This window comes from Pelodiscus sinensis, chromosome 1, assembly GCF_049634645.1.
Source record: "Pelodiscus sinensis isolate JC-2024 chromosome 1, ASM4963464v1, whole genome shotgun sequence".
NCBI classification, from domain to species: domain Eukaryota; kingdom Metazoa; phylum Chordata; order Testudines; family Trionychidae; genus Pelodiscus; species Pelodiscus sinensis.
Window position 1 is genome coordinate 152,606,100 of NC_134711.1, and position 72,089 is coordinate 152,678,188.

At 42.6% G+C, this 72,089-nt stretch overlaps 1 long non-coding RNA gene across 2 annotated transcripts; it reads left to right on the plus strand.

Moving 5' to 3' along the window:
* Positions 1-1,056: 1,056 nt before the first annotated feature.
* On the plus strand, positions 1,057-49,589 carry LOC106731545 (uncharacterized). 2 transcript variants are annotated; one of them, XR_012897497.1, is made up of 4 exons: positions 1,057-1,877; positions 13,407-13,571; positions 14,006-14,179; positions 47,928-49,589. It is a non-coding gene; the product is annotated as an uncharacterized LOC106731545 (long non-coding RNA). The 2 variants fall into 2 exon arrangements; XR_001367810.3 differs by lacking the exon at positions 47,928-49,589 and having other exon boundaries at positions 1,324-1,877; positions 14,006-17,812.
* Positions 49,590-72,089: the final 22,500 nt, after the last annotated feature.

The window sequence follows — 72,089 nt, forward strand, 5'->3', positions numbered from 1 at the left end:
TTAATTCAAATTGCTTATTTGTGGATGCTTGTGAAACCTAGGGTACGTCTAGACTACAGGCTTCTGTCGACAGAAGTTTTGTCGACAGATACTGTCGACAAAACTTCTGTCGACAAAGCGCGTCCAGACTACATTGAGTTCTGTCGACAAAGCAAGCTGCTTTTGTCGACATGGTAGTCTGGACGCAAAGGACAGTTTCCATTCAATAACACCTTCTGTCGACAGAAACTCTGTCGACAGAAGGTGTTATTCCTCGTAAAATGAGGTTTACATATGTCGACAAAACTGCTGAGTTCTGTCGACGTTATGTCGACAGAACTCAGCGGTAGTGTGGACGCAAGTATAGTTTTGTCGACAAAACTCTGTAGTCTAGACACACCCCAAGTGTCAAAACTGTAGTTAAAAGGCAGTATTTGGTACTAAACAGGGCATTCTAATATTAGGGGCTGGGGGGTTTATTTCAATCTCCATATTCGCAAACCTGATAAGTGGTATGTTTACAAGTTCCATCGTTGGCACAATATCCCTTTCAAGATACAATTGCCTCACAAATTTCAGGAGTCACCTTTAGAGTAGATTGATGGATATTTCAGTGTGTGAGCAATACAAGAAATAATTCTTGGGTGAACTAAAAGCAATTTTTTAAAATTTCTGATGAATGGTCTCATTCAGTCCAAAGCACAGCATTTAATATCTGTTTTAAGCATTTTTAATGTTTTAATTACAAAAAGAAAATTTGATATGAACAGTTTTGAATAAAACACTATTTTTGGAGGGGGAGAAGGGATATTTTTAGGGAGTCTTTTGACCAAAAAAAAATTGGCAAAATTGATTCAACTTTGCAAAGAGCTTTGATATTCTCCAAATTATTTTTTTCACTGAAAGTATTGGTTGAAAAAATACATACAGTGTTACTTATCACTCACAGTGATAATTAATCATCAGTTTGATAATTGTATATAAAGGAGCTGATACATTGGCATGAGAGAGTTGAGTAAGTTGGAAGAAGCCCTGCTGAAGTCACTAGAGTCACATAACTAGTGAAACACCATTAACTACAGTGAAGGCATCTCTGGCTGACATTAATGTGAATGAAATCAAAATCAAGCCCCATATGTATTCATATCTATTCACAGTAGTGCTTTAATAGGAAAACATTTCAGGTGTTTGTCAAACACTCTTGGCATTGTCCTAACTCTCTTCCCACTGACTCCAATGGGAACACAGTTAAACCAGTATTTAGTGTTGTAGGAAAACTCAACTCGCAGCATGGATCTTTGACAGGCAGGTAGAACAAGTGAGCCATGAAATGCCGGGCAATGCAAAGTCAGTAGAACTTCCAAACACATTGGGCATGAAGGTTGTTCATAAGTCTGAAATGCTCTGTAACTCTGAATAAAACATTGTTTTTCTTTCAAAAATTACCAGCTGAACATTGACTTCATACAGCTTTGAAACACTACTATGCAGAATAAAAAAGCTACCATCTCTTTTTTTTTTTTAAGAGAGAGGTAGCTGTGTTAGTCTGTAACTGTACAAATGAGGAAGTCCCATGGCATCTTGGAGACAAATTTATTATATTATGACTTAACAAATATGTTAGTCTCTAATGTGGCAAGTCTGCTCATTGTTTTCTATTTTTTTAGTTTTATTTAACACAGTCCTGTATTTGCGTTTTTCCTTGCTTCTGTTAGATTCCATATTTCCAATTTGAAACAAGGTGCGTGGTTGACTGGTCAATTCATAACTCTGATGTTCGTAATTCTGAGGTTCTACTGTAGTTGGTGTCTCTATGAACTTTATCCAATGTGCTGTGAACTAAAGTAAGAAGAACAGATTTCCCCACATGTGCGTATACACCCCATCACGTTTCCCATGTGAGTATATTTTAAATAGCTTCTGCTGTTAATTCTCTTAAAATCTGTGCTTTCTTAAATTATTGGCAAAAGATTGCTCCCTCTGAACCTTATTTCATTTGCATTTTCCACATTATCGTGTAAGTAGGAAAAGTGTGACTGCAAATCTTTTATTAATCATGGGAAATTCTACACCTGTGTGAAACATGATTCATGCTTGCTTCTTGACTAGCAGTTACAGCATTCTAGATGTGAATTTTCATAAACTGAGCATGCCACCAGAGTGGTGTGAAAGATGTAATCACCAGTACAAGTCAATAACCTCTAATGAGAACAGTGTGTATGGAGATTCTAGGCACAAACTTCATATTATTTAGTGCAGTAAATTTTAAAAGAACGTGTTTATTCTTAAATAGAGAGAAACTTATAATTCCCTCTGAATGGCAATGCTTAAAAAAACCCGTGCTACAATGTGATTCCTTGAATTACAGGAATGTTTAGTAGAAACTTCTTGTAAAGGAACACTCTAGAAACAAACAAATTACATAGAAGTAAAATGTAGTCCATTATATTTAGTAACTAAAAGAAATAGCAACTTTTCAAGAATTCAGAGAGATCATTCAAATAGTATGGGATGTTGACTCTATTACTGAAAAAATTTAATTTAGTGGAACCAATAATTAATGAAGGCAAGTATTGAATAATAGGAGGAAAATTTGTATTTGACAATCACTGTATTAGTTGTGGCTAATACAGACTGCATTTAGCACAATGAAATTAAATGAAACTAATAAATATTATAAAAATCAATACAATTACATATATAAATCAATGCAAATAAATATTGGATTGAGCCTAGCTAAACCCTTCTTCCCGAGGCATATTTCAGAACAGCCTTTCCATTTAAATAGAAACACTTCATTTTGTGATCAAACTTGTCACGGACTGTCATGTAACAGACCTGGGTCCAATTTATGGATTTATCATAACTGATAATTAATCTAATTTGTTTCCTCTGAACCCACAATATGTAGAGCCCCTGTGCAGATATAAAATGTATATAAGCATCTGATCCATGATCCATAAATACAGTATGTTCTGTAGTTATATGTGGGGTGAGATATATGTGTGTCTATAAAGCAGATATCCACAGATTTATAAGGCTCTATCCATAGGTCCAAACCAGTACATTGATCTACTGCTGGGCACCTTTGCTGAAGAAAAACATTTGTTTGGAATAGTCTAGGCTGATAAGTTATGTAAATGCTTGCGAAATGTCCTTGTAACCCATTGGTCAGTGTGTGGTGTGTCTGACACATGAGATGTGAATTTGTTAAAGGTAGCTTTAGCTTGGTAAATGAGACATTAAGCTCTTGAAGTTCAGTTCCCACTGTTAGATAGGAAGGTGGCTGTCCTAACTGCTTGCAATAAACTGTGGCCTTGGACCTGCAGTGAGCTCCGTGTGGCTGGACCATGTACTCATGCAAAGCTCTTCTCAAGTTCATTAGTGTATGTCTTATGGCGGGATTGGAGCCCTGGTGCTCCCACATACTTGGAACAACAACAGCAAGTCACTCAGGATACAAATGGCAGCACTGGAGTGGTAGAGAGAGGACCAGGTGGCAATTATTTCAGAAGTAGGTGGGTGAAGCAGTGTTTTGATAACCATTTTAAATATGGTTATGAGCCAATATGTGGATAGGGATTTCAGATCAACGTCAACATCCATACTCACATCTTTTGAAATGAGGTAAACTTGAGTGTGTCTTTTGTCCAGGTACCCATTTTTGGGAGAAGGCTTAGATATCTCTTTCCCTGGCCAGTACTGAACTACTGATTACCTGCCTTGTAGGCATGCATACATGTGTTTTTAAGACCAAGATTTTAACTAGCCAGTGTGTATGGAATTCTAAACTAAGATCAGTAATGAACTACACTCAAATTAAAAATCCCACTTCTAGCTGCACATTTGTTAGTAGTAACCAGAATGGGGTTAAGGTTTAGATTCAATATCAGAAATTTACAGCAGCGCCTTACACGGATATTGCAGTTGCCACCTAAGCAAGTTTTAAACCAGCAAGTTCAGAGCCAAGTTTTAAAAGAACCCCCAAAAGGTGGGACATGCACAGAGCAGGTAAAGGAATGCAAACATTCCAAAAGTCTGCCCTGTAGTGAAATCATGTGATAATTGTAAGATTATGAGTAAGGCACTTTAGTTTGTGTGGTCCCAGATTAAATTAAATTGATTTTAAAGGCATGTTCATTTGGTTTCCCCTTTTGTTGTGCCATGGCCCTGATTCAGGCCAGTCTTAAGCAGCTGCTGAGGTCCAGTTGACTTTCCTGGGACTTAAGAATATGTCCTATCCTAAATAAGAATGCTTCCCTAAACTTGAGCTGATATGTAGCATGCCAAAAATCTCTCTTGTTCTAGCCTTAGTGCAACTCAGGGTTCTGTGCTGTTTGTGAGGCTGCTTTATCAGTTCTTCTGTATTCAGACCCCAAATTCACAGGATGTAATGCCTTGTGGACTCAGATTCCTTCATCAAAAATAGGAATTTGGGCCCTGTTTTACCTCAATATCCAGGCAGCCAATCAAAAATTAAATCTTGCCATGTAACTATTTCAGCAAACCTAATTTGTTTTCCCCGTTTAAAATAATGAGAAGTCCTGTGGCACCTTATAGACTAACAGATGTATTGGAGCATAAGCTTTCATGGGCAAGGACCCACTTCGTCAGATGCATGTAGTGGAAATTCCAGAGGCAGGTATAAATATAGAGGCACATGAAAAGAAAGGAGAACCGATCAAGAGGAAGGCCAGAAATAACAAGGTCAATTCAGTCCAGGAGGATATGGCCCACTTCTAGCAGCTGATGTGAAGGTGTGAAAACCAAGAGTGGAGAAACTGCTACCATTCCTGATATCTGACTTGTGTCCCTATGTGAAAGAATCAATGGACACAAATCAGATATCAGGAATGGTAACATACAAAAACCTGTAGGGGAACACTTCAATCTCCCTGGACACACAGTAGCAGATTTAAAAGTAGCCATCCGGCAACAAAAGAACTTCAAACAGACTTCAAAGAGAAACTGCAGAGCTTCAATTCATTGGCAAATTTCACACTATCACTTTAGGATTAAACAAAGACTGTGATTAGCTAGCCAACTATAAAAGCAGTTTCTCTTCTCGGTTTTTACACCTCCACATCAGCTGCTAGAAGTGGGCCACATCCTTTCTGACTGAATTGACCTTGTTATCTTTGGCCTTCCTCTTGATTGGTACTTCTTTCTTTTCATGTGCCTGTATATTTATACCTGCCTCTGGAATTTCCACTACATGTATATGACGAAGTCAGTCTTTGCTCACGAAAGCTTATGCTCCAATAAATCTGTCTATAAGGGTATGTTTATACTGCCACCCTAGTTTGAACTAGGGTGGCTAATGTAGGCATTCGAACTTGCAAATGAAGCCTGGGATTTAAATATTTAGTTTGAACTAGGGTGGCAGCGTAGACATACCCTAAGGTGCCACAGGACTTCTTGTTGTTCATGCAGATTTGGACTAACGTGGCTACCCCTCGGATACCAGTTTAAAATGAAACCTAAAACCAATATGGCAATATTTTACTAGCTTCAGATTTTAATGTGGAAGTTTCTCTCTGCTCTAGTAAATCATGATGTATGCAGAAATGGCTACATATCCTTTCTGTTACGTGCCTACTCATCTCTGCTAGATGCTGACAAATGCATGCATTCACTTTCTCCTCTTAACTGTACTGCAGACAGCCATCAATCTCAGTCTAATGCTCTCTTGGCTTCAATAATACCAAATGAGAAACAGTCATGTCTATGGATATGACAGAGTGCATCAGCATGAGTTCCGTTGCCTGTTCAGAACTTTTAAGGTCTTTAAGTGGTGTTTGATCATTTTTGTGTCTGACTTTTCTCACTCAGTGTCTGTCTATTGTCATGTAAAGTTGTCTAATCCTCACAATTACTAGTTTGCAATTCCTGCTTTTTTTACATCACATTGCTCAAGTTAGAGAACTTTTCAGGTAATGATTTTTAAGCAGCAACTATACAAGTGTCTTGGATTTTTATTTTAAACCAAAGCTGCAGTTTCCTTTTCAAGTTAATTTTCACTGGCTACTGAACCTGCAAAAGTCAAAAAAACAAAGGTTCATACCTAAGTTGCCAGTATCGGCATGGTAATCCAACCCTGTATGCAACACTAGTCAAACTTTTTTACATAGTATTTTTTCTATCTTGTGATGGGGCGGCCCCGCCCTGCACTATAAATGAACCTGCGGGCAGGGCCCAGCTGGCTGAGAGGGTCCAGCTGGCGGAGAGCACCCCACCCCCTTGGCCTTGCCGGGCATGCTCACTGGTGAGCCTCACTATAAAAGGCCCTGAGCTGGCTCACTTGGGGCTGATAGCCGAAGGGGAAGGACCGAAAAGGCTAGCTCCTGACCCAGAGGAGTCCACACACCCAGAACCAATGCCACAGCCTCAGCTGCCACTCCAACCCCGGCCCAGGAGACCGGGGAGAGGTACGACTGCAGGGGAATGGCAGGGAGGCAGGAAGCAGCCCAGGGCAGGGAGTAATACTACCCTGAGTGCTCAGCGGGTTGAGGGGAGGAACCTCTTGCTGAGCAGGCAGTGGACCAAGTCACTGCCAATAGGGCCCTGGGGTGGAACCCAGTGGAGTGGGAGGGCCCGGGTCCCCCTATCCTCCCACTCTGCATTGCCCCAGAGTCCAGAAGGGCCTTCAGGCCTAAGGACTAGGCCAGAAGGCTGTATTTACCTCAAGAGGGGGAACTTTCAAAGACTGAACCTTGGGGTAAATATGGCCTTCGGGGAGGGGGACTTTAAAAGGCTAGGCCAGGATGAGGGAGGTCCTGAGCGAAGGGCAGCACCCCCGGACATATCTCAAAACATTGTTTTATTGAAATGGAAATGTTTGACCAGGTCATGTCAATGTTATTTGAAAATTTGGATGGAAAATTTTCAAATAATTCAGATTCCAAATGGAATATTTCATTCTGAGTTTCTTGTTTCATTTAGACTCTTGTTTTATCTTGTTTTGACTTTATTTTTTACCAGTTAGTGTAAATTTGGGTAATTATATTTAATATTTGATATGATGTTTTTAATCTTATAGAAGCAATTTATTTAGGTAATGTCATTTCATTGTTTCCAAGTTTTCCATTCTGTGAAACAACCGATTCTTTGTACCAGTTCTGGAGACTGTTTTTCTAAAAATAGTTGGTTTCCCAAGAAGTGGAAATTCCCTTCCGCCCTGACTAGTTCTATTCTATAGCAGCAAAAGTTGCCTGTGCAAAAGGGCTAGTGTGGCTGTCTTCTGAAAAAAAGGGGTTAGATGGGCATAGCTATTGAGGGATCCCGAAACGAATCCTCTGTGTGGTACTGAGGAGAGGTGTGGACCTGCAGATCTTGCAGCTTCTCAGATCCATGTTTCCTATTCACCTTGCAGGACAGGTATGTACTCTTGTGTCTTGTGTATACTTAGTTTGAAGTAGCTTTGGCAGACCAGCCTACAGGAAAAGGATCTATCCCATCTGTATACCTTCTCTATGCACTGGGCCTGGCCTTTGGCTCAGTGGTGGGCGCTTGAATTTAGCCATAATAAATATAATAGCACAAATTCTTCAGTGGTATGACTTAACCACAACAGGGATGAATTTAGCCCCTTTTGGCTGAGGGGAGAATGTCAGTGTCTGCCTGGTACATAAACTGAAAAAAAAATCCATCTCCTTCAAGGCCATTCTCAGGGATTCCCTGTTGAAAATAGAACCTACTTAGTAGAGGCCCTTCCTTTCTGACTGTCTTCTGACTGCAGGAAAGCTACCAATGAAAAGGATGTAATCTTGATAACCATGACATTTCTTTGCTGTGCTACTCAACAACGAACAACATGGGGCATTACTGAGCTGGTTTGTTTGCTTACTTGTTTGTTTATATTTGCCCATTGTGCTCCATTTTGTAACAGATGATGAGTTCTGTTCTTGTGAACAGGCTCAAGGAGATCTGAGAATCGTGATTATTTCAAACTATTTACCCACCAGGATACAATACAAAAAAGAGAGGAGGGTGGGGCTGGTACAAAGGTGAGCGACATGAGGGAATGGTGGTCACAACTCGTGGACTACAGTGAGGAAAAGGATTTGATGGGGCATTTTAATAGTAGTGTAGAAAAATTCATATGGCCAGACTTTGTCTTGTGCCAGGCCTTTGCTGAGGGTGGCATTGAAAATGGTTATCACCCCCCTGATTCTGCCAGCTAGCCTCAAAGCAACTTATGGTTGCTGTAGGACAGCTCTAGCTTGTGCCACTGCTTATAGGATCTCAAATTAATCCCATGCCAGTGCAAAGGATTGGTGTAGCAGAGCTGAGTTCTACAATGCACCCTCCTCCCTCAGTATAGCCCCTTGCTAGGAATGGACCCCAGGGGTACAGACGAAGATCTGCCAGTTACACGTGGCTGGCATTTCTTTTACATGGGGGGGGGGGGATTCTCTGCTGGGAATTTGTCTTCAGCTGACTACACCTTATATACCACCTGAGTAACAGTGTGGCTGGATCTCATTAGAGAATTCATCTAATATTTTCTTTCCGGCATGTCGCTCTATTGCATAGATGCAAGTGAAAAAACATCATGGTATGTAACAGGGCTTCAACTAAACATCTACAAACAAACAAAAGGTAATAACTAGTTAAAAACAGCCTAAGCAAAGAAGCAAACAAAAATGCTACTTCACATATTACACTAAAGGGAGCGAAATGGCTGCATTAAAAATAGTCAATTAACTGTGATTAATTATGCTGCTGTACATTAAACCTACTTGTCTCTTTCCTCAGCATAGTCAAAAAATGATTCAAAATTAATACTTAGTCATGAGGTTTTTAGGGGAATAAATTGCATGCATTTCTTTTTTTAAAAGCCTGATCAATGGTTTTGAATCTTGGATCTGCACAGCTCTGTTTGCTAGCAATGAAACAGTGGGTAGAAAATTTGAGCTTATAAGTCTTTCAGGAAAACCATTTCTCTGTGTAGCATGCGGATATATATTGGATATTAGTTAAAAGTCATTAAGACTAGTACCTAAAAGCACTTCCTTTGGCTGAGAGTGACCAATCACCACTCCTGAGGATGCAGAGAGGGGGAGAAGGAGGCTATTGAGTAGTGGTCTACCTGCTGGGTTTACAAGAGTAAGGTTTGAAGGGCTGTGCAGATGAGTGGCCACCTCACAGCACCACCTCCTGGTGGCCACAGTAGAAACAGAGGAGGCCTGCAGATTGCTTCCTCTTCCGTTTCCCTTCTTAGCTCTCCCAAATACTCCCCACCAGATTTCCACAGTCTATTCACAACTTAGTGTCTGAGTCACTAGTTCAGAATTTTAAGATAAAGACAAGCCTTCCTCCAGCCTGCCGCTGAGTACAACCCAGACTCCTCTGATCTGGCGAGTGTTCTTCCTACCTTAGCGTCCTACTCCCAGCCCTTCCAAACTGGAATGATTCCATGGTTCTCAGGGTCTTCCCTCCAGGAACCTCTGGCTCACTGTAGCTTCCTGAGCTCTCTCCTTACTGTGGTCACCCTCTGCTCTCTGTAGGAAATTGCAGGTCCTAAAGAAGAGCTTTTTGTAAGCTTAATGGCTTGTGTCTCTCACCAGCAGGGATGATCCAATAAAAGATACTCCCTCACCCTCTAATATCAGAGTGGCTACTACAGCATTGCATATAAAGCACGTATATGCTTTCCCAGATTGGGGGGGGGGGTCTATATTTTTAGTAGAGCTCTCCAGTGAAGGCACAATATTTTTAATCAGTCCGTAAGAAATCAGTCCAAATGTTCGTAAGCCAATAGGTTTCCATAGGTCATAAAAGAGAGATTAGAGCTTTGAAACTGATACAGAAAACAGAGGTTGTTTATATAACAGCAAAATGTTCCATTTTCAAGGCTCATTATTTTGAAGGACTGTGTTGTCTCTAGTGTCTCTCTGTATGTTAATCTGCTAGGGTAACATAACATTCTGTATGTTTGTCCTTTTCCATTTGAGATGCTGGTATGTAAATAACTTCCCTGCTTTGTAACAGGCTGTTGTAACATTGCATAATTAACACTTTGTGAATGACTCCACTTGAATTCTGTCTCAATTATAAATTGCCTAGGGAGGTTGTGGAATCTCCATCTTTGGAGATATTTAAGAGCAGGTTCGACAGACATCTATCGGGGTGGTCTAGATCAGGGCTACTCAACACACAGCCCGTGACCCCTTTGCATGTGGCCTATGCTGCCTTAAGCTGCTTCCCGGGCCATCTGCGTGCCTCATTGCTGGGGATCCAGTGGCAGCACCGAGCTGAGTGCTGAGCCATGTGGCTTTGAGCCAAGCCGCGTGTGCAGGAGCTGCTGGCCAGCGGGTGGAGTGGTGGCAAGAGGCAGTGGCAGAGAATGTCTGCTATGTTTGCTTCAGCAGCAGCACCTCCCCACGAACAGAGCCGCATGTGTGGGAGCTGCTTACCAGCCAAGAGGGTAGTGGCAAAAGGCAGTGGCAAAGCACACCTGCCGTGTCTGCCACAGTGGTAGCACCTCCCCAAGCCAGGCCATGTTGGTGCATGTGCAGAAGCTGCTGGGGGCAGCAAGAGGCACGTGGCAAGGCAGTGGCAGAGCTGGGCAGCGAGGCAGTGACGGAGCCAGGCAGCGAGGCCAAGGTGAGAGAGGTCTGTGCTGTGGCTTGGGTAGTAATCAATATAATGGTCTTCTGTTGATATGTGTTCTAGTAGTTAGATTGCTGAACTGTCATTGGTCATTAAAAGTGCTGTCATATGGATGTAAATCAGGTAAATATTGCATTTTATTAATATCAGCAGATCTTACTTAAATGGGGCCTGTGTGTTGTGTAGTCTTGCCTTAATCTTTGTATTCATGCCTGTCAGCATCAAAGAAGCTATTTGCATATATTTGTGACCACACTTAAGTTGTGGCCCTCCATTATGACTCCCGGGGCTTCCAAAGTTGAGTAGCCCTGATCTAGATGGTTCTGGGTCCTGCCATGAGCAGTGGACTGGACTTGATGACCTCCAGAGTTCCCTTCCAGTCCCAGTATTCTAATATTCTATAACTTTTCAAATACAAGATAATAACTTGAACCTGGAGTAAAATTATTTCCATGTAGCTTCAATTCAATTTAACATGCAACCAATGTCTTGGATTGGCAATCTGGCTCTGTGCTTAGTGATAGGAGAGAGGCAAAATGAAATAAAACGTTCTCGTTGTGTTTTTTTTGTTGGGGGGAGGAAAATGGATATTGGATAGACTGATATACCAAATCCCCTAGTCTAACAGGTTTTAATTTACACCAGATACCTAAGAGAAAAAAATGGTACCATCTATTTCAGTGTTTCTTAAACTATGTTCCGTGGAACACTGGTGTGCCGTGAACAACTCGCAGGTGTGCTGCAACCTCTTCTTTGTTTTTGTTACTATTTTGTTTTTGTCTTTTTGTGTCTGACAACAATTTTTTTTGAAGAAAATTTCATAGGTGTTCGCATAAAAAATATTATTGTTCCGTGGTCTCAAAGTTTAAGAAACCACTGGTCTGTTGAATGTTCATTGAAATATGAAACGAGTTGCTGGTCTCAGTCCACTTAGGCTTCATCTACACTGCTGGTTTTGCCGGCGGTGAGTATGCAAATGAGGCATGGATTAGCAGATTGCCCTGCCTTATTTGCATAATTTATGCAAGCTGTTTTTGCGCAAAGGGTTTTTGCAGAAAAAAAAGTAATGAGGACGTTTTGGTTTTGCACAAATCCCTGTTGTCCACATGAGCCTTATGCCTCTCCCAAAGGGGCATAAGGATCTTGCAGAAAATGGGGCTTTTGTGCAAAAACAAAATGTCAACATCTGCAAAAATGACTTGCATAAAATATGCAAATGAGGCATGGTGATATGCTAATCTGCACCTCATTTGCATGCTCGCTGCCAGCAAAACCAGCAGTATAGACAAAGTCTTAGGCTACGTCTAGACTGCAAGCCTTTTTTGAAAGAGGCTTTTTCGAAAGTATCTTGTGAAAAAGCCTCTTTCAAAAAAGAGCGTCTAGACTACAACCAGTACTTTTGAAAAAGCAAGCTGCTTTTTCAAAAGAGAGTACCCAGGCAGTCTGGAAGCTCTTTCGAAAAAGCAAAGTTTTCATTACATAGCACTTCCGAAAAAGGTGTTGTTCCTCGTAAAACGAGGTTTTCCGCAGTTGAAAAAATTGCTGCGTTCTATTTACTTTTGAAAGAATGCGGCTGTAATTTAGACGCAGGTGAAGTTTTTTCAAAAAAACCCTGTAGTCTACACACACCCTTAGTGACTACATAGGTATCTTACAGCTTGTCTACACAGTTGGGTAATGCTCTCTACATTAGTGTGCTTTAAAATCACACCCTTGTGTTGGGCTTTAATTGGTCTCTGTGGACCTTGCTGGTGCACTCTGACATAGGGCTATTTCAAACACCACATTAAAGTGCACTCGGGAACCTTTACTGAGGACTATCACTGTCTACAGAGACCAATTAATGCACAACTTATTAGTGCACTTCTCATAGAGAGCATTACCCCATCATGTAGAAAAGCCCTGAAGAGGCGTTGGTGATTGTTTAAGCTATGGAGTTTTTATTATCCTCTTACCCATAGTTGGGGCTGCTTAATATTTCTGGCATATTGTTAGGGCCCTGCATTTTTTTTTGTGTTTCCCTGGTGCAGCGTGAAGCTCTAGAAGAACAAAGGATGACACTTTTTCTCCCATGCTAGATTTATTCTGAAAGAAAGGGAGCAGGAGGAATTAAAAGTAAAGAATGCTGTTCCCTTTCTCCCTCCTAAAAATGTAACTGGATATATGTCAACATCTAAAAGGATGAAAAAGGGAATGAACAAATCCCCCATATTTGTACTCTATCACAAAACCAAAGATGCATATTTTCAGAGAGGCAAAATGTGGTATTTCAGCCAAGATATGGATGACATAACTCACAGTACTTTGCACCTTGTCATGTGGCTATGAGGAGGAGATATCAAATGCTAATAAGAAAGTTAATAATCAGTTGAGGCGAAATTGCTACATTTGCCTGGATTACTTTGCTTTTATTATTGTTACATGATACTAAGGACAATGCTTTGCAAATTGGGTTCCTGAAGTTTAGCAGCTAAATCCATATTTAAGTATCTAAATAAATGACCAGACTTTCAGAGAGGCTAAATCAGATCATTTCCTTCTGGTGCCTCAATATGGTTTTAAGAGCTTAATGGTAGTCATCAACTTGAATATTTTAGCCTTCATATTTTGTTTCTATATTACATATGGAATGAGAGCTCTTATCTCCTCTTCACTATTTTTATATGTTCAGGTTATATTTCAGCAACAGTACCTGGTATAATTTTTAATTACAATTGAAACTATGCCTTTTTAAGACACCGATAGTAGCAAGTATTTCATTGTGGGAAAGAACTACCGCTACTTAACAAGGTTTTTTTTTTCTGCATCCCAAGAAGGGAGAGCACTTCCATTGCGCTGGAGGAGTGGGAATGCTGGCAATTCAAGGAGGCTGTTGACAATGTATTGTGTTGGTCAAAGATCTTTTGGAGAACACTGTAGGATTGAAATTGGATCTTCTCTGCTTCAAGTGACTACAATAGAAAAGCAACAGATCAATGGTAATGCTAGCAGAAAAACACAATTAACTTCAGTTTACTGAAATGGTATGCTCTAAGCTGGCAAAAAATTCACAATATGTATATAAATGTCTATTCTATTGGTTTACTTTGTATTTATGTGGTTCAAATACCATATATTTGTGACTTAAGGTATAATTTAAGGAACTAATTTGCTTCACAAATACTAATTACTGCATAGACTTTATTAGAGCATCTGGGGAAAAAGTGCTGCTCATTACACTGTCTGAGGATTTTTTTCCAGGGGAAAAAAATACCTTTGGCTAAACTCAGCCTGATTTAGAGAACACTAGTCTGAAAGGTGTAATGCATTAATGTCAAGCATAATATTTTAAGAGCAGCAGCTGAAGTTCAACAGAGTAATCAGCCCTGCAGTACCAGCCATGCTGCATTATTATCTCTCTAATTTCTCTTAGGTATGCTCCACCCATATTTGACTGGCCAAGGGGGGAAATGATGAAGCAGGTTAATGTGACATAGCAACACTGTAACACATGTATCTGAAGCTGTCAAAGTGAAGGAAAGCTAGACTCTGGATTAGATGCTCTAAGTGTGAATCAGAACACCTCCATTGTTGTCTTCCGCATCAGGTGAGAATCCTGTTAATCCGCATGGCTTACTGACATTAATGAAGGTCATTAATCCAACACCTGCCAGTAGCCTCCCCAGGAATTGAAAATGGGGGGGGGGAGTGTTCAAATTTACAAGGGGTGTGAGAGTCAGGGCTGATGAAGGGTGAGACCCTGAAGGTCGTGAAGGTGATGATGGGCTGTATGGCACCATAATTCACAAAACTGGGGCAGTGTTGGTGAAATTCAGGGGGAGTATACACCCCCATGGGGAGTGTAGGGAATTATTCTCTTGCTAAGAATCAGCCACTTTTCTTTGGTAGCTCTGGTTTAAGGTAGTATAAAACTCTTAGTTTCTACCATCTTTGTGCAGAATACAGCATGGATTCCTCTGACATGTAACAGAAGCCTCTATAATTAGTGAATATTGACCCTGTCATGCGAGAGATGTATTGGCCTAAGATTCCGTTTCCAGTGCCCAGTCATGTGATCAGGGAATCTATTTGAGTGTTACTTTAATGACATCCCTCAACCCTATACCTGGCCAACTCTGTGGGCTGGTGCAGAAAGAGCAAGCATGGCTCTCACCCATTGCAGAGGCTAGCCACGCAACAATTTCCTGCCTAGACCTCTGCCTGACCTCCTGTGGAAGGTTGTAAGAGGATGATGACTCCTACCCTCTTTTGAGTACCAACACAGAGCTAGACAATCTACACAGGAGCCTGTGCATGGGTTTCAGAATTTCTTATGGTATCGTCCCATACTCTTGTGCCTGGGCTGTTGTTCAATGCCCTGTATTTGTCTGAAATGGGGTCTCAAGTTCTGAGCATTTCCTTTGAATTTCTGAATGTCCTGACTATTCAGTGAACCCAGTCTGTAGGTAAGAACTGTCCTCTCTCCCAAGGTCTGTCAGAGTGAGGGATCATTTTCCAGGATAGGTCATCAATGATGTGCTGAAGGGGGTTTTAGCTGGGGAATGTAGGTGATAGCCAGTGGTGTTCTGTTTTCCCGATTGGGTCTGTCCAGTAGTAGGTGACTTCAAAGTACTCATCTCGCTCTGTCAGTCTAGTTTCTCACTTCCCCATGTGGGTATTTAAGTTTTAAGAATGTTTGATAAAGATTTTGTAGGTGTTTGTCTCTGTCTGAAGGATTGGAGCAGACACGGTTGTATCTTAAGGCTTGCTTGTAGACTAAGGATTGTGTGGTGGAAACTAGAGGCATGTAGACGAGAGAAATGGTCAGGAGGATTCCAGTATACAGTAGCTTTCATGTGACCATTTATTTATACTTCATTCTTTTAATCTATAAGGTGCTACAGGACTCCTCATTTCTGTAGACTACTTGGATGGTGATCTCTGTGGGTTACAGCATTTATGAAAGAAAACTATAGAGGAGGCAGAATTCTGGAACACATTGTAGCCATGGCTGAGCCCAGCATCTGTGAGGATGAAACGTGAAAAATGCCAAAGGTTCTTGAGAGGAGCAGTGGATACTATTATCAGTAGCCACTTAGGGCATGTCTATGTTGAAAAACTATTTCAAAATAACTAAATTTGACTTAACTCACAATTTTACAAAATGGAAATAAGCATGTTCCCATTACAGGGAAGCACTGAAATTAGTCTGAGGCAGGCTCCCCTAATGTGGATGTGCTATCTCAAGTTTGAGACCCAGGAAGCACTGGGGATTAATCAGTTTGAGTTACTCTGGAGAGTAGTTATTTCGAAATAGCAGCACTGGAGCATCCATACGAACGCTATTTCGAAATAACTATTTTGAAATTAATGTTATTCCCTGAGAAAAGCAGGGGTGCAGATTTTGAAATAAGCTACCCCTTATTTTTAAATAACGGACTTGGTAGTGTAGATGCTTTACTTATAAATTTGAGCTAAGGGGAGTTATTTTGAAATAAAGCCTTGGTGTAGACCAATAGGAGATCAAGGAATTAGAGGTTGAAGGATATTAAGTGACTGTGGTGGAGTTTCGGGATGAAATTCTGCCTTCATTCAGGTCAGAGAAAAAATTCTTCTTGATAGGAGTAGAGCGAGCATTTCACCCTTAATCAGGGTGTGTTGAAGGTTTGTCTTCAGTTCTTTCAATCTCACTAGCATGGCTGAAGATGAAGAAGCGTGAGTTGGTCTAGGAATTCAAGTATGTACCCAGAACTCTATTTGGGCTTACACAGCCCATGCTGAAGTCTCTGGCACCTGTCTTCTCTACTGTTGTTAAGCATGCTATCTAGTTTGTAGCTAGTGCAGGTTTGTAGCTAGTGCAGGTATGTCTATCGGAGCTGTAACTGCACAGAAGGCACATCCTAGGATCTGATCCAATGCTTCTTTCCATTGACTTGAATGGGTATTAGATCAAGCCCTTCTTTTGTATGCACAACATACCAATCTCAGACATGAATAATCAGCTGGCAAGGAAAATCTACCTCATAGCTACACCCTCTGAGAACTTTGAAAAAGTAGATAAGGATTTCACTTGTAAATCTACCCTCCTATATCATAACTCTATAACCCCCTGGATTTTTAAAGGCAAAATTCCTTTCTTGCATTAAGTTTTCTCTCCAACATAAAGCACCGTTAAAATCAGTGCAGATAATTTTTAAAGAACAATGACTGAGGACTTGAATGCATTAGGAAGACAGAGGGATTTCATGCTCATTAATTTTTTTTCAAATTAATGTTAATGAAGAATTGCATTTACTTTTTTCTGAAATGCTCAGATTTGGTTGAATAAAATCTAGCGAGTGGGAGAGAATGTACTGATTGTCAATTGTTCGTTCCAGGGCTAGTTTTGTGTATCAAATGTATGAATCTTATGAAAAACAAAATAAGTGGATGTTTTCTATGTGTTTAATGGAATGGGACTTGCAAATGATTTTGCAGTATAATAAGTGAATGACTAAAAATTGAATTCTGTGAAATTTTTAAGAATTCACGGTAATGAATATTGTAAGCTATCATTGTGGCTGGGGGAAGTGAACAATTTCTTTTTTCCTACAATAAAGTCAGTCATAATTGTTGAAGTCATGTGTGATTGGATCCTTTCAACAGAGGCTTTAAAACCTCCACAGGCAATAGATAATCTGCAACATTTAAAAAAAATAATCTGGAGAGGCATTCTAGTTAAGATGTGCTGTTCAGGTAGCTAATGGTAACTCAGACTTCAGAACTTTCCTGGTCACTAGCTTCTAATAGTTACAATGTTTGAAACTTTCCTATTAAACTTGCCTGGCACTCTAAGTGGTAACCAGGTTTGATACCTGAACGTTCAATGTTCCAACTTGTCCCATAAAAACTATTCTGAGACCACTAGCTAAACTGGAATTTGCATGCAAATTTGATGCTCTGAAAAAAGGTTTAAATAGAAACATGTTGTTGTGCTCATATTACAATGTGTAATTTCCTTTTCATATATTCTCACCTTCTCATTACTGTTGGAGGTTATCCCCATCTGCACTGCTGTCACACTCCTATCTCTGTATCCCGTCCTTTTTTCTTTTCTCTTCAGCATCTGAGGAAATTATATGTATCTCACAAAAGCCTATGCCCTAATAAATGTTAGTACAGTAGACTTCCGATAATCCGGCACCTTTGGGACCTAGGTGGTGCTGGATTATCAGATATGCTGGAGTATCGGGAGGTACTTCGGCTGGGGGCTGTGACGGGTCTGCCGGAACCCGCACTTCATCTGGGGTGTGGGCGGGGAACAGCGCGGCGGGGGGCAAACCCCTCCGCCATTTTGCAGGAAGGCTCTGCTCTGCTGCTTCCCCAAGTCTGCCGCTCATCAGTTTCAGCAGCGGGAACGGCAGACTTGGGGAAGCGGCGGAGCAGAGCAGCTGGTGCCGCCTCTCACCCCCTGTTCAGCGATAACTACTGCAGTCTGGGAGGTGGGGAGCCCGCTCCCTTCCCAGAAACTCTTGGCAGCGGCACGGGGCTGAGCGTAGCTGGAATGGGGCAAGTTCGTGGATTTAGCTCTTGCTCCCTTTCCTCGGCAGCTGGGTTTCCCCAGCTGGCCTGCCACCGGCAGCTGCACGGGGCTTTCCCCACCTTCCTGCAAAACGGCAGAGGGTTCGCCCCTCGCTGCGCCATTCCCCGCTCACCTCCCGGCCAGACACAGTGCAGGTCCCGGCAGACCTGTCAGTGGTATAATCCTCTTCCTCTCTTCTCCTCTTCCCTTTCCCAGCTGCGAGCGCCCATGGGGCTCACAGCAGCTCCAATTGTCTGGCTGACCGGAGCACTTCCGAGTTCCAGTTGGTGCCGGACTATTGGGAGTGCCGGACCACGGGATGCCGGACAATTGGAGCTTTACTGTATTTAAAGTGCCACCAGACTCCTTGTTTTTGAAGAAACAAACTAACATGGCTACCCCTCTGAACCTGTCATCATTCCTCATAGGGATAAGAAAGATAATATGTTTCTGTGCCTACCAATCTGGTCTAGATTCAAACCAGCCACCTTGTGGTCAGTTATCAGTGCCCAGAACCATTCTATCTCTCGTTCCATCACTAACCCTATTTGCATGATTAACAGTTTATAAATTGTTGTGTTTTAGAGAAGGTAGTAAGGCATGTGATGTGCAGTGGGTATAGGAACATGGATGTGCCAGAACCGTAACATCTACTTGGAAGAACAACATCCTCACTTTGTCACAAAGTTCTCACAGATGCACTGTGCTCAAACTTATTAGTTTTGGAAATGAAATATGGACAATAAGCAGCAAGAGAATAGCAATTACTTGAATTACAGTGTCTTGTCAGAGTTGATTTACAACATTCTTTTTATGTTTGACCTAAATGACTTCTACCAAGTTTAATAGAAGCTGCAATCTAATGAATTATTGCTTGTGGGGTGTTTTTTGCTTTGGAATAGCACGTATTTTTTTTTTTAAAAAAGACTACTCCATGGATGGAAATCACCATGGTGGTGATTCAGACTATATTTGAACATGCAGGATGTTTATCAAATTTTATGCAGTCCTAACTAAAGCATTCTGTATGGCCATTCACACTACTTTATGAAAAAGAGGGTCCAGTACAACTCTGTATGGTCGAAATATGTTGGGGATCATCAGGGACGTGTGCATGACTGAAGGGAGAGATGAGTGCACTAGAGACATTTTGCAGGGGACATATCTATTGCTAAATTGTTGGGTTGTATTTTTTTGCCAACAAAACTGATTGCTGCTCCACTAGAGCTGTGCAAACTGGCCAGAGTGAAAAAAACTTTAAGATTCCGGGAAGAAGTATTTTATACATCCACACCCTCTTTTGCAGATTTACCCAAAAAAAGGTAAGAGTCTGCAGATGTGAACTCTGATAAGCCCAAACACTTTGAGTGGAAATACTTCATGTTCTAGGGTCAGGCTGACAGAACATTTGCATGAAAACTGTTTTCTCCATGGTAAATTTGGTATTTGATTAGACCTGATTTTTCATGAAAGGCATCTGCTTCCTGTGGAAAATTGAGCTTTTAATTAAAAAAGAAAGAGGTCCAAGAATCTAAAAACTTTTCATTGTAAGCCAAAAACTAAATTTTAGTTTTCAGCAGAAAGCTGAATGTTTCCCCTGCCTCCTTTCTCTTTTATGGAAAAGCTGAAACTTTCCATTGGGGTGATGGGACACCCAAACCCCACTTTCTGATCAATTTTACTCTGAGATACCCATTAGGGAGTTAACCTTGGTGTTAGATGCTCTTTGGGTTTTACAAAATAAGGTTACTGAGAGAATGTCTACGCTACAGAGTATTTTCAGAAAAACAGCGATTTTTCCTAAAAAACTTCAATTATGTCCACACTGCAATTGCGTTCTTTCGGGGGAAAAAAATCAAAAGAACTGAGGTTTTTTTCCAACATTGGTTAAACCTCTCTCTATGAGGAAGAAGCCTTTTTCTGAAAGAGCTCCTTTGAAAAAATATTTGTGTGGACAGGGATGAGTGTGTTCTTTTGCAAGAAGAGGAAAAAAGCACAGGTGCCCTGGTAGCCATTTCACCCATTGTAATCACAGCTTACATGCAAGATAGCACCCCCCACTGAATAGATGCTATCTGTCGAAAAAGCAGATTTCTTTTTCGATGAGCTTTTGCAGTGTAGACGCTCTCTTTCGGAAGAAGTGTTTTCAGAAGATCTCTTCTGGAAAAGCTTCTTCCGAAAGAAGCCTGCAGTCTAGACATAGCCTAGAAATACAAAGCCTGCATCAACAAAACCAGAGAAGCTTAATATAATGAAGAATAAGCTCTTGATAGCCTAAAGCCTGAGGGGAAGAAAGCTAGATCACTCACTATCACACCAATTTGAGAATCAAACCCACCTTCTTACTACTTCCCACCTTTTCCCCTGTCTTTCTTCCCTATCCTACCCTACATGGGTTCATTTATGAATGCAGCATCTCTTGTGTTAACCCACTTCGATGCTCAGTTCATCCAAATATAGGTAAATTGCTGAAATTTTAAATCGCTCTTTTTGACATGTCCAGGGGCATTATTCTCCATCTTCCTGACAGCAGCAGAGCAACTTTGTTTTTCTAGCTGTCTTGTGACAGTCACATCAAAAGATCATTGTCAGTGCTGCGGAGACCTAATAGAGAGATGCAGTTTTAAGATGTACATTCTTACCCCAGGGCCACTTTCCTGCCTTCTCTTTATTTTCGTAATTGACTGGAATACATTTGTTTTCCGATGAAACGAAGGAAAAGTGGCAAATATATTAGCTTCTTGTCTCCCTTCTGTGACACTTTGGTCTCACTGCTCTGCTGCTTCATGTTACCCTGCGTGACATACGCTTTTGGTTTTCCTAGGACTCCAAAGTGCCAGCCATTTGTTTTGGCATTTACTTGGTGTTACCATATGCTGCAGAAACCTGGTTGTTCTATTCTGCTATAGAAATGTATTGGGCTTTCTTCTAGGAGACTTAGCTGGTGTCCACTTCTTGCACTTTTAACGTTGAGACCAGGTGATCTCGGAACTCTGGGCATATCTACCCTGCAGCCACAGAGTGCCAGTGCAGCTTCTAGAGACAGACCTGAGATGTCTTTAATCTAGCTAGCCTAAGTACTGGAGCAGTGAAAGCAAGGCAGCATGGGTACAGTGAAAGCTTTTTTGAAAGTCTGAGTAATTATTCTCCAGCCGCTTTACCACTTTTGGTAATCGAACCTGCCGGATAGACACTAACTCAGGCATGTTTACAGGAGATGTGATTGTTTGGTAGACGCATCGTCATACCCACTTGGAATCAGACAGTAAGTAAAATAAGGAAAATACTTTCCCATTCAAACTGAACTCAATGCACACTGATATTACTTAGGTGTTTACAACACACCAATCATTGTGGCATTGGTAACTGGTGGAATGGTAAGCATTCTGGCTTGTCTCAACTGCTCGCAGACATTTCTAGTTAGGGAAAAGGGAAGTAAGTTTCCATCCTGTACCACACAAAGGGTATATTGAAGGTTAGAAGAAACATTTTTTTTTAAAGCCAACTAACTATTTATATGGGTTCTTAAAACCTCTGACTGCCAGAGGTTGGAAGTGAGATGGTGCATACTCTACATATGTCTTACTCAAACACATGATTGGGATTTCAGCAATAACTGGATGAAATTCTATGACCTGTGATATACAAGCTAGATGATCTCATGGTCACTGCTGAGCTAAAACTACTAACACATTTACGTGGTCATTGGTTGGGTCCATAACTCAATTAAGTTTGTACACTATCCCCTCACAAACCCTCACCTTGCTTTAAGTTATGATAAGAGGCAGCAGTATACTAAATTTGGTGGTCCTAGCTCTTTCCATTTGAGGAGTTCTTGGACAAACAGGCAAACTCTCTAAAATATATAGTAGGTAATATCCTTTCAAACAATGTTTTATCTATGTGGCACTGCAGGGTCCAGATTCTTGTTCATTCGTTCTCTTCATAGTTGGGGGCCTCACATAGCTTACCCAAACACATGAGGAGATATTGCAAAACTGTGCTATTGCACGTACACAACCATGTTCTCCAAAGGAACAGAGCAGAGCGTGTTTGGGTGACAGAGCTGCCGGGTAATGATTATGCTATTGGAGTGGACAAGAAACTGCCTGCAGATTACTGGCATCTGGTCCTTTCTTCTCTTGGATTTAGAGTTCAACAATCTGGACTGCAGAAATCAATGGCTATGTGGCCAAAAATATTCTCTAGGAAGTAGTTTCACAGTGAATAAGGGCAAACTAGACACTGCTGTCAGCCTTCACCTTGAATGCCAACCAAACCTGATGTAGGAAAGCTTTTCCTAGTTCCTCTTACTTGTTTTCCTTGACATTCTCTCTTTTTTTGTTTGTTCCCTAGCTCTGCAGAAGCATCATCATGCCTCAAACAAGGCTACCTGACACCATTTTGCAAATCCAGGACATTTTGTATCTATTTGGAGAAGGCCCAAATGAGCAATCATATGACTGAACACATCTGAGTTGAGCTGTCAAACCTCAGAGGTTCATTCATTTACTGAACCCCCTCTCTTGCTGAAATCACATTTGGCCTTGGTTCCCTTTCTTTATAGACAAATTATCAGACTATTTATTGGAACCAGCAAATCTCACATCAGGTTTAAAACACAGAGCAGAGGATCCTGTTTTTTCTCCCGTAGTGCTTCAATCATCCTGAGTGAACTCTATGAAAGTGACAGCTGCTGTGTCTTTAGAGAAGCCTTTGTACAAAATGCATTTTGTTCTCAATCAAATGCTGAAGGGTACAGCAACACCACAAACTGAAAAGAGAACCATTTGAGTTGCTAGAGAAACTTCAACAGGCAGGATGCAAAAAAAAAAAAAAAAAAAAAAAAAGAGCTAGGTTAGGGGGGAGAGAGAGAGAGAGAGTAATGGAGCAAAGATAGGGGCAAAATCCTGACCTTTTTTACAGGGGAATTCAAAAGCTCTTAAACCCCCCACGGTGCCTGAGAACATTGTGGTACAATGTTCTGACCCTTGAAGGGTGCAGCTGGCACGGAAAGAGAGACTGAGAACAAGAGCAGATTTTTGAGCTTGTGAAGTCAGTTTGTAACTGCTAAAGGGAGGGGAAGAATTTATGTAAATTAGTTCTCCTGATGCCCTGTCCCCCATTGACTAGCCCTTACTCTTGTGTGTCTATCTCTTCTTGACAGAAGAGCCATAGGAGACTGCAGTCTTGGGCCTACATTAATCGCCCCCAATGTTGCTGTGCGGATGAGACAAGAGGAGATTGTGAATGGGAGGGTAGTGAAATGATTGCCTGTAAGTCAGGTGCTTCAGGGCTTCTTTCAGTAGACTGTCCTGGGGGATTCTTCAAAGCCTGTGAGAAGTTGTCCTTCTGGGCAGTTTTGTTGCGGAGTCCCTCAGCTGTTCTCCCCTTTGCTTCCCCCATGTTGGCAGCAAGATGGAAGAGCTATGGGTTCCATCTCTGGTGTTAGAAGCCAGGGCTCTGTGGTTGTGCAGTGGTGGCTGCGAAGATCATTCCTCCTTCAGGACTTAACTTGCCCAGTGGTTGCAAAGCTCAGTGGCAGCACAGAAATCTTGGAAGCTCAATACATCAGAGAGAGGATAGCTCAGCGCCCCAAATGGGACTGAAATGGGCACATTTGCAAACCAACCCAGTTGGTGCCCACTGCAGTTCCATTTGGGATGCTGTGGGCCAAGAAGTGGGAAAATAAGAATACGTATCTTCAAATATTTCAGGTATATGCAGGGCTGGCCTTACTATTAGGTGAACTGAGGCAGCCGCCTTAGGTGCCAGACTGTGTGGGAGTGCCACTAGGACCCAGCGTGTAGACAATTGTGTCTGCTGCTGGTGCATATGTAGGTAGCAGAGCAGTACCAGAAGAGGAGTAGAACAGGAAGAAGGCAGAATGGAGACCTTTCAAAGTTTTGGCCCAAGCGAGGGGGTATGAAGGTGTCATTTGAGTTCCCCGCCTCAGGTGCCAAAATGTTGTGGGCTGGTCCCGGGTATATGATGAATCACACCAAAAAAGCCCTGTTCTGCTTGCTTGTGAAACCAGTGATGAGAGACTCTAACTCCCAAAGTATGAGGAGGAAATAATACAACTATGGGGAAAACAGTAATCATGCTAGCAATAATTTGTGATTTGGGTAGTGGTAAGAATAAGGGCAAATATAAGGTGGTCTTCATAGGTAATAGGAGGGATTTAGGGGCCTATTCCATGGACTTGAGCTATGGAACACTGTCCCCAAATTGTACTTGCATTTAATTTTGTTTATATTGTTTCTATTTCAATAGCACTTGAACTGCTGTCATGGTCTAGCATCTCATTGTATGAGGTGCTACACAGACACAGAACAAAAAGCCTTTGCCCGAAAGTTCTTAGCCATTTTATGACATACAGATATGTAGCATACTTTTTGGGTAGTCTATTGCTGAACTATTCATTTTTTGTCTGGCCTTCAAGTCCAAGGATTCAGAAAAGGGAGATGGTGACTTGTGCCTCTTCCTGCTTCTGTAACCAGATGTGCATGTCTGTCTGTTTTGCCTGAAGAAGACTGTTCCCTGGATTGTTCCTTTATGTGTGGGTCCTTCCAACACTCATGCTGAACAAGGAGAGCCCTTTATCCTCATTAGAAAGGAGGCCTTTGAAGCCCAGTCCCTGGATCTGCAGGATTTGGCCCTGTGGATCTTCTGCTTCTTATAAGAACAGAGTAGCTCCTGTTAGATTTAAAGCTAGGCAAGATAGGGACCACATTGCAGCATTGAAAAATGCATGCCAGTATCCAGCATGGTGGCATCTAAGCTACTTAGGCTAGGATAAGGTAGTTCGGTAATCCTTGTTTAATTAAAATTCCTCCATGCATCTTTCTAGGGCTTATACTTCTTGACCAGACTCTCACAACTGGAGATATGCTGAGTCCACCTTTAGAGAAAGACAGAGGTTACTCACTAGTAGCTGTATTTCTTCAGGAGTAATGCTAATCCATATTCATGTTATCCCCTCCTTTGATTGTCTTCTCCCAATATTTAGTGCAACCCAAAAGCATTCCTGGGATCATCACAGATTCTGCATTCCAAATGTTTCTCAGATCTGTGGTCTTTGAGAGGAGGCATCTCACAAACATGCATAGGCTGAGGTAAAATCTTCAAAAAAATGAAATCGCTGAGCAGCAAAACTTTCTTTGCTGAACCTTTTGCCCCAGTTTGAAACCTGAACTTTTTGTTTGTTTGTTTTTTGTAGAAGTTCTAGTGCTAATAAAAGCTGTGTTTTCTGTATGCCTGCCCTATCTGAGAGAATGTAATTAGCAAACACTAGGAGAAAGTTGATCTCATGCTATTTCTAGCTCTATCCAATATGTGTGGGGGATCTCTCATAATTCCCATATCAAAGAGATTCAGATAAATCCATAGAAAAGCTGAACCTTGTGAGATTCTTCTATCACTATTCGGTATCTTAATCGGGAGTGGAGCAATTGAATTAGTGGAATACACCCCATTATCAAACAGCATTTCTGCCTAGAATCCTCTTCCTCCATGCAAGTGTAGCTGGGCTACCTGATTTGCATGAACTTTCAGAGACAGTGAATGGTGAAATAAAGTTGTTTAGAAAGATGTTTAAATGCCAGTGTATAATATTTGGTTGTTCCCATACTGCAGCTAAGTTTAGATTTTTTTTTGAAGTCTGACATAAAACATAAGCCTACATTTAGAGAGGCTAAAATTAAGGCATGAATAACCTTGTTCATCGGAATCAAAATATTCCATTAGCAAACCCCTTCATGCTTCAGAGATAGGAATCTGCCTTAGCAAAACTACAAATCTGAAAGAGTAACTCCTGCTCTTTTCTCAAGTTAAAGGTCAAATAAATTTGGCTCAATGCTCTTAAGAATAAATGTGTTTTTTAAAAAATAAAAAAATTTCCATGATACTGAAATGGTAACATTTCACATATACAGAAACAGCTTAAATCATCTTAGCATGCTTCATTAGTGTATCAGTTCAGAGGTGATGTGATGGGGTGCACTCTCCCCGCACTGAGCACAGGGTTTAACCCAACCCTCAGGACTACAAATGTCACACCCCTTCCCCCTACTGAGCATGCTCAAGCGGCATCACTATAAAAGGGAGCAGCCCAGCTCATTTGGGGCTGGTGGCCAAAAGCAGAGGATGTGCCTTGCCTTGCCTTGCCAGCTTCAGGCAAAATGCAGTGACTATCCAAATGCTGAGGGGCTATCATGCAGGCTGGATGCCAGATGCAGGTCCCAGAAGCAAGCACAAATAGCCATGTACCAGATGAAGAAGGGGAGGTGGAGATCCATCTAGGAGTTGAAACAACTGCAGCAGGAAGCAGTCCAGGGAAGGCGGTGGCTACATTGTGAGTGAGCCAAAGCTGAGGAGTCAGTGTGTTTTGGATGGAGCTCTTCCCCAGTGAATCAGTGGCTAGAAAAAGCCACTAACAGGGCCATTGGCTGGGGTACAGTAGAGTGGGATGGTCTGGGCTCCCCTGCGGGAGATGTAAACCTTTCCCCTGCCTACCATCCCTTGAGAGACTCTGACCATTGGGTCACATTCCTCCACAAGGTGGGATGAGTAATAGACTGGCACTATTGAACTGTGGCAAGTTAGAGACTCTGACCATTGGGTCATCCTGTCCTGGGAACTAGGGGGTGGGGGCATACAGACTTTGGTGAGTGGAGTTAGACACACGGACTGGGGAACAAACATGGAGAGGGACAGGTGTGAGATGGGCACCCTCCCCCTGCACTTGGTGGGGGGTCCTCCCCTCTGTGTTACAGGTGGATATGGGTCTATCTCATCTATCTATATCTAGCTAATTCAGTGCAAGTGGATGTATTTCCAAGAAGGTGAAAACACAAGTGGAGTGAAAATAAAAATATCAGATCCACTTTGGGATTATAGCGTGGGTAAATAAAAACCTTCCGGAGTGTGTATCTAATCAAAACACAGAATTCACGCATTTAATTCTCTTGTTCAAGTAAAAGAAAAAATGAATAACACTTAACTTGAATAAAACATTGTAAAAGTCCTCTTTTCTGCATATTAGTGTCTATATGCTGCTGGCCATTTGATGGCTTCCTGTTTTCCTCAGTTGCACACAGCTACTGCCGTAATACAATATGTATTCACAGACATCCTCGTGATTTACGGAAAGAGTACTGCAGGGTAACAGGAAACTTAGATGGCCAGTGTTGCACTTCCATAACAGGCATTACTGCCAGATAATTAACCTTGCTGTTTGTTTAGCATCCTCAAAATATTTCATTACTGATGCAGTCAATTATCTTCTGGTAATGGCTGCTACAGAAGGTAGAATTGCTTTAATTAAAATTATTTAGAGCAAGGAGGCAATCTGATTGGGTAACGAATATTGGAAAACAGTAGATTAATCTCTGAGCTACATGCCTCATCTGAAGCTTATATTTAGCATTTCAAAATGCCAAATTCAGCTCCCCTCCAACAAAAATAACACTGATAATTGTATAATAAATATTCACCTACACACCTCATTACGTTTCCATCCACAATAACATCTTTGTACCAGGCAGCGGCAGTGGGGAAAGGAGGATGTCGTAGGTGGAGGCTTAAAGGCTGAGTAGAAATGGATGCAATGCATAGAAGCCAATGTATTGAAAAGAAAGAGAAGATTTGTTCTTGAGAGAGAGAGAGAGAGAGAGAGACTCTCATTTACACAGGTGCATGTTAAATATGTGCTCAAAAGATTGTTCACCTCCTCTGAGGAAATAAGTTCCATTTTCACTTGATACATTTTCATCACAACCTTCCTTTCAGTTGTAGTTAGACCATCAGAGAAATAGAGATGGACCCCAGTTTCAAAATTTAGATCTAGATCTGACTTTCTTCAAGCCCAAGGATATTTGCATGTGGATTTTGTTTGGAGCATATTTTCTATTATGGTAATATTCCTAGATGAAGGGTGACATTTTCAGAAATGCATACATGATTTAGGAGCTTCAGTGATTCAGGTGCTTAGGCTCCTAAATCTCACTGACAGTCAATGGGTGACCCTGCCAAATTGTTAAAGGTATTTATGCACCTAAAAGTATAGATAGAAGTATAGTGGCATTTTCAAAACCACTTAAGCAAGTTAGATGCTTAACTTCCATGGATTTCAATGGAAAATAAATGCCTGTCCTGCTTTAGGTGCTTTGAAAATCCCACTAGGCTTCTATCTTCATTTTAAGGTGGTTAATACTTTTGAAATATCTCTCTCTTTCACTTTGTAAAAAGAATGTTAAATCACATTAGCATTTTTTAAACGTTTACCCAAGCTGTCTAAGATGTTCTCAAGAGAAAAAAAATGATTTATTGAGTAGGAGGATCTGGTAGTTTGAGTTCAGAACCAGGAGCCACAAACTAATGGGGTGAAATCCTTCCGCTAATGAAATCAGTAGTGCTGCGCCCATTGATTTCAGTGGGGGCGCCTGTGATTTCTAATACTGTCATTGATGCTCTAAGGCAAGTCACTAAAGTCCAGATCCTCACCCTTCCTTTTATTCCCTCCAAACCATATAAGACACAGGAGAGTTTAGCCTAAAATATCGTTGTTTCTGTTTCCCCAAGCACTATATCAGAGTATTCACAATCGTGTTCCTTTCTGGCAATCTGTTTCTCGGAGAATAGGTCCTTCAATTGCCATTAGTCAAGATGGTCAAGCATGAGACCACAGGCACCAGTTTCCTCTGCGCCCTAGGAGTGCCCCACTCCCACCTGCCCATTTTCCCCAAGACCCCATCTGTGCCCCACCTTTTCCTGCCCCAAGCCCACTTTTCTCCCAGGCCCCACCTTACCTCTTCCTACCCAGTTCTCCTCTCCTCTGAGCATGCGTCATCCTCACTCCCACCTTTCCCCCCAGTGCATCCTGAATGCCATGAAACAGCTGATAGTGACATGCAGGAAGCTCTGGGAGGGAGGGGAAGAAGATGGTAGGTGAGGCCACTGATGGATGGCAGGTGCTGGGGGACATGAGGTAAGCTGACTTCTGGTGAGTGCTAAGCACTAATTATTTTCTGCAACACTATTTCAGGATACCAGAGTGTCCCAAAATAGCTATCCTGCATCTTCACAGCAAGCCTGTTGTTTGAGGCTTGCTATTCCAACGTCCCTGTAAACCTTATTCTACGAGGAGTAAGGGGTGTTTTGGAACAGCGCTTTATTTCACAATTTGGTGCTGTGCCAAATTACAAAATAAGCTATTTTGAAATAGCATCAAAATAAGATACGTACTTTGCGTAGCTCAAATTGTGTATCTTATTTTGAGTTATGGTGCAGTTTAGATGCACCCTGGGTGCCCCAGAGCACCCATGGAGCCAGTGCCTATGAATGCAACCATATGCTCTGTGTTGCCAGTAGCTAGAAGTGGGTAACCGGTGATAGATCACCTGATGATTATCTGTTCTGCTCATTCCTCTGGCCACTGTCCAAAGACAGAATATTGGGATTGATGGATCTGGATCATTGGTGAGAGTCAGTATGGCCATTTCTATGTCTATGAGAATACAAAAGGAATAGTAGCGCAGTCAGTCAGGTGATCTTATTGTATTGTTTGACATAATACAAGTGAACAGCAAACTAAAGTAAAGGACACCACTTCTTTACTCAATGTGTAATTAACCTCTGACCCTCACAGCCACAAGCTATTAGCAAAGCAAAGATCATAGTGGGATTCAATAAAGGAATAAGTATAATGTGAGGACCTCTGCATTCATTTTTTTAAAGTAATTTCTTGATCTTATGGTTGCAAAGCTAGAAAATGTAATTTGAGTGTATTCATAAGGCACAAAAACAAGATAAAATGTGTTGTTTTAGAACATCATTGTGTTTAAGCCACTTTTATGGCATTTTGAATGTTGGGGAGATGCCAATACTGCACAAGCCAAACATTAACTTCATGAAGTTAGGGGGGGAAAATCCCAACTGCTTATTTGTAAAATTGCCAATTTGCCCTGATTCAACATTATATTAACTTCAAGGTTCAACTAGCCACCTGCAAACTACTAAATGGGACAGGCAGCAGTGCAAGAAGCTAGAAGAGCCTGAGGAAGATGAAAGAAGGGCTTCCCCAACTGCCCACCCAAAACTTACCCCGGCAATCCAGAAAGATTATCCTACTCATCCTCAAGTTATGTTGAATACTTAATGAAAGCTGTGAGGGGATGGAACCCCTGGAATGTCAACTGATGTACTGGAGATATCACTGAGTCCATTTTTTTCTGCCAGCCTGAGGCACCCTTCAACACTGCCTTGCTGAGCCAGGCTCTAAAGCCTCCTCCACCCTCACACACAGGCAGGGCCACACCTAACTGCTGAACACAGACACTGAGATCAGTTCTGGAGGCTCAGTTTAAGGAACATGTGTCAGCACCAAGACGTTACCCCCCCCTTTGCATTTCAGATCCAAAGTTTATATGAAATTTGCCTCCTCCCTCAATGTGGAGGAAGGCATGCACTACTTCCTCCTCATCCCCTCCCTCCGGTTAGAAATTATATAAATGTATAAATTGATAATAAACATATTTCTTGTATAACTATAAAAGGCGTATTTTAAGTGGTCAAAGAGATAGTAGGCAGAACAAGGTAGATTATTACAAAAATAATGCAATGCATGCAAACTAAGCTAGATTCACTGAAGAAACTGGTTGCAAATAATTCCTTACCTTGGTATTATTTTAGGTAGACTTTTTCACAGACCAGAGGTGTCCTTCTAGCCAGGACCAGCTGTTCTCCCCTACCCCTCCAATGACAGTCCTTTTGTTTGAATGTGTTTTCAAATGTTCCTTTGGATAGGGAACCAGAGGAAAAGCAAACTGAAGACCACTCACTAGGGCTTTTTTCCCCCCTTATATAGAATTTCTACAAGAGAAACCTTTGCTTGATTCCCCACTCCTCAGTGGAAAAGTCCAGCAGACCAAGATGATGTTTAGTATGAGGTGACCAGGTCACTTGACTCTATTATTCCAATGTCCATGAATTAGTCACAGCCTGGAATGTCCACAGGAAGGCCAAGCTTTTTCACAGTCTGTTGTCCTTGCTGATGGCCAGACACCCTGCTGGATTTTCCATTGTAGTATCTGAAAAGTCAGCAGTGGGAGTTCTCCCAAAGCATCACATGGATACACAAATCAACATTCCTAACTTCAGATACAAAAATTATACATGCATAGAAATGGGATAATCATATTCAGTCAATCATAATCTTTCCAGTGACCCTTACATGAGCAATCTTGTATATGGTATAATAGTATCATAAGTATATTTTAATAAAGAAAATTGAATATAATTCTACAAAAATTAAGCATATGAAAAAATGGGATACATGCTCAATATTAGATGACCATTTAAAACAACAAATTATGATGGAAAGTGGACTCTACATTCTAGGTAGACCTCTCTCTCTCTCTCTTTTTAACTCTATGTGTAATATCTAGAAATGACAGTGAATTGAACTTTAGAAATGCTGGTTGATAAATGTGATTAGACAAGGCAATGTTTTTTTCCCCCAGGGCATTAAAAAGACACTACTTTAAAAAAGCCTACCTCAAACTTAAGGGCTCGTCTAGACTGGCATGATTTTCCAGAAATGCTTTTAACAGAAAAGTTTTCCGTTAAAAGCATTTTCGGAAAAGAGCGTCTAGATTGGCACGGACGCTTTTCCACAAAAGCACTTTTTGCGGAAAAGTGTCCGTGGCCAATTTAGAAACGCTTTTGCGCAAAAAAGCCCCGATCGCCATTTTCATGATCGGGGTTTTTTTGCGCAGAACAAATCTCAGCTGTCTACACTGGCCCTTTTGCGCAAAACTTTTGCGCAAAAGGAACTTTTGCCCGAATGGGAGCAGCATAGTATTTCCGCAAAAGGCACTGATTTCTTACGTAGGAAGTCAGTGCTTTTGCGGAAATTCAAGTGGCCAGTGTAGACAGCTGACAAGTTTTTCCAGAAAAGCGGCTGATTTTCTGGAAAAACTGGCAAATCTAGACACAGCCAACCAGTTTTATGGCTGGGTTTGAAGTTTGCTCCTGCCTTGACACATACACTACATTGGGAAGAGCCCTACAAACTTCCAAAAACAGATAGAAGCTAGTACCATGTTAAAATAGGCTCTTGTCATTCTATGACTGATTTGCAACCAAGTGTCCTTAAATGTCTCCCACCCCCCAGAACAATCAACTCAAAATAGAAGCTCAAAAGATGGAAAGTACAAATGGATTCAAGTATGTGTCAAATCCACAATTACTATATGGGAAACAATAAAGGGAGGAAAATAGAAGGCACTTCAAATCTTATTTCCTCCCAAAAGAGAGTGTAATCAAGGTATAATGAGCATTGAAATTAATAAATTAAAAATAAATGTCCATACGAGAGAGGAAAAATGTGTTAATCAGTGGGTAATTATATTTTCAGCATTGTAAATTAATTCCCAAAATGAATCCTTTTCCAGCCTATTCACTCTATTATCTATTTTCCTCCTAATTTTTAATCTAACGATTACTGTTTCTTAATTCAGTATGTAATAATAATTTTTAAAACCTTGTGGTATTTGTTAAAAGATGAAAAGGTTGGTATCAAGTGCATGTTGATGATATTCTGTCCTCTTCAATCCATGAAGAAAAGAGCAGAAATGCCCCTTTGTAATGAAGCTGTCTTTTTAGTTTGTATGTTTATTTTTTTTGGCTTGAGCTTTGTGGCATTAGCCATCTTTTCACTAATGGCAGCAATCCTCAGTTGTCTTCCTAAATGCCACTAAACTGTATTGTGTAGCAAAACTAATCTCTTCCAACTGCTCCATTCCCCTCCAAAATATTGTGAGGATTGGAGGCTGCTTGAAAAGATTTTTTTTTTCATATTCAATCTTGTCTTATCCTGTTTCATGTTGCCTATGCCTTCAACACCTGCTGCTGATCCATTGACGTAAATGACAACTGTGCCACTGAATTGGGGAGTGGGAGTGTGCCTTAGAGCCTAATGCATTGAAGACCTAAGTAATTTTGTGCATGTGAATTACGCTAACTGAATTTCACCTGCACAAAATTGTGCATGTTGCTTAAGTCTTTGTGGGCTAGAGTCATAGCTTGTAAGCCGTTTTAGCATGGGAACTATCAATGTCTTGGCACTATTTCCCTGCTATCGAGAGCTGTGTGCATTTGTGGCTTTGTATAAATAATTAATAAGAAGCAGTCTTGGGAAATGTTTCAGCCCCTTGTAACATTGAGATCTTTACTTGCTAGGACTGCTAGAGAGTAGCTTTTTCTGAGTTTCTACTCAATTTTCTGTCTAAAAGGCAGTGTATGGAGTTCGCCTGTGGGCAGATATTATATTTCCTGGGGGAAAGAAAAAGCAGCCAATGGTGGTGAGGCTCTTCTGTTTCTGGCTTAACCTGGTACTGGATTGATTTTATGTTGCCTCAAGGGGCATTTATATTTCTAGTTATAAGCCTTTTATGTCTCAAAAATATTCCCTGTTCAGTCCAAACTCACAGGACTCATTTTAACCCTTTGCTTCCCAGATTCCTCCTTTTCTCTGGGTACCTAGGAATAATATCTAACAGCGTAAAATCTGTTCTCTCCCCCCTGCCTATCTATCCTGTCCTAACAGTCGGTAAGGAAGCAGTGTTTATTGTAGCCGATAGTCATGTAATGAATGAAGAAAGAAGCAGGGCACTATTGAATGGCAAAACAGCTGGCAATCTGTAACCAGTAATGAAATATCACGGGCAAAGGATCTTTTCAGTGAGGCTGACTGACAGTGGCTCCTTTGAAAAAACCAATTTGGATCTTGTGGCTGGTTTATCTGGGTTTATGGAAGGGAAGGGGAGGCAAACAACTTTTTTATTAGACCTCTCTCATCAATCTCATTGGTATTCAGAGAGCCATCCAGGCAGTTGTGCCTATTGAGGTTGCTTTTGGAGAATGGAATCCTTCTTTCAGCTTTAAAGGATGCAGAAGAGGAAGGGATAAATATGGTAGATAAAGGCAGGGCCAGATGAATGCATCAGCAAACTCAGTATGTGCCTACAGCCCAAATAAATTAGTAGGGAGGAATATTTGTTGTTGGAGGGGTGCTTTTTTGTTTGTTTGCCAATGCAGATTTTCATGAATACTGGAAGATGCTCACCTGACTGAGTTACAGTGCAACCTGGTTAGAACACCACTCGAGTAACTGAACTTTTTTTCAGTTTGCACTCAGAACCGCACCAGTGAAAGCGTGGGCAGAGAGAACTCTCATATCTAACGGAGATTTATTTTGCCATCCCCAGCAGAGCCAAAGATAGGGAAAGGGCACTGGGTAAAGAAATTGTTTCTTTTTCCAACAAGGCCAGGGCCCAGAAGCATAGGTGTGGATAGGACCCAAAAATTTGTTAAACTGCCCTGGTTAAAAAAGGGAATTAGGAAAGTTACTGCGTAACCAGAAAGCCATATAAAAGGAACCCATATTTTGAAACAAGTGGTCTCTCCATCTGCTTGAATTAATAATAAAACTAGAAGATGGAAAATGACACATCTAGCTGCAACATCACTTTTTCTACCCTTTAAAATTAAAAATGTAGATCTTCATTAGATCTTCATTACTTGCACATCTCTCTCTTGAAGATAAATATGCTAAACCATAGTGAATCTACATATTAAAAAATATTTTGAAGAGAAATACAGAGTAAAGGCTTCTTTTAGATGTTGGACATGCCAGCTCTCCAGCGCTGAGCCAACAACAAAAGTAATGAGAGCCATTTTTCTGCTAAGATCTGCTAATGATACATGTACACAATTTACTCCCATGTGTTTCTCAGTTCTGTTTGAATTGAGGAAAGAACCAGATTGCAAAAGATGAACAGCTATAGCATAGCAAATCATATAACCTGCTGGCGGTGTGTGCAGAGTAGCAACAAGGGAAAATTGGGACAGAGAGAACTTTATAATTTCCCTACAATTGATCTGCTGTTGGCTTGCAACACTGCAAATCAAATTGCTGCTTATAAGGAAGGAATATTCAGACAACCCCTGTAGAAAGACAACTGATGAACTGCCTGACTCAAGGCTGAGTAATCACAATCGCACTGATTACAGGCAGAAAGCTGTTTTATGCTCTATAGGCATGTGTTACTACTTCTCCACATTTCCAGAGGATTCAAATATTGGGTTCTGGTTTGAGGCTGTTCTTAATTTTTAGCTTCTCTTCAGTCTACTCTTTGTTTTCTAACTTTTAATAACCATTTCAAAGTTTATCAAGAGTCAACTATTGAATGTGCCAATTTGCAACTATGTTACTTGAAAGAGTTGCAAATTTGGGGATGTATATGGAAAGACTTCTTGCCAATTCCTGGAATCTGAGGGTATGTCTACAGTACAAAGTTAATTTGAAATAACAGCCGTTATTTCAAATTAACTTTATAGCGTCTACACAGCCAAACCACTATTTTGAAATAAATTCAAAATAGTGGAGCACTTCTTTGGAATTTGGTAAACCTCATTCTACGAGGAATAACACCAAATTCGAAATAAGTGCTGTATAGACACTTATTTTGAATTTGGGGGCCTCCAGCCCTTCCCAGGGAGCCCTGATGGCCACTTTGGGCACAACCAGGAAAACTCATCTGCTCCCCCTCCAGCCCCAGAGCCCTTAAAGGCCAGTTAAAGCCCTGTGCCAGTTGCAAGCCTGCCAGCACCCAGCCAACAGACAGTGCACCTGGCACAGGATGAGCCAGCAACCCGTGACACCCAACCCTCCACTGCTCCCCTGGACCAGACTGGCAGTTCCCAGGAGCCTTCCAGGGGCTGCAAAAGGCGGGTGCCTGCCTCGTCTAGTGTGGAGATCATGGACCTCATTGAAGTTTGGGGGGAGGCTTCCAATGCCCACGATCTCCACACTAGGTGCCAGCCTGGCTACCAGAGGCCACATGCGCAGTCAGGAGCAGGTGCAGAGCAAAATTAAAGAGCTGCAGCAGGGCTATGCCAGGGCTTCCCAATCAGGGGCTGACCCAGAGGCCTGCCCACAGTATGAGGCCCTGGAGCCCCCTGGTGGTCATCGACTCTGGGGCAGAGGGTCCTGCCCCTGACACAGGGGAAGAGGAAGACGGCAGCCAGGACCCCCGAGCCGTACCAGAGAGCCCATCAGCAGCCTCATCCAAGGCCGGGGAGCCCTCCACATGTGAGTGCCATCATGGTCCCCTTATGCGGGGCGGAGGGTGGGATAGAGTGTGAGCCCAGGGACCATGCGTGTGGGCCTTGATGACCATGGAGCAGGCAGCAACCTGTGCATCTGCCATGCCATCCAGGACATGTGGCCTCAGCTGGGTGCCATGCAGGGTCCCTGGCCTGTTCCCCACATACGTCTATGCGTGAAGGCACATGACAGGCTCCTGACCCCAGGGAGAGACACTGCCCTCCCTCCAGACACCCCCTCTACACAGAGGCAGGGCACATCTCCCATCCCCCCACCACACACCACACTATAGGCAGCACAGGGCCTGGGGTGCAGTCCTGGGCCAGCTCACACTCCCAGAGACAGCAGGATGTGATGGTTCAGAGACCTGCCATCCTCAGAGAGAACTGATCACTTCTCTTGTTTCACCACAGCCACAGCACCTGCTAATGCAGGGTGCTCCACCCCGCCTGCACCATACACCTGCACCCGGGCCAGTAGGCGTACCCACAACCAGGAGGAGTACCAGAGGCAGCAGCTGAGGTTACAGGGAAGGCAGGTCCACAGCCAGGAGCAGTGGGTGAGAAAAGACCTGCAGCTGCAGTGGGAGAGCTTGCGGGAGCTCTGGGAGCAGGGCTGTGCCCTCCGTGAACACCTGCAGGCCCTGCTGGACCGATTGCTGCCTCCTGATGCTCCAGCCCCTGCAGCCACCCTAGCTATCACTCCTCCTCCCACCTCTGCTCCCCCTCCTGCTTCTTCTGCACTTCCCTCCCCCGGCCTGCCCCACCCTCCATACCCACTCCCCCCAGGAACATGGAGGCCCCCGCACCTGCAGTGCTGCAAGACAGGAGGGCCAGCAAGACCCCCAACCCTGGGTTTCCCCTCCCCTTCCTCCCCTCGCCTCCCCCTCTCAGCTCCCTCCTCCCAGGTTTTCCCCCTCCCCTCTCCTACCCTCATTCCCCCCTTTCTCCACCCCAGTTATGTTAAATAAAGAGAGTTTTTTGTAGCAACACGGGTGTTTTTATTGTATATCAGGAAGGGGGGTTAGGGAGGGGAAAGGGGAAGGAGATGGGGGTGGAATGTAAGGCACAAGGCCCTAGTGGGGCACACCAGGGGGACTTCAGTCCTCATCCACCTGGAAGCTCTCCTGCAGGGCTTCCCGGATGCGGCCAGTCCCCCACAGGGCCTCCCAGCTGGCAGCCCTGCGGGGCTGTGCATACTGGCCAGCCAGCCAGTCAGCCTCTGCCATCCAGGCTGTCAGGCAAGCCTCCCCCTTCCTCTCACAGAAATTGTGGAGCCCACAGCACGCTGCTACCACATGCAGAATATTGTGCTGGGAGAGGTTGAGGTGGGTGAGGAGGCATCTAAATCGTACTTTGTCGGCCGAAGGCCCCCTCGACCACAATGCGGGCCCTGCTGAGCCTGGCGTTAAAGGCCTTCCGGATTGTTGAGGTGTCCCATGTAGGTCTTCATCAGCCAGGGCTGTAGGGGGTAGGTCGCATCCCCCAGCAAGCACACTGGCACGTCCATGTCCCTGACCCTGATGTGGCGGTCGGGGAAGAAAGTCCCGCTGTGCAGCCTCTGACACACAGAGGAGTTGCGGAACACCCGTGTGTCATGTGCATTGCCAGACCAGCCCCCATTGATGTCCGTGAACTGGCCCTGGTGGTCAGATACGGCCTGCAGGATCACGGAGAAGTACCCCTTCCTTTTGATGTAGAGGGAGGCCTGGTGTTCCGGGGCATGGATGGAGATATGCATCCCATTGATTGCTCCCCCACAGTTGGGAAAGCCCAGGGCACCAAACCCCTGGATGACTGCGTCCAGGTCGGTGAGGCGGATGACTTTGCAAAGCAGCACTCTGTTAATGGCCTTGGCCACCTGCAGAGAGAAACATAAAACCGAGGGTCACTGGGGTTCCTGGGTGGCTGGGAGTGTTCTTTCCCTGCCACTGCTCCATGCCCCACTCCCAGGAACAACCCCCGCTGCAATCCTGGCCACCACAGGTGGTCTGTAGCGTAGCTGGGACAGACCGAACCCTTGCGGGGAGGGCACTTACACCACCTTCCTCCCATTTTCCACAGGGCAGCCTATGTCCTCTTTGCAGCCCCTCCCCTCCTGGCCCAGTGGCCGGTGAGTGCTGTACCTGCATAAGCACTGCTCTGATGGTGGATCTCCCCATGCCGAACAGCTTCACGACGGATCAGTTGCTATCTGGCATGGAGAGCTTCCACAGGGCAATGGCCACCAGCTTTTGGAGGGGACTGGCGGGCCTCATGCATGTGTCCTGTCACCGCAGAGCAGGGGCAAGCCACTCACAGAGCTCGAGGAAGGTGTCCTTCATCCTGAAGTTCTGGATCCACTGCTGGTCTTCCCAGCGCTCCAGGACAATGTGATCCCACCAGTCGCTGCTGGTGTCCAGACTCCAGATGCAGCGGGGTATGCTGGCATCTGGGCGCCGCTCCTCCATGGCCCCCAGTAGGGGCAGGGGAGCGCCAGGCAGCCTCCAGCAATTACTTCCAGGTTTGCAGCAAGATATTCAACATGAGCACCAGAGTGCCCAGGGGTGGCTCTGGCTCCATGGTGCCGAGTGCTGTGGTGTCCCAAATGAGAGCGACCAAATGAGACAGAGTGGAAAATGCTTTGCTGACCCTCAGCGAGGTAGGCAAGCAAGCGGGAAAGGTGAGAACTGGCTGTCCAGGGGGGTCCCTTTAAGCACAAGCCTCAGACAGCAGCCACACAAAGCAACTACTGACCTGATGCCCTGCTGGAAACGGTTTCAGCTGCCCTTAAATGCGATCCAGCATCCATCAGTGTGGACATGCTATTTTGAAATAGCAAAAAGCTATTTCAAATTAGATTTTGTGTCTAGATGCGTTATTTTGAATTAGCTTAATTCAAATTAACTATTTTGAATTAAGTTAATTCAAAATAGCGCTGTAGTGTAGACATACCCTAAGTCACATGACTGTTCTTGAGGGCAGTGATTGGTCTCAGGCAAGTCAGAGTTATCCCTTCCTGTTTCCCAAAATTAATCTTTTAAATTATAAAGTGGACCAGAATCCAATGGTAATTCAAGCTTTCATAGACTGATTCAGAAGGGATTATTATTTGTCTCCATAGATCCTGTATTTGATACTGATGATATATTTTATGGCAGAGGTCACCAAAAGGCACTGTGGCACATATCCAGGGCTCAACAAATTAGTCAATCTACTCACCCAGGGTGAATAGATTTTAAGCCGGCACTGCGCCGCAGCATGGTCAAGCCGGCTCGCCACCGCTTGTCAAGCCCTGCACATAGCCATACAAGTTCTTTTTCTTATCATGGAAAAAACATTTTAATCTTAGAAGAAATGCTGTGTGTGTGTGTGGGGGGGGGGGGGTGTTTCTCTAATGCAGTATCTTTGGGGGCGCTGTTGCAAGTAGCAAGAGAGTTTGCCATCTACTTGAATCTCTCTAACTAGAGTCAGTTCTTGAGTTTTACTCTGGGAACTTTACTTTGTTGAATGAGCTGAGGTCCCTGGAAGAGGGGCTTGCCTGCTTGATGTATATGACCACTTGTGCTATAGGCCTGGTGCAGGTGTATAAATAAGCTGATTACATTAAGGATGTACCATTCTCTATAGTACCTGACTTCTCCTTAACAAGAGCCTATCTGCTGCTTCTTGGCTATGTATCATTTCAGTCAATGGTGTAAATATTATGTTGGACCGAGGTCACTTCAACTCAAAAAGTCATATCTATCTCTAGTGAGATGAGGTGCATGAGATAATATCTTTTATTGGACCAACCTCTGTTGGTGAGAGAGTTGGTCCCGTAAAAGGTATTATCTCACCCACCTTGTCTCTCTAATATCCAAAGAATGACACAACGAAAACAATACTGAAAACATCTTTGCTCAAAAGCTATTTTGGGGAATGTGGGGAGAGGTGCAAGTAATCATGCTGATTAATATGTGTTCCATTCAGGGCACTTCCTGGACTCAGCTTTATTTAAAAGCATTCAGTGGCACTGATGCCCTGAAGCCTCTTTATTTTTGAATTCAGAGACATGACGTTAAAGTATCTTACTTTAAAATATTGATATAGGAAGTAATAATAGCCCATTTAAATTGTAGCTCGCTTCATCAAAGCTCCCTGTTGGCCAGTGGAAAAGGAATATATTCACATAAGGATTTTTTTTTAAAATGCAAAGATATTCATATTACAAACTGCCTAATCTATAAAAAGCAGTTAATTTTTAATGGGTTGATAAAAGCCTTTCAAACTTGATTCATATGTCCATGTTGGAGGCAAATTTAAAGAGAAATTTGTTTCATTCAGTATGAATAGTGGAAGCTGGATCTTGATCCCATTTTCCAACTTTACACATTCTGAAAATATTTGTCTGAAACTCCTTAGAGTCAGAAAAGCCATCCAAGTTTCTATTTACTACTTCTACTACATAGCACAGGGATCCATTTGTTCTAGGCACTCTGCAAACACTGGGAAAGACATGGATCCTGGTAAGTTCTTGCAGCCCATGAAAGTAAATAATATGCTACGTATCCGTGAGAGGGACACTATCTAAATATATGCAATTATGACATTTTAATTAGTTGGAATTGGTCTTGCCTTGGACAGGGGGCTAGACTTGATGACTTTCTGAGGTCTCTTCCAGCTTATGGTTCTATGAAAATGTACCTCAGTTATACCTAACTGCCCCTCATCCTGTGTTTTTTTTAAAGGTGTTGCAAAAGTGGGACTTGAGATGGGATTTGAAGGTGGAGAGAGCAGTGGTTTTGAAGTAGTGGTCAGAGAAGCATTTTATGTGTAGGGGCTATATTGCACGTAATATTGAGACCTCAACAGGAAAGGTGGAAGACAAGGCTTCTATCATTAGCATGATAGGAGTCAGACTTTTAAATTGGGAAAATTGAAATAAAATATTTAATTTTGGGTTTGGTTCAGTTCAAATGAAAATCTTTTTTTTATAGTGATCCAAATCAATTTCAAATGAGTTCAACAACACTTGAAATTACATTTGTGCAGTGCCATATCGGAGTTATAAGTAGGCCCCCATTCTCTCTTATGGCAGAATCTTATGAAGGACTACATCTCTCATAATGTAATTGTGTTTGTTCTCTTAAGGTACATCTACACTACAGAGTTTTGTCGGAAAAACAACTTTTTTTGCAACAACACCTCAGTTACAATCACACTGGAATCGCATTCTCCTGAAAGTAAATTGAAAGAAGAGAGGGGTTTTTACAGTGTTGGTAATCCTCTTTCTACGAGGAAGAAGCCTTTATCTGAAAGAGTTCTTTTGGAAAAAGGCATGTGTGGACGGGGAAGAGGGAGTTCTTTTGAAAGAAGAGGAAAGAGGAAAAAAGCACAGGTGCCCTGGTGGCAACTCCATCTATAATCACAGCTTAAATGCGAGATAGTGTCCATATTGAATCACATTTTTGTATGTGGACGCTTTCTTTGGGAAGAAGTTTTTTCGGAAAATATCTTCTGAAGGTTATTCCAAAATAAGCCTGCAGTCTAGACATAGCCTGACTAAGTAGTGTGGTGCATCGTGATTCTTGGGAGCTGTAACGCGGGAGCCCGTCCTGCTTCCCGCCGTGAATCTGTTTGCCCCCCTTTTGACGTCCCTCTCACCGCTTGTGCTCCTCCGCTCCCCTCCTCCTCGTGCTGCGTGCCTCTCCTCCAGTGCCCGGTGCCTCCTTCCTCCTCTGTCCCCCTCTCCTCTCCTCCTCCGCTCTTTCTCCCGCCTCCGCTCTCTCCTCCTTGTCCGCTCCTTCCTCCTTCACTCGCTCTCCGTCTCCCTCCTCTCCTCCTCGCTCCTCCGTGCTCTCCCCCTTTCCTTCTGCTCCCTCCCCCTTTTGAATTCCCCGCCGGCGTCCGGCCCGGGCGACGCAAAGCGCCACGTCACCAGGCTCCGCCCCCGCCGTGCGCGTGTGCCCGGTGACGTCAACCGTCACGTCGCCGAGGCTCCGCCCCCACCCTACGTTGCCGTCCGGACGCAGCCCCGCCTCCGCCGCGCCGCCCGTTATCCGGGCCGCGGCCAGGGAACAGGCCTCGCAGTGCCGCCGCGCTCCCTGGGTGGCGCCCAGGAGGGACAGCGCGACCGCGGGCTGAGTGCGGGGCGGGCCGCCGGACGGGGTGTGGGGGCGGCGCGCCCCGTCACAGGAGCATTATGGGAAACTAGTGGTATCAGGCTTCTGAATGACAACTCCTGTAAAGCAAAGTGTCTCTGACAGGGAAATGCAATTTAGTAAGGTACTGACTCAAAACTAAGCTGTGTCATTTCATACACAGTTTTGTGTCAGTTCATAGAAATGAAGTGAAACATGTTGACAATTCCAAATTAATTTGGGGGGGAATTTTGGTATGTGAAAAATGCTGAAATTTCTTCCCATTTTTGGGAGAAAAGTCCAATTTTGAAATGTTGGAATTTCCTGTAGGACTGAAATGGTGAACTTTGCTGAATTCTAGCTCTTCCTCTGCACCATGTTTTATCCAGAGTGTTATCACCTGGTGGCTACACGTGGGTCTCTGTCTGTAATATGCAAGTTCTCTCAACTACTTGGGAGAAGATGCTGATGAATCAAAATAAACAGCGGGGGCAGAAGGAGCTGAGGCAGTCGTTTGAGCAATATATTTAAAAATAGGCCATGTGATTTTGAGCAATACAGTCACATGGAATAAGGATTGATTTGCTACCCCACTGTGATAGCTACTGGCAAAAGGATTCTGCCAGAAGTTGCAGCTTAATTGCTGGAACAGGTATGACTCAGCAGAGTCTAGGGATGTGAGAGAGGGAGGGATCACTTGATGATTACCTGTTCTGTTGATTCCCTCTGGAGCAGCTGGTATTGGCCACTATTGGAAGACCGGATACTGAGCTAGATGGACCTTTGGTCTGACTCAGTATGGCTGTTCTTATGTTCTTACAGATGGACATAATAGCAAAGGGAGGTAAGTCTGGAAGGACAGGTCACAAAAGAAGCAACCCCATATACACAAAGACTGGGGAGAAGGCTTAGCCTGGCATGTTTAAGCTGGCATTATTTTGGAACTACCTGCTGTCATGGAGTCCCTGAGCCCTGCACCCCCATCAACAGCCAAATGTGACACTCAGCTGGCAGGTAGAATAGAAGGTTTATTGGTTCACAGGGACACAGCGTAGCATAGGATCGATGTTAACACAGGGAGCAAGAGCAGGCAGCATTATTCCTCTTGGGGAGACGGGGTCCCGGGCCCTTCTCCCCCCTTTCCTGCCCTAAGCCCCTTTTCTGCTCCTAGCCCAGTGGAGACTGACTCTTCTCCCAGGCCTTAACCTCCAGTCTGATGTCAGCCCCACCTATCCTTTGTCTCCCTTCCCAGGCAGGCGTTGTTATCTCTATGAGGGCAGGGGACTGGACTTGACGACCTTTCGAGGTCCCTTCCAGTCCTAGTATTCTATGATTCTATGCTTCTATGTCTGGCCCTCAGGTGTCTGTGCCCAGTACACCTCCGCAGGGAGTTATACCCAACTTCTCTCTCCTCATGCAGAGTGAGCTGCAGTGGCCGGGAAGGAACTGAGGTACATGTGCACACACACAGAACAATACAGCAAAGAGTGAATGTAACAACCGAGTGAACACCGAACTACAAGAGGGGACAACACCCCCACTATGCCACACCTGCTTGTCATTATACCAGGAGAGGCGATGCTTTGAGCCTTTAGTAAACATGTACTCTTTGTTCTTTGGGTGGAAACTCCACCAGGTTTCATACAACATAACAGCATCAAAGGAACTAACATCTTAACAGAGCATTCTTGTTTTTAGTAGTATTTTAATAATTTTTCTTTGTGTGAAAATGTTAATGTTAGAGAAAGGGTGCTGCTTATTTGCATCCCAACGATGAAATCCTCTGAGGAATTCTTAATGCATAAGCAGCAATCTGGCCTGCATTACTCTGTAAATAAGTATGAATATTGTCCTGAAGGGACCTTTAAGGATAGTTTATAATTAGCATTAAATGATAGAATATATCATGTTGCACTTGTTTGGTGAAGAGTTTGATGAATTTTTCCCATATACTAGCTGTCTGATCCTTTCTGTATTTTATTATTAGTAACATTTCTTTAATTTGGATGTAGGATTTTGTGCTCTGTTATCCTTTTACTCTGATCTGTGGAGGTAACCTCTCAACACAATTAAAGCAACTGTAAATCAACATTATTAAACATCTCAAATTCTCTTGGCACATTCACACTTTGATGAAGCACCATAGTACTCATAATACTCATATTCTGGAAGGTCGTTTTAATATTTTCTCACAACAGCTGAACTGCTTATTGAACTAATAATTACTTTGAGTGGGTGAGTATTCTGATGTTTGCCTCTGTGTTACCTAATTTTAAAAGGTAAACAAAATATATTTTAATAGAGTTTGCCTATGAGCCCTGAGCCCACAAAGTCCTGGGTCTCTCAAGTCAACTGGCAAACATGTTTCCAGTTAATACTCATTGTGTGACATGGACACTTATCCCATGAGAACTGGACAGAGAGCACTAAAATCCCAGGCTGGCTATGGACCTAATGGATGAAAAGATCTGTGCAATCAGTTACCAGTCTTTTGATCCATCCAATTCTTTACTCATCTTATTAAATGTTTCGAAATAACGTACCATTATTAATGAGTTGTTTTTCAAAGGTGCAGGGAAGTCACTAAGGCCCTGACTTTAGAAAGCATCTATTCAGGATAGCACTTACATGCATACATAAATCCCACTGAAGCACGTTTTTAAATTTTATGTGTAATATTTAAGAGTGATGGTATTTTGGAAGGTTTAATAAAATAAGGAAAAATGGAGGGAGGGGGAGATTAATCTGAAAACCAGTAATTGATTGTCCAGATGCATCCCTCCTCTGAATTAGTTCAGCTGAATTCTGAATCTGAATTCTGGGCAAAAGGATCTGTTGAACTGGGTTTTTGAAGGTTGAGTGTCTCCTTCAACCTAGTGCCTAGATGATGATGGAATAGAAAGGAGTTTTTGTAGGTGTCTAATGGTGCTTCCATGGACTTAATCATTTAATGCTGCTGAGATATAATGTTATTGTTAGTAGTGTGCTAAGGCACCAAGAACTGCGGATAGGTATCTTTTTACCTAATACTTAAATCCAATGCTTTTTTTGTTTAAAAAAAAAAAAGGTGCCAGTACTCCAGAGGAAAAGTTGTTGACTGGAGGTGCTGGTATGGAGTCTAGAGATGCCAGCACTGCATGCCAGGCAATAAGTACTATCATAGAAAAAGCACTGCTTAAATCTAAAAATAAGTATATTCTTTCCTGAATTGAGATGGACTCAAGATACTCTGAAGTTTTCCCCTGACTTAGAGGTCATTGGGACACTGGGATTTTGATGGCTAAGTACATGCACAGTGCCTTGAAAATGTACCTCTGAAGGATATGAGGCAGGGAACTAACAATATCCTTCCTCACTGAAAGTTGTCACCTTCTGGACAAGAACAATCACACCTGACCAGAGACTAATAAAACCTGAAAAAAATCAATGTTATGCTCCCTGTTAGTGTGTTAGACAGGATTGGAAATTTGCTTTTGCAATTGATTTGTTTCCCATTGCAAAACTAATTACTTCCTATGCAGTTCTTCCTTCACCTGCCTCCAGAGGGGAAACTGTATTAGCAGAGGTAACTCTTGTCCATTGTTCAGACACCTGCATTATTTATTACCGTTGCTTCCTTGTTTGTACTAGGTCTTAAAGATTCCAAATTTTAGGAGAATCATATATTCATAGTCTGCACTCTGAGGTAAGGTTGAATTTATTAAGGTTGATTTTTAGCACCCAATTGTGTAAAGTCAAAGGTGCATGTCCTTACTGTGCTCAAGAGTTCAATGGTCCTCAGTATGGTGCATCCTCAGTAAGGTCTCTATCGACTTTGACAGCAATGCACTGTGGGTAGCTACAGTTCCTGACACCTCTTTGCATTCTGGATTATGCTCCCAGTGCCTGATGGAACCAAAGCAGTGCAGTGGTGGTTCTGGGTACATGTCATTAGTGTCCTATAACACACTCATCTCATCCTCCCCCTTTTGCTTGAAAACAATGGCAGTCTTTTTTGTGTCCTCTTTTCCCCTGGTTATCCATGCAGATGCCATAACAGAGCAAGCATGGAGCCCATTCAGCAGCAAAGTACTATGGCAATCATAGCAAACCCCTTGCACCTTATTCTGCATCATGGCCAGAGCCTAGCCAGGAGCTGCCAGAACGAGGGAGAATCTGAGGAAGCCGGGAACAGACACTTGTGAGAAGTACTTGAGATGAGAAATTGGCAGGTGCTGGTGACATTTGATCTTCTTGACACAGTAGAATGCCACTTCTGGTGCTGAGAGACTGTCACAGGGCTGGTGCCCCTAGCCGTCCGTCCTGGGAATTATCTCTCTTGCCTCGCTGGATGCCTCTCTCTAGGTGGTGTCTCCCTGCATTTCTCCTTGGTCACGGCATCCTCTTCCAGACACTGCCCTCTGACAGTGCCCACTCTGGTCTCTCTGCGTCCCCTTCTGGGGGGGGTGAAGACCTGCTTCCCCTGCAGTTAGGTCCCTGCTACTCTCTGTCCAGAGCCACAGTCAGTTCTCTCACTCCCTCCAGGAGCCCTTCATTATATAGCCCCCAGCTGGGCCCTCATTAGCAAGACCTGCCTCAGCGGGGGCTTTACACTCAGCCCTTGCTCAGGGCTGGAGTTTGCCCTTAAAGGGCCAGTACAGGGCACATGCCCTGTCACAGAGACAAACACAGATTGGTGGGACTGAATAATCATGCAGCTGTGGGACCATCAGCAGTGGTAATAAACTTTCACATGCCTCAGGCCACTTTAATGGAACTGTGGAAATTGTTTTCCCTGCCGTGAAGTGCAGCAATAGCAGAATGAGACCAGCTCTGACAGTTGTGAAGTGAGTTGCAATAACCTCATGGAAACTTGCAAAGCCAGACAGCCACTGATCAGCTGACAATCAATTAAGAGTGGAAAATCTACATTGGGGGCTGCTGTGATTCAAGAAGCCAAGTCAATCAATACCATTCTGCTATGAAGGGCAGTGACTCTGGGAAACATGCAGGACATAGAGGATGGCTTTGCCTAAAAGTAGTGGGGCTATAGATGGAGCCTATATCCCTATCTTGGCACCTAACCACCTTGCCAAGAGTACATAAACCTCAAGGTGTCCTTCTCAATGGTGTTAGAGGAACTGGTGGATCACAAGAGCCATTTCACTGACATCAGCATGGGATGGTCAGGAAATGTGCATGATGCATGCACCTTTATGAACTCTAGTCTCTTCAGCTAGATGCATGTGCATTTCTAGCTGGTTAACGAGGTGATAAGGTGATCTAAATTATTTGACAGGAAGAGCACATACCTCTTGTGACCCTAGGAAAAATGCTGCTATAGCATTGGAGGCAGAGAAGGAAAAAAAACGGATTTAGATAGTTTTATCATCGAACAGGATTTATGGAGCTGGGCACATTTTTTAAGACTTAATAGTAGCACAGATTTTCCAAACATACGGATTCAACAGATCAGCTTTATTTCATCTCTCTGAGGAGCTCTTCTGCCAATTTGAGCCATTTTTTTTTACTTTTTTTTGTAGATTCACTTTCGTAGAAAGAACAATACGAAGAGTCAGCAGATGTAAAGATTGTCAACTAGACCATCAAGCCCTTTAAAACTGAAACACGGATTTTCTTTTACTGACTTGTTATCCCTTTCTTCTTCTTACAAGTGCAGTACAGAGGTTGGGGACATCATAATGAGCTGTCATCTGACTATGATGCTATGGAGCATACAGGTACGTCAAAGTTAGTTGGAGAGCTCTCTTCTAGCCAGTGGCAACATACTTCCCTTTCTCCACTGAGGAAAACCATGGTGCCATTAAGTCATCAACACTGGTCTAAGAAGCCACGTGCTTTTTTCTAGGAGCTGGGTTTGTGTTTCAGTCCAGATTCAGTTGGTGTCTGGTGGATTCTAAGGAGGACCATAGAGACTCTGGAGATATTTAAGAGAAGGTTGGATAGATATCTATCAAGGATGGTCTAGACCGGTGTTTCTGAAAATGTACCGCAGGCCAGGCCACCATTTCCCGCTGGTCCGCTGGGCTGCAAAGGGTGAAACAAAGCCAATGGGAGCTGCGAGGCTCTGTGGCTATGGCGCCAGTCCATAAACAAACCAGGGCGGCCAGTTAAAGTGTTTCTGAAAGTGTTTCCATAGTACACTTTCAGAAACACTGGTCTAGACAGTACTGGGTCCTGCTGTGAGGGCAGGGGTCTGGACTCAATGACCTCTCAAGGTCCCTTCCAGTTCTGGTGTTCTATGTTTCTATGATTAGCAGAAGGCCTAGGTGGGAGGGTTTCCACTACCAGCTTTGAAGGGCTGAGGCAAGGCAGATCTGTCTTATTTTTGGACTGACCTCACAATCGACAGCAAATGGGTTTCATGATTTTTGAAACCTGTCAAGAAGGAAGAGGAGGAGGCTGGAGAAACTTCAACTTGATTATCTGGAGAGTAGTGAATGTAGGAGGAAGCAACAAACATATTAGTTTTTTCTTGTGTTAGTCTTTATTTTTTTTTATTTTCCTTTAGTTCCAAATGTTGGGTCAAAACCCTGGATCTAACTACCTTTTTGAATTTTGCAGGGGAGCAAGGGGCATTTGGTCAGAATCTGCCTTATGGATGTCTATCTTTGAACAGGCTGAGCCAAAACTCTGAGTTCAGATATTCCATATGGTTGCTTTATTTCTGAATCACTCAGACAGAAATCACTAAAGGGATTTTTTTTTCACTGAAGAACTCTGATCTGTGTCTGTGAACACACCTCTTTTGTAGAAGGGTAGCTTTGGTCATCTCCTATATGGCTAATGATGAATAGCTAATTATGTGTTCAAAATGATGGGCTCAATTTTGATGGTGCAGCTAATTCTGCCCATTTTATGTATGAACAACTGTCTAAGTAAAATCCATTCTTGTGCAATGGGTCTGTTATGAGGTCCCACCTCAGCCACAGAATAAGGCACAGAATTGTTTGTAGTGATCCTCTACGCTGGGATCCATTTAATTCACTGTGCAGGTAACAGAATGTAACTGTGAAAACCATACATATCCCCATGTTATCACACAAGTAGAGGCTGTGCTGAGCTCTCATTTTTTCCAAATGAATCTGAAACATCTGTGGAAGACTTTGTTTCTGCCATTGTGAGAAAATGCACTTTCTGTTTTAAGTAGTGCTGGTTACTTGTACAGAAAGCAGGGTGCACTTAAGATATGTTCATTTTCAGATTGATTTGACTTTTTGAAAGTATTGTTTTAACAGATTCACCCAGAAATAACTTTGGTAATAATAGAGTAATGCTTCGGGTTTTCTTTTCTAAAACTGCAAATATTTGGAAAATTGAGAGGAGTGAACGGGGACATTTTTGGTAAGGTCGCTTTATTAATAACATCTTAGGGACAATTGCCTCCAGTTTCTACTACTCATTCTTGTTATTTAATTGTACTGTGAAATAAAAATGCATGTTCTCAGTTTTGATTTAGCTTAGCTGTGATGGCTGGGCTCACCTGTTTTTCAAGGACAATGTTGTTTGGTATGTGTGTGTTCTTCTTTCAGGCATACAAGCATGGTGATTTCAAATGCACGTGCATATTAACATGGCAAAGCCGGCAACATCAAACAAAACCTGCAGCTATTTTCGAGAGTAAAAGTCAAGTATCTTAGCACTTTGCCTCATGGATTAGTGCTCATGCTCAAGGGTTAACGTAGCCAAAGACAAGTCTCAGGGGTAACTGTGTTAGTTCATATCTGCAAAAACAAGGAGTCCTGTGCCACTTGAAAGACTCACAGATTTATTTGAGCATAAGCTTTTGAGGGTAAAAAACCACTTTGTCCGATGCATGGATTATAGTCCTCAGAAAGAGAAAGGGACAAGAATCAAAAGTATTGCTGCAGCTGTTGTCTGAAGAGAGGAGGAAGGCAGGACCTACAGCTGAATGCAAAGATAAAGGGATATTGCACGAATGGCTTCTCCCTCCCTCCTTCATTGGGACAAGAAAGGCTGCTCTGAGTTACCATAGTTTCTGGTTTCCTTAGTAACCATTCTGTGTGGTTTTTGAAGTAGCTATCCTAAAATAGTGTGTGGCCAAGGAAAGGCCTGTGGAAAACTGCCATCTGACACAGGGTTTATTTATTTAATTATTTATTTTTCTTCTCTCCTTTTTTTGAGAATGAATTGGGAGTAAACGTGTGTTTGAACGAGTGTGTGTGAGAGAACTTGACTATGAGATGCTGTCCTTGTACTGCTAATGAATAGTACATGGTTGATATAATTTCCATTAGCACCTCGCTTCCCCTAAAGAAGTATATTTTGGAACTTTCACACTCCTGCAGAACTGCACCGCATAACAAAGTTAGAGGAGAACCAAGAAAACACAAATGTTTATAGTCCCTTTCACAAGTAAGGAATGAAAGAATAATTTGGTTCTTTCTGCTTTGTGACATTTGAGGACAATGAGTTTGTTTTCTCAAGATCAGCTCCTATTCTGCTTTCATGGAGAGGAAGGGAAAAACTTGCCTGGTTGGTAGATTTAACTTTTGCAAGTGCACAGCATGTATTAGACTGTAGTTTCGCTTAAACTGATTAAAGCTGTTGAGTCTGGCAAAGTGATTTTTGAAAACACACATGCACACACTCTCTCCTGCTGTCAAGAACTGAACTGCTTTCTACTTTTAAAGTAAAGGAGTCTACATAGCATTTCTTTTGTGGGTGTTGGGATGGACTGACTTTGAATACCTTATTTGGTAAGATACAATAAAATAAATAAGTAATAACTTGGCCCCATTCATTGTTCTATTTAGAACTCTCAATAAGTAGAATTTCCCATCAGATGTTTCCAAATTCCTCAGGGGGACTTTCTTTCAGTTAAATTCCTGTTCCTCTCGTAGCATCGTATTACTTCTATGTAGATTGAAAAGTGTGCTATTTTTCAGAGGAACTTAGTGGTAGTAGTATGTCAGGGATGTGCTCTGTTGTCTTTTTCATCCCTGAATTCAGACAAGATTTCATGTGCAAGATGGCGGCTGTGCAGGAGGGACCGTTAGAGAGATGCTCCTGATAATTGGAAACTCTGAGTAATTCCTAGACAGCCAGGTTCAGGAAACTCCAGAATTCCAGGTTAAAGGAAGAATGGAGCTGTCTGTGGCACCTCCCCACAATGCTGTATAAAATAGTATTATGCATATTTATATACATAACTCAAGGATGCTTTGGACAAACTCCCTCATGCAACCTATCAATTTTAATGTCACAATCTGCTGGATCTATGTATCTTATTTTGGTATATGTATCATTTCAGTAGGTAAAGTTAGGAATATGGCGTATGGAATGGCTTATGGTTTTAAATGTGCAAATTAAAACCATCAAACATATTTCCAAAGCTCAGACCCCTTAATAACAGGGTGGTCAGTTTAATGATTTGAGAACTGCCATGTTTGTCCTGTAAGTCTAAGCAGTGGTTAATCTTTGGAAGACATGACTACCCCAGTTGGTAGGGGGATATCAGTTTGACCAGGTAATTTTCCAGGGAAGAAGGGAGAGGTGGAAATGAGCTTTCAGTGTGTGAAACTCTAACACAGTGAAAGATGGATTTATTTGGGGGTTTGATCTCATTTGGGGGTTGGTTTCCTGGATCTGTGTTCTCCCAGAACTGGAGTGATTCAGTTTCTTCATTGTTCTTTGGTAGGGGGAAGCGGGTTATCTCAGGTTCTGTGCCTTGTCTGGGGGAGACCAGAAGATCTGGCCCAACAGGAATGAGTGGTAAGGGGCCCAGGAGAGCAGGAAGGTGAGTGACAGTGGCTTTATCAACACACTGGAAAGCAGCCCCAAGGGGTCTTCTGAGGCAGCACCCCATAACACTGGTCACCAAGAAACTGGAGAGAGATGAAGTCAGAGAAAAAGACTGGTGGTTTGTAATTAATAACCACTAGAGGTAGGAGGTCATGGTAGTATTCTACATTGCTGGAGATAGACATGAGGAAGGGTGGAATGTAGCCATCCAAGGGTGTGTCTAGACTACATGCCTCCTTCGATGGAGGCATGTAGATTAGCCAGATCGGAAGAGGGAAATGAAGCCGCGATTAAAATAATCGCGGCTTCATTTAAATTTAAATGGCTGCCCCGATCTGCCGATCAGCTGTTTGTCGGCAGATCGGGGCAGTCTGGACGCGACGCGCCGACAAAGAAGCCTTTCTTCATCGGCACAGGTAAACCTGGTTTCACGAGGCTTACCTGTGCCGATGAAGAAAGGCTTCTTTGTCGGCGCGTCGCATCCAGACTGCCCCGATCTGCCGACAAACAGCTGATTGGCAGATCGGGGCAGCCATTTAAATTTAAATGAAGCCGCGATTATTTTAATCGCGGCTTCATTTCCCTCTTCCGATCTGGCTAATCTACATGCCTCCATCGAAGGAGGCATGTAGTCTAGACACACCCCAAGAGAAGAAGACTCGGAGGAACTGTACATAGCTGGAAGTTTCAATTCAATACCAGGTCCCAGGGAAGAGAGAGATGTACAGAACATTCCTGTAGAAAAATCAGACTTTCCTGCAAAGAGCACTCCAGTCATCCCAGGAAGTCAGATTATTCTTGTTGAATATTCAATGCTCAGAAGAACCTCAACAACATTCTACAAGGGACAGGTGGACAACTGGACAGTGGTCTGTCTTCCTGGAGCCAGCATCCCAGATGTCACTCTAAGTTTGGGTAGACTTGAAAGCTGACAGGTAAAGATCCATTGATGATGGTTCCTATTGGCATTAATGACACTGTGTCATAGAATCATATAATACTAGGACTGGGCAATTTATTCCAGTGTTTGACTACCCTGAACTTTTTCCTAATGTCCAACCTAAACCTCCCTCACTGCAGTTTAAGCCCATTGCTTCTTATTCTATCCTCAGAGGCCAAGATGAACAAGTTTTCTCCCTCCTCCTTATGACACCCTTTTAGACACCTGAAAACTGCTATCATGTCCCTCCTCAATCTTCTCTTTTCTAAACTAAACAAACCCAATTCTTTCAGCCTTCCTTCATAGGTCAGGTTCTCTAGACCTTTAATAATTCTTGTTGCTCTTCTCTGGACCCTCTCCAATTTCTCCATATCTTTCTTGAAATGCAGTGCCCAGAACTGGACACAATACTTCAACTGAGGCCTAACTAGCTCAGAGTAGAGCGGAAGAATGACTTCTCATGTCTTGCTCACAACACACCTGTTAACGCATCCCAGAATCATGTCTGCTTTTTTTGCAACAGCATCACACTGCTGACTCATTCAGCTTGTGGTCCACTATAACCCCTAGATATCTTTCTGCCATACTCCTTCCTAGACAGTTGCTTCCCATTTTGTATGTTTAAAACTGATTGTTCTTTCCTAAGTGGAGCACTTTGCATTTGTCTTTATTAAACTTCATCCTGTTTACCTCAAACCATTTCTCCAATTTGTCCAGATCATTTTGAATTATAACCCTATCCTCCAGATTAGTCGCAACCCCTCCCCGCTTGGTATCATCTGCAAACTTAATAAGCATACTTTCTATGCCAATATCTAAATTGTTGATTAAGATATTGAAGAGAGCCGGTCCCAAAACAGACCGCTGCGGAACCCCACTTGTTATACCTTTCCAGCAGGATTGTGAACCATTAATAACTACTTTCTGAGTACAATTATCCAGCCAGTTATGCACCCACCTTATAGTAGCCCCATCTAAGTTGTATTTGCCTAGTTTATTGATAAGAATATCATGCGAGACCATATCAAATGCCTTACTAAAGTCTAGGTATACCACATCTACCTCTTCTCCCTTATCCACAAGACTCATTATCCTATCAAAGAAAGCTATCAAATTGGTTTGACATGATTTGTTCTTTACAAATCCATGCTGGCTGTTCCCTATCATCTTGCCACCTTCCAAGTGCTTACAGATGATTTCCTTAATTACCTGCTCCATTATCTTCCCTTGCACAGAAGTTAAATTAAGTGGTCTGTAGTTTCCTGGGTTGTTCTTATTTCCGTTTTTATAAATGGGCACTATACTTGCCCTTTTCCAGTCTTCTGGAATCTCTCCTGTCTCCCATGATTTTCCAAAGATGATAGCTAGAGGCTCAAATACCTCCTCTATCAATGCCTTGAGTATTCTAGGATGCATTTCATCAGGCCCTGGTGACTTGCAGCCATCCAACTTTTCTAAGTGATTTTTAACTTGTTCATTTTTTTTATTTTATCTTCTAAACCTACCCCCTCTCCCCTAGCATTCACTATGTTAGGCATTCCTTCAGACTTCTCGGTGAAGACCGAAACAAAGAAGTCATTAAGCATCTCTGCCATTTCCAAGTTTCCTGTTACTGTTTCTCCCTCCTCACTGACCAGTGGGCCTATCCTGTCCTTGGTCTTCCTCTTGCTTCTAAGGTATTTATAAAAAGTCTTCTTGTTTCCCTTTATTCCCATAGCTAGTTTGAGCTCATTTGTACCTTTGCCTTTCTAATCTTGCCCCTGCATTCCTGTATTGTTTGCCTATATTCATTCTTTGTAATTTTTCCTCCTTTCCATTTTTATTACTCCTTTTTTATTTTTAGAAAATGTAAGATCTCCTGGTTAAGCCAAAGCAGTCTTTTGCCATATTTTCTATCTTTCCAACACAGCAGAATAGCTTGCTTTTGGGTCCTTAACAATGTCCCTTTGAAAAACTGCCAACTCTCCTCAGCTGTTTTTCCCATCAGTCTTGATTCCTATGGGACCTTACCTATCAGCTCTCTGAGCTTACCAAAATTCACCTTCCTGAAATCCATTGTCTCTATTTTCCTGTTCTCCCTTCTATCCTTCCTTAGGACTGTGAACTCTCTGATTTCATGATCACTTTCACCCAAGCTGCTTTCCACTTTCAAATTCTCAACCAGTTCCCCCCCGGTAGCTTTTTCAACCTTCTGAAATAAAAAGTTGTCTCCAGTGCAGTCCAAGAACTTATTGGATAGTCTGTGCCCCGCTGTGATTTTTCCAACATATATCTGGATAGTTGAAATCCCCCATCACCACCAAATCTTGGGCTTTGGGATGATATTGTTCATCCACTTCTTCCACCTGGGTAGGTGGCCTGTAGTAGACTCCTAGCATGACATCACCCTTGTTTTTAATCCCTTTTAGCCTAACCCAGAGACTCTCAACACTTCCGTCTCCTATGTTCATCTCCACCTCACTTCAAGTGTGTTCATTTTTAATATATAAGGCAACACCTCCTCCCTTTTTTTTCTGTCTGTCCTTCCTGTGCAAGCTGTATCCTTCTATACAAACATTCCAATCATGTGTATTATCCCACCAAGTTTTCTGTGATGCCAACAATGTCATAATTGTCCTTATTTATTAGCACTTCCAGTTCTTCCTGCTTATTACCCACACTTCTCACATTTGTATATAGGCATCTAAGATACTGATTTGACCTTACCTCCAAGTTTTGCACTGATCCTCCTTTCTCTGTGTCATTATAGCCCACGCTCCCTCCCATTTACGACCCATCTCCCAGGTCTCCATGTTCTCCACTTACTTGTGGGCTTTGCTCACCTGTTCCTGTCGAATCTAGTTTAAAGCCCTCCTCACTAGGTTAATCAGTCTGTCAAAATAGGGTCTTCTCCCTTCTCGAAAGGTGAACGCCATCTCTGCCTAGCAGTCCTTCCTGGAATAGCATCCCGTGGTCGAGTAAGCCAAAGCCCTTCTGGCGTCACCATCTATGCAGCTAGGCATTCACCTCCAGGATGCACCGGTCTCTGCCTGGGCCCCTACCTTCAACAGGAAGGATCGAAGTGAATACCACCTATGCCAAACTCCTTCACCCGTGATCTCAGGGAACTTGGACACAACATTCCGAAGAATAACAACATTCAGGTGATCTCTGAGGGCACGTTTACACAGCAGCATTATTTTGGAACAACTGATGTTATTCCAAAATAACAGAGTGCATCTACACTACAAGTCTTTATTTCAAAATAATGTTGAGCTGGAGGATTTCTTACTCTGACTCATGCTAACCCTCATTTTACAGGGAGTAAGCGAAGTTGAAGGAAGAGTGTTTTCCTTCGACTTCCTACTGTGTAGACAGTGCCAAAAGTTGAAATAAGCTATTTCAACTTAAGCTATGCAATTGACATTGCTGCAGTTCCGTAGCTTATTCTGACTTTAGCCATGCTGTGTAGACATACTCCTGGGTTGCTTCCTGTCCCACAATTGAAGGAAGACAGAAGATAGAAGATTCTGGAAATGAAACTTCTTCTTAGATGAGTGGTGTAGGCAGAAGGGTTTCAGTTTTCTGGAACTCTGATCCACCTTCCACATGGAGAGGGGTTCTATATAGTTTGGAGTACCTCTCTCTCCATAGAAAGGGACCCAAACTTCCTAGGGAGAGGCTGGTTAGAAGATTCAAGGTAAGTTAAACAAATAACAAAAGGAAAGATTAAGAATAGGGAAGATATGAGCACTCAGCAAAAAATCAACATGTTGAAAACAAAACAAATCAAGTAACAAAAGGACATGGAGAGAAGAAAGTCTTCAATTTCCTATACACTAGTGCTAGGAGCCTAGGTTACAAACAGGAAGAATTGGAATTGCTCATTTAAGGTATGTCTACATAGCAAAGTTATTTCGGAATAATGCCCATCACTCCAAAATAATTATGCGAGTGTCTTCACAGCAATTGTGTTATTTCAAAATTATTTTGAAATAATGGATGGTTTATTCCAACTTCTGTTAACCTCATCCTATGAAGAATAATGCCTATTCCAAAGTAGCTATTTCATAATAAGGCATGTGTAGACGATACTCCACTTATGCTATTTTGAAATAGCCCCTCACCAGGTCTATTTTAAGTAATTCCTCCTAGGGCTCTAAACTGAGATAGCACATCTACACAGCAGGGAAGCATGCTTTGGACTAATTTTGAAGCTTCCCTGCTGTGTAGATGTGCTATTTCAGAATAACTATTTCAGAATAGCTTATCTGGAATTAACTGTGCAGTGTAGATGTAGCCTTAATGAAATACATTTGATCTAGTTTGTATTTTTGAAACTTCGTGGGATAATTCCCACAAGTAGAATGTTTAAAATGAATGGTTATATCATATTTAGGAAGGATTGAGTGGTCAAAAAGGGAGAAAGAGTAGCACTCTTTCAAACAAAGTGTCACATGTTTCTGTAACTAGAAAGATATTTCTCCTGAAAGGTTGTGGATCAATGTCCTAACAGATAAAGCACAAGATGGGCTATTAGTTGGTGATTCCTACAAACTACCGGATCATAGTAGAATGGCTGGCTTCTTCAACATGTGTGGGAGGAGGTGAAAATGGAGTGATGCTGGAGGTCTTATGCTGCCAGTACTAAAACATCTTTGGAATTTCTAAACCTAATATATGATAGTTTCTAACTCAAAAAGTGTTGCAACCAACATAGATAAATTTATCAGACCTTGCTTTGTGAGAGAGAGAGGCACTGATCACACAACTAAAAATCAATGGTAGCTTAAGTACAAGTAATCATGTCTTGATCACATTTATAATGTGCAAACAGAATAAACTCCAAGGTAGTACACACTTGCTGCTTTGATAGAGTCCATGTCACAAAGCTGGAAACAATTGAGACAAATCAGATGGGAAGATGAATTTAATTGGAAAAATATAAATTATAATTGGGAATATTTTAAGAACATCTTACTAATGCCCAAAACGCCAAAATCCCATAATGAAGGAAGGTCATACTGATTTAAAAAAAACTGCTTTAGAAGGGAAGTGAAAGCAGATATAAAAAATAAATTATATAATATGATTTATATTCATTACAATTAACTTCCACTTATTGCATTTGTGTACTCATAGATTTCTTGTGTCCCTTTCCTTCCCTCATCGATTTTCTACCATTCCTAACTTCTGTTTTATATTCATTACTATTAATATCCCCTCAGCCTTATTTTTAACTATTACTACCAATACTGGCTAATATTATTTGGGATAAGGTGGGATTTTTTTTTAAAAGGACTGTAGTGATTTAGGAGCACAATCTTCATTGAGAAAGAATGGGACATGGGGCCAAATTTTCAAAAGTGACTGGTGAGTTTAGAGGCTTCAGATTTTTTTCGTTGACCTGATGGCAATCTCCAAAATATGTTAAGAGCTGGTATAAAGAGGGCTGTGATCAATTATTTTCCATTTTCCACTGAATAGCAGGCAAACTCTTCAGCAAAGGGGATTTGGGTAAGATAGTAGGGAAAAGTTTCTTACTGTAAGGGTAATGAAGCTCTGGAATTGGCTTCCATGGGCAGTTGTCAAGCCTTTTTTGGTAGAGACTAAGTTGGACAAACACCTGTCAGGGATGTTCTAATTTACTTGGTCCTGCCACAGTGCAGGAGGCTGGCCTGGAGGGGAGCTTCAGAGGTCAGTAAGCTCCAAATTTCTACGATTGCATGATATTAGTCCTTGGATGATAAGGTTTCTCTGTGTACTTTTCAAGTGAACTGAATACTACCTGAATGACTTTGCATAACAAAATTACATTAAAGATCCAAATATGGGGTTCATTCTGACACCAATAGAATGTTATCTATAGTTAATCACAAGAACATAAATCTTTGAATGACTGGTCACTGCTAACTCGCTAGTGTGGTTCTGCTCTGCAGAGTGACTTTGGCAGCTGGGGGACTCTATATTTTCATAAGAATTTCCAAATCAAATGCACTTGCAAAGAACTACACTGCATTGGTATGGAATGACATCATCATTACAATGTGCATAAGGTATTGGGTATGACTCAGGGCAGGTTCTGAACCCATTTAGCCTGCATGTGAGGGCAGAATTTGGCCTATGCCAAAATTCTACTGATGATGCATAAGTCTCTAAAATTCCAACTGGACTCCTAGGGTATGTCTAGACTACGTGACTCTGTCGTCAGAGGCATGTAGATTTGGCTACCCGGCATAGGGAAATGAAGCCATCATTTAAATAATCGTGGCTTCATTTAAATTAAAATGGCTGCCGCACTCTGCCGACCAGCTGATGATCAGCTGTTTGTTAGCAGATCGGGGCAGTCTAGATGTGCTGCGGTCGACAAGGAAGCCTTCATTGACTGGCGCAGGTAAACCTGGTTTCACGAGGCATACCTGCGCTGGTCGACAAAGGCTTCCTTATCAACAGCGGCGCGTCCAGACTGCCCCTATCTGCCGACAAACAGCTGATCATCAGCTCGTCAGCAGAGCGTGGCAGCCATTTTAATTTAAATGAACCTGCGATTATTTAAATTGCGGCTTCATTTCCCTATGCCGGGTAATTTAATCTACATGCCTCTGATGACAGAGGCATGTAGTCTAGACATACCCCTAGATTCCAGAGTGAAATTGATGGGATGACAGGTAGCAATCGATCATTTTCAACTATAAACTGAACTAAGTGGAATTGGAAATCACTGACATGGAAAGACTCCCATGGACTTTAATGGGCTTTGAATAAGGCTGTGTTATGGGCTCACTATGTATATACCATTAGAGGGGATAGTAGGACTATCTCTTCGCTGGAGCCTGCTATTACCCCATTTGGATGATAATAAACTTAATCACAGTAACCTATAACTGGTACCGCAAAGCCTCTTCCCCAGTCTTATAGATGTGATTTTCCTGGAAATATTCCTTCTGGGAGGAGGATGCTTAAATGTTAAAAATGCTAATTTTCATTATTTCCAATTGAAGACATACAGCCAGAACACCCAGATTGTTTCCAAATGCTATTTTAAGTAGCTACACATAAGGTTTCTTCCGGTATCTTTGTGTGGTTTTCACTAAGCCCTCCTGGCTGTATGAGCTCAGTCATTCACATGACCAGGTTTAAGTTCACAACAATACAATTGCTAGATGGAAACTTTGGGTTTTGCTCTGATCTTGGCAACACATTAATTTTGTTTTTACTTAGTACAAATATATGTGGCATGCAAAATCTACATAATTTCTGAAGATGAGAAAGCAAGTTAAACTGTTTTGGTCAAGAGAAACTTTTTTATTTTAATGAAATGATTAGAAAGGAAAAAATCCCCTTAATTTTACTCCTCCCCTAGCCTAGATTCCACAAGAACCCAAACTGATGACAACTTTTCTGTTTGTAGAGGAAAAAAATCAATGAAATGAAAAAAAAAACCCATAATCCTTCCGAGCCCTTCTTATTTTCATCAGCACTGAATAATGGAAAGTCTCATGGGCCCATAGCTCTGACCAGTAACAGCTAATGACAGTATTTATTCACACAGTGAAGTCCTGTTTCACTTGTATTAAATGGCCCCCTTCTCAGGCCAGAATTTCTGCCTGCTGTAAGAAGATAATACCCTGTTTAAGGCAGAATTAGTGTCTTTATTCTCTCTGTAAAATACCATGCATGTCTATGGCACTATAGAGAAAGGTGTGATGATTAATTTATATTGCCCTTGGGCCTTATTTACCCCAAATCTTGTACGTTTATATTTGATCACATTGAGATAATCAGGCCTTTCATTATATAGAGTTTCCCCTTTCTGCTCCCCTCTCTTCTCACAGTCTTACATCTCTTTGGGTATGTCTACACTACAAAGTTAGTTCGAACTAACGGACGTTAGTTCGAACTAACTTTAATAGGTGCTACACTAGCACTCCGCTAGTTCGAATTTGAATCGAACTAGCGGAGCGCTTAGTTCGAACTAGGTAAACCTCATTTTACGAGGACTAACGCCTAGTTCGAACTAGCTAGTTCGAACTAAGGGCTGTGTAGCCCTTTAGTTCGAACTAGTGGGAGGCTAGCCCTCCCCAGGTTTCCCTGGTGGCCACTCTGGCCAACACCAGGGAAACTCTATGCCCCCCTCCCAGCCCCGGACCCCTTAAAGGGGCACGGGCTGGCTACGGTGCCCGTGCCAGGTGCAAGCCTGCCAGCACCCAGCTAGCAGACCCTGCACCTGGCACGGCACAGAGCCACCCACCCGATGCCCCCCAGCCCACCCCCTCTTGCCAGGACCAGGCTGGCGGCTCCCGGGAGCTTGCCCTGGACCGCAAGAGGCGGGCACCTTCCTGGGCTAGTGCGGACATCGTGGACCTCGTCCACGATCTCCGCACTAGGCACAGGAAAGTGGCCGTCTAGGGCAGGAGAGCTGCCAGCCTGGCCACCCAGGACCAGGTGTGCATGAAAATCAAGGGGGTCCACTGAGACCCCCGACCCTGAGCCCTGAGCTTACAATGGCTGTACTGGGTCAGACCAAAGGTCCATCTAGCCCAGTAGCCTGTCTGCCAACAGCGGCCAACCCTAGGGACCCTGGAGGGGATGGACCGAAGACAATGACCAAGCCATTTGTCTCGTGCCATCCCTCTCCAGCCTTCCACAAACTTTGGGCAGGGACACCACTCCTACCCTCTGGCTAATAGGACTCCATGGACCCAACCTCCATCACTTTATCTCACTTCCCTTTAAACTCTGTTCTAGTTCTAGCCTTCACAGCCTCCTGCAGCAAGGAGTTCCACAGGTTAACTATTTGCTTTGGGAAGAAGAACAACTTTCTCTTACTAGTTTCAAGCCTGCTACCCATTCCTTTCCTTTGGTGTCCTCTAGTCCTTCTTTATGGGAACTCAGGAAGAACTTTTCTGAATGCACCCTCTCCACCCAACCCCTGCTTTTAGAGACCTCTATCCTGTCCCCCCTCCGTCTCCTCTTTTCTAAGCTGAACAGTCCCAGTCTCTGTAGCCTTTCTTCATCTGGGACCTGTTCCCAACCCCTGATCATGTTAGTTGCCCTCCCCTCTCCCAGCCTTTCTCTTCCCCTCTCCCACCTCCTTTTCCCAGTCTCCCCCAGTTTTTTTCAATAAAGACAGAGTCAATGTTGGAAGAAACGTTATCTTTATTTTGTACATCAATAAGAAGGGGGGCTAAGGAAGGGTAAGTGGAAGGTGGTGAGGGAGGAATGGGGTACGAGCCCCCGATGGGGAGGACTGGGCTGGCTCTGCGGGCTTCTGGGGGTGGAAGCTCTCCTGCAGCCCCCCAATTACTCCCTCTCCCCAGATGGCAGCCTGCGGCAAGTGCAGCCGGGCTGATGGCCGAGTGGTGTGATGTGCCCAGTGTGGGCACTCAGGGCACTCCAAGCCAGAACTTCTTTGCAAGCGGGGCACCCCTTAGAACTGTGTGTCCGGGGTGGGGGTCGGGACCCTTTAAGCGCAGCCCTCGGCTAGCCTGAGACAGCATCTCCATGCTCTAAGTCCTCCTGTGATGCCCTGCCGGCACTGCTTCCGGCCATCCTTAAGCCCTGTTCAGAGTCCACTCAATGTGGACTTGCTAGTTCGAACTAGCAAAACGCTAGTTCGAACTAGTTTTTAGTTCTAGATGCGTTAGTTCGAACTAGCTTAGTTCGAATTAACTAATTCGAACTAAGTTAGTTCGAACTAGCGCTGTAGTGTAGACATACCCTTTTAGAGTATTATGTCTGATACTATATCACAGCACTTTGACTATAATACATTAAAGTCACTATAGTTGCTTTCTCGCTAACAAGTTTGGCATGAAGACATATTTGATAAGTGGTAAATGTTGCTAGAGATTTTTTACAGGTAATTATCAGGTCATATTACCTACTAGAAAGAAAAAAATCTTTTACTATTATTGCAGTCATATTTCCACCATAATCTTTTGGTACTTGCATATTGTGTCACATCAGGAAATCCCAATCCTTGGCTTTGCAGGAAAAAGTTCAAAATTACCATTGCCATTCATCTGATAGATTTTAGGTGAGAGCTATAAAACTCAATGTCAAGACAGGTTTTTTTATTTGCTCCTTCATGGTATTGCATTTTACCTCATCTCCAAGCTAAATTGTAATCTGCTATTTTTTTGCCTGTTCAGTCAAATAAGATTTTTTTATTAAAACTTTATCCGAATATTCCCCCCCCCCCCCCTCCAGTTTTAGCTGAACGTTAGCAATTTCTTGATGAGAAAAGCATGCAGTGTTAATCTTATTTGTCACTTCTTTCTTGGGGCTGCTTACTACTTTTCCTTCTGAAAGATGTTTTATTCTTCCAAAATACGGTAGCAGCCCCAGATCTGAAAGTACACTCATTAATGTTGCATAGAAAGGAGTAGGACACCAATGACAAAATCAGCCAACATTTTATAATATATATTTTAGAGAGTTTGTCTGTTTGAGCAAGAGCTCCTCCTAAATGGTAAGAACTAAAACCACCAAATTTGGTCTACAGCTTTCTCTTATTACATAAAGCAACATAAAGATTTGGCTATGCCAGGAAAATGGGGTGTGGCTGGAATGGGATTGTTTCTCATAAAACCATACAGAAATGAGACACAATCACCGTATCAAATACAGGCCTCAAAATTGATAGAACTGAATGAATGCTGAAAGACTGAGACAAGATGAGCCAGAAAAATAGGATGAACCTGGAATGGGAATAGTGGTAGAGATGTAGCCGTGTTAGTCTGGGGTAGCTGAAGCAAAATGCAGGACAATGTAGCACTTTAAAGACTAACAAGATGGTTTATTAGATGATGAGCTTTCGTGGGCCAGACCCACTTCACTGCTTCTCAATAAACATTACAAAAAAGAGATAAAATTCAGAAATTTGGATTAGTGTTCTCTTTTAGCACAGCTAAATCAACATTTAGAATTTGAAAACTAGAAGAAAATGTTATTGGAAACCACATTGACAATTTTTTTGTGAAAACATACAAAAGGATATGAGATTATAGGGATGAAGAAACAAAATACACATGATGGAATTCCCAAATTACATACCCAAGCAATGCCGAGTATATTGGCCAGTACCATATACAGAACAAAAGAAAGAAAGGAAACTGATTTAAAACCAAAACTACTGATTCTGGGCTTATGAGTCAGCTTTACTTATGCATTTTTAGAATCCTGGATAACTAAGTACAAGAATATCACATGAGGAGCGTGGACCACCAGGCTCTGCCAATACTGTAATCTTCAAAAGATAACCGTCCTAATCTTGCCCTTCTAGAAACAAGCATGTTAATGGCAAAATGTGAAAATCCCAATCAGATCAATAATAACTTCAAGATTTGTCCATATATTAGGGACCTCCCCTCCTTTGACAGTTCTGGTTTGTATATTGTCTCCTATACTACCCACAGATTTTGGCTCCACCAACATCCCTGAAGTTTTACTACAGTAACCCCTAAGGAGTGTTTCTGTCTGCCTCTGAACATCTATCCCAGCCTCTTCCTCACAGCTTTTTTGGGGGGAGGGGGAGGGGTGGAGAGGGGGGAAGAGAAATCCACACAGTTATTAGTTTAGATTTAAAAATGTAAAAAGATGCCATCCAAGGCTGTAGGTGCCCTAACATTATTTACACAGTGAAGTCTCATAAAGATTAGTCATTTGACAGGAACTTAGCCAGCTACCTACAGAAACTCCTACTGACTTTATTTTTTCAGAGCTGTCATGGTCACCATCCCCACGCTATGCAGAATGGTTCCTCCTCCTTTTCAAATGTACTGTTTTGAAAGACATTCTAATGTTTTGGTTATCTTGAGCTGCAGAATTTGGACCTGAGTTTTGAGCACTTCAGATTTTTGAGTGGTGGGAGGGACTTTGGTGCAGAATATTATAGCAGCAGCAGGCCAGCTGTCAAATTCTTAACCATGTTTAGATGCTGCTTCCTCGACCCCTATAGAGGTTTTTAATTTGAGACCACTCTCTATTTCTTTTACTATTTTTATGGTACTTAATTGTTTACATATCCCCGCCTCCACATTCTAAAGTAAACTTCATAGTTCTTAACTCTTTCACCACTCCCAGATGCATGAATTAATTGGGCCTGCTGGGCTTTGAACATATTGTTCCTGGGTGAGTAGGTACTTCCAAGCTGATTATTAGAGCACTAACTCCAATTAATTTTCCCCATCACATCAGTTAGTTCTACTATCCTAACAAATCATTTTATTTGCCTCCTGTCAATTAATTCTACTTCCAAATCAACAAGTCAGTCCTTTCCCAAATCATTTCTCTCTAAATTAATCAATCTTTTCTTTTCCTCACAAATCAATTCTTCTTTACCATTTTGTCATGTTTTTGCAGGACTCATTTGCTTTTGCTGCTGCTACTAATGCCTTGCTGTTCTATGGGGTTCACAGAGAACACCGGCTTCCCAGCATCTCCTCCTGTAACGAGGAAAAGGTAGAAATAAGGAACTTGTAGTGTCATAGTCCCGGGATTGTTGTTCAGAACCTAAGACACAACTTGCCCAGCTGTATCTGTTGGCAGATGTGCAGAACCCTGTCAATGAATGATTTACATCCTTCTGGCACTTGCTTATAAGATTGTGCAGGAGAACAGACAGATCTCTCCTCACCAATAAGCTAAGCTGTGAAGTAAAATTATGTAAATTATTTGTGAAAAGTTGGCAACTTTTATTCTATTTTCTGTTTCCAGATTTTAATAATGTTTAGAAACATTTTAAAAATAAATCGGAAGGAGTATTTTTTCCCCTAACAGTAGGAGGAAAACCATATTCACTCTGAATCAGTTTAAGTCTCTCTCTCTGTATAAATAGCTAAGATGAAAGCATAATAAACTCTGTGTCTTTTTGTTGCACAGTGAAACAGACAACTAACAAGAAATGTGCTGCTCATCATGAAGCAGGTTTTTTGGTCTATAAAAGCTTTGATCATTGTAGATGTTGAACCCACAAATTATAAAGTTTTCTAATTAAACCATCAATCAGAGAACTGGGAGGGGAAGAGAACTTTCTTTCTCTTGTCTAGCTCACTCCATTTTCCCTATATAAAATAAATTAAGCTTTCAAGAAGTTCATTACTGATGAGCAGATATGCTATCCTCAGTCTTACTATTAGCAACCAAACTTCTTTATATTCATTTCAAATACATTCACTAGGTCTATGTAAAAAAACCTCTTCACTTATATACATTTTATATTCTTTACACAAAGCTATTGATGATATTTAAATTTTAACATAAAGAAGAAAAAGACAACATTGTAATAATAAAGTTGCATTGTCATGCCAATTCATTAATGTGATAAATCAATACCGAGGAACTAATTCAGTAGATGTGTAACGCATAATTCACAAAACAAGTTTATATATGCCTGGGTGAATCACTTTATTGATTCTGCTGTGAAAAAGCAAGCAAAGTAGTTTTGTTTTGCTCTTAGTAGCGTGTAATTGTTCAAGGCCCAGTCTTGTGCAGTGTCCTCACCCTGAAATCATTGGTGATGCAGGGTGCTCAGTAGCTGTCAGTATTGGACTGTGAACAGATTTGTGTTTATACCAAAATTTAATGGAGCCACAGCATTACAGAGGCATTGTCAAGGATTATCCTACTACCCCATGCAACTTATCCATGTGGGCACTAATGACACTGCAAGGTGTGATCATGAGCAGATCAAGAGTGACTACAAAGCTCTGAGAGTACGGGTGAAGGAGTCTGGAACATAGGTGGTATTGTCTTTAGTCCTTCCTGTCAAAGGTGGGGCTCAGGCCAAGACAGGTGCATCCTGGAAGTGAATGCCTGGCTGCAAAGATGGTATGACCATGAGGGACTTCCTTGATCTTGCTGTTCCAAGAATAAGCACTGCTAAGCAAAGATGAGATTCACCTTTCGACGAAGGGGAAGAGAGTGTTTGGATACAGACTGGCTAACTTAGGGTATGGCTAGACTGCCGGGGGGGGGGGGCGGGAAGGGGGGTTAGAAATACCAGAGATATCTTGAAAAAAGTCCATCGTGTCCATTGAATGCGTTTGCACGTCCGCTTTTTTTTTTTTTTTGCAGAAGAGCAAATGTACTCTTTCAGAAGCCCCTGTATTCCTCGTTCTATAGTCTAGATTGGCCAAATGTCAGAAAAGCCTCTTCTGACAAAAGAATCGGAAAAAAATACACAAAATGAGGAGCACATTTTGCGTACCTTTTTCTGACAGAAACTTGTAGTCTGCTCATACCCCTAGTAAAGGAGGGCTTTGAATTAGGTTTGATGGGGGCAGGTGACCAAAGCCCACAGAACTGGGGGGTACGATCAAATCAATATCTTAAATATCTGTATACAAATGCAAGGAGTATGGGAAAGAAGCAGGAAGAACTTGAAATGCTAATAAATAAACACAACTATGACATAGTTCGTATCACTTGGTGGAATAATATATGATTGGTGATTTGGTGGAATAATACATGATTGGAGTATTGGTATAAAAGGATACAGGTTCCTCAAGAAGGATCGGGAAGGAAAAAAGAGAGGAGGTGTTAACTTACATAGTACAAATTTATACACTTGGACTGAGGTTGAGATGGACATAGGAAACAGATTTGTTGACAGTCTCTGAGTTAGATTAAAAGGGTTAAAAAACCAAAGGTGATGTCATACTAGGGGTCTACCACAGATCACTTACCCAGGCAGAAGAGGTGTCTAGGGCTTTTTTTAAACAACTAACAAAATCATCCATAGCACAGGTTTTGGTGGTGATGGGGGATTTCAACTATCCAGATATATGGTGGGAAACAAACCCAGAAGGGCACAGATTACCCAACAAGTTCCTGGACTGCATTGGAGACAATTTTTTTATTTCAGAAGGTTTAGAAAGCTACTTGGCGGGGAGAAGGGGGACTGTTCTTGATTTGATTTTAACAAATAGGGAGGAACTAACTGAAAATTTGAAAGAGGAAGGCAGCTTGGGTGAAAGTGATCATGAAATCATAGCATTGATGATTCTAAGGAATGGTAGAAGGGAGAACAGCAAAATAGAGGCAATGGATTTCAGGAAGGCAGATTTTAGTAAACTCAGAGAGCTGGTAATTAAGGTCCCATATGAAGCAAGACTAAGAGGAAAAACAACTGAAGAGAGTTGGCAGTTTTTCAAAGGGACATTGTTAAGGGCCCAAAAGCAAACTAATCCACTGTACAGGAAAGTTAGAAAGTATGGCAAGAGACCACCTTGGTTTAACCAGGAGATCTTACATGATCTAAAAATAAAAAGGAGTCATATAAAAAGTGGAAACAAGGTCAAATTACAAAGGGTGAATATAAGCAAACAATGCAGTTCCACTCCTCTACCACAACACTCCCAATACACTAACTTGTACAGGTAATAGAAGTGAACAGAAAGACTCACACATTGTTTGATCCTGATGTGGCAAGGGTGACCTATCTGCTAACTTGATTGCTTTCTTGTTGAAGATTGTATTCCTTCTTTGACAAAAGGCTGTTATCAGGAGCGGCCTTAGACTAGCTGCCAGCAACAAGCGCCCTAGGCAAACCATGCAATCGGCGCTCTCACCTCCAAACCCCTCAACGATATTGCGCCACCATTTGGCGCCCCATTTAACTTGGCGCCCTAGGCGACCACTTAGTTCGCCTATATGGACGGGGCGCCCCCTGGATGTTATAATGTTAGTTGGGGCCCTCAGATGCACAAGTGTTTTTTCTCATTGACTTCAGTGGGATCCTTTTCACATGCACATCCACTGGAAGGAGTTGGTTAACAGTTTTATTAGACAAGCCAATGTCTTGATACAGTGTCTAACAGTTTGGAAACTATATTTGCTATTGTTAAAAAGGCTCTCTTTTAAAAACACATGTAGGACAGTGACTAGTGAATCTCCAAAGCTTCTGAAATGTGGATGATTTTTTTTATGCAAGTGATTAGAGACTCCAGTTAGAAGTCAGGGCTTCTTCATTATGAATCCTATTGTATTAATTTAGAGGGGATACACAGTTTACAATTACTAACATACCTTAGTTAGTGTTTAACATTAAATAGTTTTAAACAAATTCTGTGGTTCGGTATACAAATATTTCAACTTGCTTAGCACTATGACAAACATTTTTAATAACCTTCATATTGAAGGAAGAAGGAAAAACAGAGCACTTGAAATGTAAAGGATTGAAAAAGATTTTGATTTTAACAACTTTTTTTTTGTATCCTTTTATTTCCTCTTTGTCTGGAGAGAGATTTTTGAAGTAAAAGCTGCTCAGTTTGACAGCATCTTTTGAGATGGTAGTAGAAATTATCATAATTCTGCATTTGGGGAAAAGAGGAGAAGTGAGTAGAAAGAGTTGGAACTGTTGGTACTGTTGTTAAAGTCTGATCCTATTTTCTAGAACACAAAACAAGGCCAATATCTGTACGCTTATCAGACAGAAGGAAAAAAAGAGGGAAGAAAAAGATGAAATAAGCTGATGCAGGGGGGGAAAGAACATAGGGGCTGCAGAAAGAGAGAAGTTCTCTACTCCAAGTGGTGGTCAGGTTTTACCCATGAAGATGGTGATATCATTTGGGTTCTTCTCTCTTTGATCAGGACATCTCTAAGGATTTGGATGATGAAGGCCTCGAGTCTCCAGAGATGACACAGGAGACGACCATGATGGCAAAACTTTCTCTAGTAGCCATTTTTTATTCCTTAGGTCTCTTTCCTTACGGACTCCAGAAGGGAGCAGGTGGAATAGCCCAGCCCCTTATTATTTTGTCTACCACTTAGGCGTAGTTTTTGATACACAAATTTTGATTTGCGGGTTTTTTTTTGTTTTGCACATTTTCTGTTTACGGGGAATGATTTCAAAATGGTTCTTGAGTTATAGCATAGGTTTCTCTTGCTGGACTAATTTAGGTTTTTTCCATCAACATTTGTTATGATGAGTTATTGTGACATTTTATTAATTGTGTGTGTGTGTGTGTGTGTTTTTCATTTGAGCACACAATTACAGCAAATTAGTTGGTCTGGTTATTATTACAGCAGTGGTTCTCAAACTTTTTGATCTGTGGCCCACCTGGCTCAATACAAACTTTTCCGTGGACCACCAGTTGCTAATGGAAACTTGCCGTTAATTACATAATTACACCCGAGCCATTTTGCTAGTGCTGCAATGGTGGAGAACAGTTTAATTTAACCAGTCAGAAAGGAAATATTAATTCAAATGATTGAACAGAGTAAGCACTTAATTTTCTCATGTTAGTTTATGAAACTTAATTTTAAATAAAGTAAAATATTAATTTATATCCAACACAAAAGATTTCTTTATTTATGGTGGGGGTGGGGAATCATTTTTTGGGTCGGTGGCCACAGAAAAATCAGTTGGGGATCATAGAAGTCAGAAGGAAAACATGCAACCCCCCCCTCCAACCTCCCCCGCTCCCAAATCTCACTGATGTGGGCCCACAACTCAGACACTTTACACATCTGGTGATCCAGCGTTAGTGGGTTTTGTGGACCCTCCACAAAAAAATCCACTAATATCTGGGCTTGGGATAAGAATAGGGGGCTCAGTGTGAGGGACAGGGCTGCCAGCTTGAGAAATGGGGATGCAAGGTCTGGGCAGGAACTGTGGTGTAGGAGGGAGTGAGAGTTCGAGGTCTGGATGAGAAGTAGGGTGGAAGAGCAGGCTGGAAGAAGGGTGTCTAGTCAGCAGGGGAGGGGGCAAATGCAAGGAAAGGTGCAGTGTGTGGCCAGGAGGGAGGGTGCGGGAGTAAGGGTGGATACAGGAGCAGGCTGGGATAGGGTGCCTGCCCAGAGGAGAGGGTGCAGGTGGAGGGTGGAGTGTCTGGCCAATGAGGAGGGTGAAGGAGCAAGGGGGGGTTCAGGAACAGGTGGGGTGGGGCTTTCTGGCTAAGGAGAGGGCTAGGAGTGCGGGGTTGGTGGGGGAATGCATGATGGGCTGAAGGTGTGGTGGGCTGGGCATGAGGGGGTGGGAGGACACAGTGTTTCAGGCACAGCCTCCCACTACTCTCATTAGCCAGATTCCGGCCAGTGGGAACAGAGCGGAAAGCCTCTAGACAGTGCGCCTGTGCTCTGCTGTTCCCCCAGATGGGGCAGGAAGAGGGGGAGGGGTAAGGCAAGGAGATGGGGAAGCGTTGCTTTCCCATGAGCTGGATTGTGTAGCTAGACTCTGGGCTTTCTCTCCCTCCCTCTCCCCCCCCCCCCCCAGGAGAAAGCCAACACTGGCGCTGCAATCTCGAGCTGGGGGTGGGGGGAGGGTGACACTGGAGTGTCAATGCAGGTTACCTACTGTGGAGGGAAGGAGTGTGGCTGAGCTTCAACCATGGACCACCTAGAAGGCAGCAGACCGCACTTTGAGAACCACTGTACTACAGCATTTCCTACCTCCAGTGAATTTACAGCCAATGTACACGATAAAACAATAGGTGGATAAAACACAGACATGGGAGGAAAGATAAGCAGAAGACTCAAATAATCATGATCATCTAAATATTTAGAAGTGTCTAAGCACCCACTGCAATATCAAATTTAATTCAGTTATGCACCAAAAAGTGTTAATTCTTATCCAAAGCTTTGGAAACATTTTCTCTTTTCTTTCTCTCTCCAAACCTTTTCCATCTCTTTTTTCAATGTCTCCTCTCTATTCTTTTCTCCAGAATATTCTCTTCCCTAGATAAATACAGGCAGTCCCCGAGTTCCGCAGATCTGACTTATGTCGGATCCGTAGTTACAAACGGGGATTTTCTCGTCCCGGATGATGGGAGCGGCGGGATGCCCGGTCCCGCCGCCCACGTCCTCCGGGGCGAGAAAAGCTGCTCTGCATCTCCCTGGTCTGCTGCGGAGGTGGGGAGAGAAGCCAGATCAGTGCCGCGGTCCCGCCCGGGTCCTCCGCAGCTTTGCTCAGCGTCTCCCTGGTCTGCAGACCAGGGAGATGCTGAGCAAAGACTCAGAGGACCCGGGCGGGACCGTGGCGCTTCCAGATCAGCGC